The sequence below is a fragment of the Pan troglodytes genome, chromosome 19 (assembly GCF_028858775.2).
Source record: "Pan troglodytes isolate AG18354 chromosome 19, NHGRI_mPanTro3-v2.0_pri, whole genome shotgun sequence".
Taxonomy (NCBI): domain Eukaryota; kingdom Metazoa; phylum Chordata; class Mammalia; order Primates; family Hominidae; genus Pan; species Pan troglodytes.
The window spans coordinates 39673133-39745221 of record NC_072417.2 but is presented as its reverse complement, the minus strand read 5'-3'; the positions used below and the strand labels follow the sequence as shown (position 1 = coordinate 39745221).

Genomic DNA, 72089 nt, shown 5'->3' with positions numbered 1-72089 from the left:
CCTCCTGAACCAGCTGACAAGCTGGCCCAGTTCCAATGTTTAACCTTGTATACAAAGGCAACTTTTCTTAATTCACATTTGCCGGGGTATTCAATTACCTTGTTTTCTTGCCTTCTCTCTTCTGGTACTTTTGCAACCAGCTGTGAGAACTGCATTGCAAATGCCTGTAGGGAGTGTTTAGAATCACAGTGACCCCTATCACTCTTGTCGGCGATTCCCAGGGAAGATTCCAGCTTCTCTGGATTGACAACCAATGCTTCCCACAAGGAAAGGGTACAGAATTAAATGCAGACACTCCATCTCCTGCTTCCAGCCTTCTTAATGAGAAAGTTTCCACTTGTGGGGACAGCTCAGTGATTGATTCTTTTTAGCCGTGTGTCTTTTGGAAGGCACAGATTCCTTCTTAGGGTGCCAGGTGAATGGCAGGGGTGGTGAGTAACAGTCTTGTCTCTAGGACAGTGTGCTCTTTTGTGGTCAATGGAAGGGCGTGAGTTGGCTTTGGGAAGCAAGGGCTGGGGCTGTCCCCTTGCTGCCAAAGTCAAGTCAAAGGACAGGAAACAAGCTCCCCGATTTCCCCAGTTTATTAAACTGGTGCATTCTGCGGCACCCTGTGCAGGTCTGAGCATAGCAGATGTGGGGCTTTCCCTGTCCGGGTGAGTCAAGTGATTCAGCCCTCTGGCTAATTTTCTTTCTTGGCACTTGGCTCTAAGTCTTGACTTGACTCTAGAAAAAATATGCTTCTCAGAAATGGGTATCACTTGGCTAAACCACCTACAAAGGAGCCAGATATCTCTGCAGAAATTCTCTAGGCTCCCCCAGCCATCCAGGGAGTAACATTAATAAAAAAAAAAAAAAAACCTGTAACCTAGTTTAACAGGCAGACAAGATTGAAAACCTGACTTAGGAATATGCACGTGTAACAGTAGCTGAGTCTTGGCCAATCCCAACAGCCATACTGCAACCACTCAAGTGTTCAAACTGTGTTCAAATAAGGTAAACACCAACCTGTAACCAATCCAACTGTTTTTTTACCTCATTCCCAATTTCCACAAGGACTCAAATAGAGAAGTACGGAGTCCTCTCAGACCATATTTAGTTTGCTTTAACAGTCATAACCCTGGTTAAGGCCTATTAGTTTCACAGGGAAGGCTATCTTTGGAAAAAATTTCAAAAACCAGAAATATCAGTGGTTCACCCCACTAAAATCTGGTAATAAGAGATGTGAAATTTTTTTAAAAGAGCTTTATAATCAAAAGTCAACATAATTAAAACAGAATTTAGGCTATTTGTGTGTGTGTGTGTGTGTGTATTTCAAGAGCTCTGTTCTCTCTATATAAAAATTTCTCCATCAACTAAATTCATTTCGTCTTGAACTCCTGCTAGCCTTATGCACTCCCTCTGTCTGTCTCTCCATTCACTTCTGTTGGCCCCTCCTTCCTCTTGCCATCCTTGATGCCACATGAGAGGACCAGAAAAATACGTTCTAACAGCCTGGGATCCCTTAAGGAAAACAGAAAAGATGCCATGAACTACTCTTTTGAGAGGAACCTCTGTTTTTCCTCAGGGAATCCCAAGAGTTGTAAATATACAGAGGCCTCGCCTCCCAGACCTAAAATTCTGTTCTCTTTTGTATTCTATTACCTTATCTCTTGGTTTTTGAGGTGCCAGAAATTACTCTATATTATGAAAAAAATTCCCTTATAAGATCCTGTGGTAAATTCCTGCAATTTTATGTTGCTTGATATCCATTTTTAGTTTTCCTGCAGCACAGCCTAAACTCCTTCTTAAAGTTGAATAAATTCTTGCTCTCTCTATCTTTTGAGACATGGATGGCTACACCTTGCTTCCACTGGGGCTCCATGATGACTTGAACCATTTGGGACAAATGGATTTTCATTCGTTCCACTTACAGCAACATAAATTGAATCCAGCTATCCTTTTAACTTTAGCCAGTCTCATGGCCAGAGTTTTAAAATCAAGACTGTAGTGTCTTTGTTTATGCCTGTTTGGATCTTTATTATGCGCATGTGTATGACCTTGTATGTTGCCTATGATACCAAATTGGCTTGTAAATAAAGGAGTACTTATAAATTAAATGAATAAGTCCAAATGCTTTTCAGGTTCCCATGATTTTAATAATCTTTAGTAAATAAAGATAGTTTCGAAATTGTTGGTAAAACAAAACAAAAGTGTTTTCAGAATTTAATGTAGACATTTCTGCCCAGATCTATTGATCAGATACTGTCTCTGCAAGATGTTTTAAGGTCATAAAACTATTGCTTCTGTAGTCCTTTCGATACTTGTTTCACTGTCTATAAACTTATGTATGTCTTTAGATTTGAGCCTTCGGGCCATGATGAGGCCTAGATCCAGGAAAAGTCCTTTGTCCTGGGGTCTACATCTGAAACATTAAAATTGCTTATTTCCTGTGCCTTTCATTGAAAATAAGGGTTATTAAGAATTAACATTGTAATTAATATATGCAATGAAGACTACTAGAGATGAGAAAAGCAATTCTATATGCAAAGGATTTTTTTTTAAAAAGGATGTGAGGGGTGTTTTGTTTTGTTTTTTGAGACAAGGTCTCACTCTGTCAGCAAGCCTGGAGTGCAGTGGTGCAATCATGGCTCACTGTAGCCTCAACCTCTTGGGTTCAAGTGATCCTCCCACTTCAGCCTCCCAAGTAGCTGGGACCACAGGTGTGCACCACCATGCCCAGCTACTTTTTAAATTTTTTCATAGAGATGGGGGTCTCACTATATTTCCCAGGCTGGTCTTGAACTCCTGAGCTCAAGGGATCCTCCTGCCTCAGCCTCCCAAAGTGCTGGGATTACAGGCGTGAGCCACTGCACCTGGCTATATGATTGTTTTTGATTTGGTTATAAAAGGTGTAGGAATGTGGTTTTTGTTAAAGGGAAAGTAAAATGGAAAGAAAGTTTAAGAGACAAAGTAATTTTTCTTTTACATGAGATACAACTTTGTGTGGTCAAAATGATGACAGAGAAAAGAAAGTAAATTTTTGTCCTAAGGTAAAATGATAGGACAAAACTGAAGGTTTAAGCAAGTTGTAGAAAAAGATTTATGAAAGATTAATCATGTGAAAGGAGCTTTGTGTATGATCAAGTTGACTAAAATTAAAAGGGGATGATTTAATTTTTTCAAAAATTAAACATTAATATGAAAAGCACACTAATGCAGGGTCAGATCCTGGGCCTCTGTGTCAGAATGGCAAAGTTTTCTTGGAGCATTGAACTTCTCTTTAATAAACAATTATAAAAGGTTATAAAAGGGTAATAAAAATCTTACCTTGTGTGGTAAAAATTAACTGAAATGGGGTGGATTTGTTTATAAGGTTTTATTAAAATTATCTTTAGCATTAATAATATGCTAATGAAAAGGTAAAACTTGGCTTTCTCTTTTAATAAGATTTTCATGTAATATTAATAAAACATAATAACAGATTATGTTTACCCTTAGAATAAGCTCCAAAAATAAAACAGGCAAAAGAGAAAGAGACACATTCAGCTGGCATTATGCTGTCTTTATTAGGTCTTATGATTATTCGGAAAACTGAGTCTCCTCCCTATGAAAGAGTAAATTTTGCTTTTCAAAATCCTTGAATTATCACTTTGGCTAAATGAATGACTATTGCTTTACAGTTACCTGTGATCCTATTTTGTGATATCAAGTGTTTTAAACCTCTAATATCTGACAAACATTCCAAAATTAAATTTCAAATTCTTGATTCGGTCTTTTTGACCTCAAACTAATTTTTTTATATTAGGACCCCTGGAAGTCCAGGAAAGACATATTGGGTTTACTTGGTATATTAAAATCATACAGGAAACATTGTGAAATATAAAAATGGTATTTAACTTTGTTTGGGTTGTATTTGCATAAATGTGTTATTAATATGTGTTCTAAAATTATATGAGATTCTTAAAATTCTGATGCCTTAATATGTTATCAGCAATGATGATAATTATTATGTTAAATTCTTATATGTCACAGACTCTTGTCAATTGCATCTTTAATCATAGCTTTTCCATGACTTGCTATCTATAACTTCTCAAAAAGTGATTTCTTCTTTGAAGAAGTTTATGGAAAGGATTCTAACAAATACTCTTGAATACAGGTTTCTGATAACTTTGGAAATGGTACCATTGACTAGGAAAAAACAAAAACAAAAACAAACAAACGAAAAACCTCCAGAACTCTAATTAAAAAGCTGATGTATTCATGAGGATTGCTAGCTCAACATCAAACAGAACAAGAGTTAATTATATGGAGCTAAACTAATAGATAACTGGAACCATTTTTTTACTTTATTGTTTGAAACATTGCTGATTTTTTTTGTTTTATTTTCTTGAGTCAAGAAAACTTTTTCTTTTGAGCTATTTGTAGCTTTGAACAATTGATTAAACTCTTGTAAGCAAAACTTGAAGCATGTTTCTCTCTACCTAATTTTTCCAAAATTTGGAAACCGTTAGTGAGTATTCTTAGTTTATAGCAATATAGTTATTTTCATAAGTTTAATAGGAATCTGGGCGGGGCACGGTGGCTCACGCCTGTAATCCCAGCATTTTGGGAGGCCGAGGCAGGCGGACCATGAGGTCAGGAGATCAAGACCATCCTGGCTAACACGGTGAAACCTCGTCTCTACTAAAAAATACAAAAAAAATTAGCCGGGCGTGGTGGCGGGCGCGTGTAGTCCCAGCTACTCTGGAGGGTGAGGCAGGAGAATGGCGTGAACCCGGGAGGCGGAGCTTGCGGTGAGCCGAGATCACACCACTGCATTCTAGCCCGGGCGACAGAGCGAGAACTCCGTCTGAAAAAAAATAAAAATAAAAATAAAAATAAGAAGTTTTCTTTTGTAACAGGACACAATTGGAGACCCTGACTATTTTACCAAGGCTTTGATTGGAAATGCATATTTTCACATATGACCAGACTGCTTTGAGGAACTGAAGTTAACTTTATAGAGCCAACAAAAAGTCCCTGGGAAAAATTGTCTGCACAATTCCCTCACGAAGTTTCTGACCCTGTGGTAAGTAAAGTATGTAACTTTCTGACAGCCCAAGAACCTCAGGATATTTTGGGACCTCAAGAAGAGAGGAATTAATGCAATTCATACAGGTATCTGCAGGCACAGATAAATCCTTGACTTGGCTTTAGAGGCTTTTAAAAAGTCTAATCTGATATTCCTTATGAAAAAATATTCCAGCAAAGCCAACTTTAAAAGAGCTTATATAGTCAATAACTATTTTCACTGCACGTTATGCAAATAATCAGGCCAAAAATAAGAAGACTAAAACTTATTTTACAAATAAATTGATCCTGCTGTGGTTTGTCTTTGATAGAAATGGGGGATAGAGAGAGAAAAATTTCTTCTATTTTCCTGACTTGGACTCAATGAAATTGCTACTACCTTTTTCTTGAGCTGAAATTCATGCCTTGTGATGTTTTGAGCCTAATATCTAGATGACCCAACTGACTGCCCTCCAGACTGTAAGACAGCTGGTTTAAGGTCAGTTTCATCCTCGATGGACAGGACCATATGATGTGCTGTTGATGACTCATTCCTCAGTAAAATTAAGAAGAGTCAAACTGTAGATCCACTATTCCTGGGCAAACCTGGTTCCCCAAGAGTTTCCTAACCCTATCCATCAGAATGTGACAGAAAACAGGAACCACACCTTAAAAACTGGTCGTCTAAATTTGGAATGCTGGCACGCCCCGAGGACTGACTTCTCCAGGTGGACTAGTGAACCCTGACAGATCTCATGTTGCTGTTCAGAAGACAGACGCCTAACAATAATCAATAAGAGACACAGACATAAACCATTCCTTGTCATCATTTATTTTGTCTATCAACTACTGACTAAGCAGATTCTGTGTGCTGCCCTAGGGTCTTAATTACTTCAAGTGCTCATATTGAACCATAAACATGATTACCTTTTTGTTACGTTTCCTTGTGGACTTTGAGCCCCCTAGATTAAAAGGATAATTATGTAACTTGGATTTCTCGAACACTGGCAAAGACAAATAATCTGGAGATACGTTATCTGACCTGGCTAATAGAATAACAGTACAACAGTTCACTATATTGTCATAATCTGACAATTTATTATTTTAGTATTCTCCTCTTTTGGTTGCCTCATTATAAAGTCTGCTTTGATTTTGCCTCTTCAGATGAGCCGGGCCCTCAAGTATACCTCCTTAGAGGCCTGCTCTCTGAACACATTGGAAGTCCCTATCTTAGTGTGTCCGGAATCGGTTCCTTCCGGTGAGTTCTTGGTCTCACTGACTTCAAGAATGAAGTCACGGACCCTCGCAGTGAATGTTAAGTTCTTAAAGATTGTGTGTCTCGAGTTTGTTCCTTCAGATGTTCAGATGTGTCCGGAGTTTCTTCCTTCTGGTGGGTTCGCAGTCTCGCTGACTTCAGGAAGGAAGCCACAGATCTTCGCAGTTAGTGTTACAGCTCTTAAAGGTGGCGCCTCTGGAGTCGTTTTTTCCTCCCTGTGGGTTCGTGGTCTTGCTGACTTCAGGAGTGAAGCCGCAGACCTCTGCAGTGAGTGTTACAGGGTTTTTTTTTTTTTTTTTTTTTTTTTCTGAGACAGTCTCGCTCTTTCGCCCAGGCCAGAGTGCAGTGGCGCAATCTCTGCTGACTGCAAGCTCTGCCTCCCGGCTTCACCCCATTCTCCTGCCTCAGCCTCCCGAGTAGCTGGGACTACAGGCGCCTGCCACCGCACCCGGCTAATTTTTTGTATTTTTAGTAGAGACTAGGTTTCACCGTGTTAGCCAGGATGGTCTGGATCACCTAACCTCGTGATCCGCCCGCCTCGGCCTCCCAAAGTGCTGGGATTACAGGCGTGAGCCATCGCGCCTGGCCATGTTACAGCTCTTAAAAGGTCGTGCACACCCAAAGAGTGAGCAGCAGCAAGATTTATTATGAAAAGCAAAAGAACAAACTTTCCGCAGTACAACCGCAGTGCAGAAGTGGACCCAAGCACGTTGCAGCTGCTGGCTCCAGCGGCCAGCTTTTATTCCCCTATTTGGCCCCGTCCACGTCCTGCTGATTGGTCCATTTTACAGAGTGCTGATTGGTCCGTTTTTACAGAGTGCTGGTTGGTGCATTTACAAACCTTTAGCTAGACACAGAGCGCTGATTGGTGCATTTTTTCAGAGTGCTGATTGGTGCGTTTACAAACCTTTAGCTAAACACAGAGTGCTGATTGGTGTGTTTACAATCCTTTAGCTAGACAGAAAAGGTCTCCAAGTACCCCCCTCCACCCAGGTTCACCTCTCATTAGCTCCCAGCAAATTAAACAACTCATTGGAACTAAATAGTCCACATACTCTGGGGATCCACAAACCCATATTCGCCTGAGTTCCAAAAAGATGGAGCTGACTACTTCTTTGGGCAGATGTTGTTACCTTGGTAGGGAGTGGCATCCCATGAGCACACAATTAGAAATTTCTTCCTCACTTTCAAAATTCTTGCTGCTAAAACTGCATACAACAGCCACCTAGCCAAGAGGAATTAATTCATTGGCTCAGGTTGTCTTAGATAATAGGATAGTCTTAGATTGCATCTTAGCTGAATAGAGAAAAATATGTATAATTGCAAATACCATGTGCTGTACTTATATAAATGGATCTGGGCAGGTAGAAACTCATTAGAAAGAATTAGAGAACAAGACATTTTGTTACAACAGGTCTCCCCAACTGTCCGCACGGACTGGTTTTCTTTGTTTTCTTGGATTCCTCATGGAATACAGTCCATGTTTTCTGGATTGCTAAAGTTAGGCATGTCCGTCTTGCTAATTTTGCTTATGCTTTCTATCGTAGCCAAATTAAAATGTTGTAATAAAGCAGTGATGAAAGCAAATAATATAATGATAATTCTGCACCATGGTGCCATGCTTGGGGCACGTGAATATCTTGAGCTACATGCTAGAAATTTATCTCCTCATTTCCTGGTCCCTAATCTTTGTCCCCATTCAGCAGAAAGTAGCCACAGCCGTCTGCGTTCCTGTACCCGCCAGGACTGAGAAGTGACAAAAGACAGGAGGAATTGAGACCGAGCAGGACCCCTCTAACGGTCCTGCTGGGATCTCCTCCCCACCCCCTCCAAAGCATGGAAATAAAGGAAAATCTTGAGTTCCTTCAAGGGAAATTCTAGGCACCTAGCTAGCTCTGAGAAGTAAATGAGCAACTTGATAAGCAAGAAGGTAATAGTAGCTTAAAACCATAGCCAAGGAAGTTAGAGTCACAAGATGTTCCTTGTAGAATCTAAAGATAACTTCTTAACATAGTCCCTGAGTTGTTTTTCAGAAACCCCCACCAAATGGATCCACTGGAGCATAGACCTCAGATAAGGGGGAATTGAGGACTGAATTCTGACTGCCATTCTCAGTTCTAAAGTTCTTCCTGAGAATCCTGGAGGAAGCCATGCCAAAAAGCCAGGGCTAACATTTTTTTCAGCTGATCCTAAATTTTTAGACAAAGCTTTGCTTCCGTAGCCAACTGCAAATCAGAAAATCTTTGCATCTACCTATGACCTGTAAGCCCCTGGTTTGAGATGTCCCACCTTTTGAGATCAAACCAATGTATAGTCTATGTGTATTGATTCACGAGTTTGCCTATAACCTCTGCCTTCTCATCTTTAAACCCCCTTATTTGCAAGCCATCAGGGAGGTCAGGTCTTAAGCATGAGCTGCCTGATTCTGCTTACTTGGTTCCCTGAAAATTAACGCCCTCCTTTCTTCCACTGCAAACCTCAGTGTGAATGTTTGACTTTACTGCACCAGGCAAGCGGACCCCACTTCAGTTCTGTAACAGGACTCTCTGTTTCACAACTATAACCCCATGCCTGGCACATACAAGGTGCTCAATGTTTGCTTGTTGACTGGCTGATTCATTGCATCTTATATGTTCTCTTTTTTAATATTCACAACGCTCTTCGATATAATAGGTGCCAGTAGGGGACATGCTGATGAGACAATTCAAGCACATGGTCAGAATAAGTTCTGGTTAATGTGGCAGCACAAGAGAAGAACACACTGTCTGATTCATTTGGAAATCAGGGATGGTGTTTAAGGAAGGGGAGCAAGGGACTATTGAATAACAGCAGCTGTTGAGTGTTATGTGCCTAACACTGGCTGGGCACATTGCCAGGTGGTTTATGCATATTGTCTGTAGCTCTCACCACAACACTGCAAGGTGGATGTTTCCTCAGTTTACATTTGAGGAAAATGAGGCTCGAAGAGCCCAAATAACTTGTTTTAGACCAGTGGACTGAACTCTGTAAAACAGAATACCTGGAAAAAATATAGAAAGACAAAGTAGAAGACAAACTATCATATAGAAAGAAGTAGGATAAAATTAAACCCCTAAACTTATGCAATTACCACGGCCAAACACTGTTGGCAAGCAGCAAGGTGTAACAAATAGAATATAGATTCCGGAGTTGGACAAACTTGTATTTGAATCCCAGATTCACCATTTCCTCATTGTAAAACTCTGGGTAAGTCATTTAACTTTTTTAGCTTCAATGTTCTCATCCATAACGTGATAAGTACTTTAAGGGTAAGTATTAAATAAAATGAGATGACTTGCATAATTATTGATACTCAATAAACGCTGTTTCCCTTTCTTAATCTGTCAGTCAAGGCAACAGAAGAGACAAAGAATTACGCAATTATTATTATTTCTAAATATTGTTTTAATGGTTCTCAAAGTGTTGCCCCTGGGCCAGCAGCGTCACCTGGGAACTTGTTAGGCATGCAAATGACCAGGTTCCACCTCACACCGACTGTATCAGAGACCCTGGGGCTGGGACCCAGCAGTCTTTTTCCAGGAGCCCCCCAGGTGATGGTGTGTGCACCGAAGCTTGAGAACCGTGGCTGTGGTTCATTATCCTCCTGGTCTCTGCAACACTGCAGTGGAGGGAACTGAGAAGCCGAGTAGGTTGGCAAGATCACAAGGTTATTCACTGGAGACATCATTCAAATGCGGATCTCAGGCAAGTAGTGCTCTTCTTACTTGGAAAAAGAAAACCAATAGAGGCAGGTGCCGGTGACTCATGCCTGTAATCCCAGCACTTTGGGAGGCTGGGGCAGGTGGATCCTCTGAGCTCAGGAGTTCAAGACCAGCCTGAGCAACATGACGAAACCCTGTCTCTACCAAAAATATAAAAAATTAGCCAGGCGTGGGGGCACACACCTGTAGTCCCAGCTACTCGGGAGGCTGAGGTGAGAGGATCACTTGAGCCTGAGAGGCGAGGGTTGCAGTGAACCGAGGTCATGCTACTGCACTCAAAGCTGGGTGACAGAGTGAGACCCTGTCTCAGAAAAAAAAAAAGAAAAGAAAAAAAGAAAAAAAATAGAACACAGACTTTGTCATTTTTCTGTTGGAAATATGGAACTCTTTGTACCTCTGTGAGCCTCATTGGTGGAACTTAGAGACTCTCATAAGGCAGTCTCTCTGTTTATATGTCTTTTCCCTACCTGAATCTACAATATAAGTACTCAATACATCTTCTGCTCACTCATTGTGAGGAAACATAGGGTAATATATATAAAAACATATTAAATAATCCTGAAAAAAGAATCATGCTCAAAGTAAATGAGCATATCTGTTATCAAGGAAACTCTCTTAATAGAGCCCCCCAGGTGTCTTTCAAGGACTAGAGCAAGTTAGCAAGTTAGCACTTGCAGGTAAACAGCTGTGGAAGGAGAGTGATGCTGGGGCCTCAGTCATGTGCACCTGCCATAGGCTCAGTGTCATGGCCGTAAAAGCACAGCTTGATGTGTGCCCAAGCGAGGTGTTCGGCAGGTTGGGGTTGGGAGGAACTGCTATGGGCAAAATCACAAATATTGTCTCAGACAGCTGTGTGCAGGTAAACTGGCTGTGGTGGGAACGGGGTGCCCTGGTTGTTTTGTTTTGTTTTTTGAGACAGAGTCTTGCACTGTCGTTGAGGCTGGAGTGCAGTGGCGTGATCTCAGCTCACTACAACCTCTGCCTCTCGGGTTCAAGCGATTCTCCTGCCTTAGCCTCCTGAGTAGCTGAGATTACAGGCACGTGCCACCACACCCAACTAACTTTTGTATTTTTAGTAGAGACAGGATTTCACCATGTTGGTCAGGCTGGTCTCGAACTCCTAACCTTGTGATCCGGGGTGCCCTGATTTGTAGCATTTATTGATTTCCATGGTGAATACTCTCACTATGGGAGATTTCAAGCTACCAATGGTTTAACAATCTGCTTGCAAAGTTCCTGAATATTGAACCATCTGCTCTAGGGGTGCCAGTGTGGGCTGGCCTCAGAATACCCCTGTGGCATCAACTATCAGTGGGCCCGATTTTTGACTAGCAGGTGGCACAGCAAAAGCTGTTTAACAATGCTGAGTGTTCTTCAATCTGCCTGTGTCCTGTTTAGTATCTATTGTCTTAAATATCTGGAAAATGCTAATGAAAATAAGAGGTAAGAAAAAAATCACTGAGGAAATTTAAAAAAAAAAAATCAATACCAAAGCTATACTTACAGATTCTGATTTAATTGGTGTTGGGTGGGACCTGGCATCAGCTTTTAAAGCCCCTCTCCCAGGTGATTCTAGTGTGTAGCCAGGGATAAATAATTGCAGATAATGTGGGTTAGCAAGGGGCAGGCCACCCCTAAACCTAGAGTCTATTGCCATAGTGCCCCATACGAGAAAGAATGTGTTATCCCCACCTTGGATATCTTTTCCAGCTTTATTGAGGTTTACCTGACAAATACAAATTGTACATATTTAAGATGTATGGTGTGATGTTTTGATGTACGTATACATTGTGAAATGATTACCACTATGAAGCTAATTAACACATCCCTCACTTCACATAGTTACCCTTGTGTGTGTGTTTCCGGAGATATATTCTCTCAGCAAATTTCATTATTATATTGTAATTATTCCAAAGCTGTTTTATGTATGTTTGACCTCCCCAAATAAGGGAAGCTCCTCAGGGACAGGGTCAGAGCCTCCTGTTAGAACATAGCAGGGTTGTGTGGATGGCGTGTCCTCAGTAGATGCTACATGCTCTGGGCTTGTCTTCAAACACCTCGCCACACTGGCAGGATCACAGCCTTCTGTAGACATTACATGACAATCCTCAGAAGGAAAAGGGAGGACTGGGGACACCCCCACCATCACCAGACTGGGGACACAGAGGCTGCCCCATTAACAATAACTCAAAATGCCCTGAGCTGTGTCCCACATGCTTGTACTTCTGTGAGTTCCCTGGAGGTATTTCATGTATGCCTGTGCTTGAGTCCTCTCCTGCTGAGCCCTGGTTTCTCTAGGGACTTGGCACAGAGCACCCCATGGCCACCAGATACCACCATCTTCCATCATATCCTGACCCTGGGGCCCTTGAAATAGCAAAGCTGCAGGGCTTTCTGGTGCAAAGTGGAAGAGAGGGGATCCCTGAACAGTCCACAGAAGCTGGGTAGGTGTGTGAATTTGAGTGAGAGATCATCAGAGTCGCTGCCCTCTTTCCCTGCCTCAGTCATTCTGAAGGGCCCCTTCTTGCCCATTCATCAACCGTGGCTCCTTCTTTGCTTAGAATGAGTTCTCTGAGGGGAGGTTCCACCATTAATACAAATCAGGTCTGGAAAGCCATCCCATCGGTTTTCCAGACATGCCTGAGCCTTGGGTTGGATTCAAGTTGAGATCACCCCTCAAGTCACAGCAGATACACCAGTGGCAGCAGTCAGCACCTACAGGACAAGCAAGGTGCATCCAGAATCTAAAGATAAGGCTCCCCTGTCAGAGGAAAACCCATACAAGTGAACACTTCATAGATGAAACTGGCCATCTGTAGAAGTGATCTGCCTGATGAGGCAGAAAGGAAAGGGGAGAAAACTAACATTTTCTGAGCACAATTTTCTAGATTTTTTATATATTTTGGCACTGAGTGCTCACAATTCCCTTAGGTAGGTAAAATTACTCCCATTTTATAGATCAAGAAACAGAAATTCAAAGAGATCATGTGGCTGACTTTAATCTCAGGTATATTTGGTGCCACTGATCTATTTTCTGCCCCTCTAGGTTTGCCTTTTCCAGAACGTCAAATAAATGGAATCACACAGTATGTAGCCTATTACTTCTGTAGGTATTTTTGCTTCTTTCACTTAGCGGAAGGCATTTGAAAACAACCCATGTTTTTGTGTGTATCCATGGTCGATTTCTTTCTACCACTAGGTAGTATTTCATTGTTTGGGTGTGACACAGTTTGTTTATACATTCCTCAACTAACAGAGATTTGGGTAGCTTCCAGTTTGGGCAATTACAAGTAACTATAAACTATAACTATAAACTATAAATAACTATAAACATTCATGTACAGGTTTTGCATGACCATAGCTTTCATTTCTCCAGGAGTGAAATTGCTGGGCCATATGGTAGATGTATGCTAACTTTACAAGAAACTACCAAGTGGTTTGTAAAGTGTTTGTAGTCTTTTTGCAATCCCACCAGAAATGTATAAGAGTTCTGGCTACTTTGCACCCTAGTTATCATTTGGTATTGTCAATATTTGTTATTTTAGGCATTCTAAGAGATGTATAGTGATATATCATAGTGGTTTTAACTTGCATTTTACTAATTACCAATGATGTTGAGCATCTTTTCATGTGCCTATTGGTCATCCATATATCTTCTGTGGTGAAACATCTGTTCATGTCTTTTGCCCTTTTTTCCCTCAAAATTTTTTACTGTGTTAAAACACACATACCAAAAGATTCATCATCTTAATGTTTTTAAGTTTACAGTTTAGTGGTTCTAAATATATTCACGATATTGTGAAACTATCACCACTATCCATCTTCATAACTCTTTCCCTCTTGTGAAACTAAAGCTCTGCACCCGTTGAACAATAACTCCCCATTTCCCCATCCCCCTCGCCCCTGGCAGCCACCCTTCTACTGTCTCTGTGATTTTGACTACTCTAAGTATACCTCATATAAGTGGAATCGTACAGTATTTGTCTCCTGTGAGTGCTTTTGCCCTTTTTAAATGTGCTTGCTTTCTGATTGTTGGATTTTGAGAGCACTTTGTATATTCTAAGACACATGTCATTTATCAGTTATGTAACTTGCAATTATTTATGTCTTTCCATTCTCAGAACAGTGTTTTGTTTTATTTTTGTTTTTCTTGAGAGAGAGTCCTGCTCTGTTGCCCAGGCTGGAGTGCAGTGGCACAATCTCGGCTCACTGCAACCTCCGCCTCCCGGGTTGAAGTGATTCTCCTGCCTCAGCCTCTGGAGTAGGTGGGATTACAGGCGTGCTTCATTCCAGCCATGTGGTCCTTCTTGCTTCCTCTAATATGTCTATTACAGGTCTGCCTCAGGACCTTTGCACTTGCTATTGCCTCCATCTGAAATGCTCTTCCTCCAAATATCCTCATGACTCACTCCTTCATTCATTCTCTGTTAAATGTCACCTTACTTAAGAGACCCTCCCTGAAGACTCTATTTAAATGGCTCCCCAGCTCCATCTTGCTCTGCTGCTCCACCTTGATTTATTTATTTTCATGGCATATATCACAATCTGACATAACACATATTTGCTCCTTTTTATTTATTTATTAACTGTATATTCCTTCCCCCAACAACTATCAGAATGTCAAGCTGGAGCGAGCAGGAATTTTGTCTGTTTTATGCACTGATGTATCTCCAGTGCCTAGAACAGTGCCTGCACATACTGAACTCTTAATCAAGAGTCCTCGATCTTACTGAACAAACTCAAACAATTATTACAGCGTGCCTACTAGGGACCGGGCACAGTGCTGGGCTTCGGAGATACAATGGAGAGAAAAACAGACATGGTCCCTGCCTTCATGGATCTCACAGTACAGCAAGAAAGACCAATAGTAAGTCATCAGAGAAATAAAATGGGTAATAGTTCCTGGGCCTACAAGAAGTACAGTCGGCCCTAAGTATCTGTAGGTTCCCCATCTGTGCATACAGCCAACTGTGGATAGAAAAATATTTTTTAAAATAAATAAATAACAATAAAAATAACAGTACAACAATAAAAATGTAAATAATAGAATATAACAACTATTTATATGGCATTGACATCATATGAAGTATTACAGGTAATCTACAGGTGATTTAAAGTACACAGAAGGATTGTGTACATTCTATGCAAATACTGTGCCATTTCATATAAGGGACTTGAGCATCCTAGGATTCTGGTATCCACGGGAGGTCCTGGAACCCGTCCTCTACGGATACCGAGGGACAACTGTACACAGAGCTGGGAGCTTGTAACTGAGTCATAAGGGACCTAGTCATGGAAGTGAGAGAAGGGCTCCCAGAGGAAATGGTGATTGAACTGAGAGCTGAAGAGTGAACAGTGGCTAACCACGTGAGGAACAGGGAGAAAGGGACATCTAGCCATGTGGCATTTCATGTACAAAGACCCCATGCGTGGAAGGAGCTTAGCATGTTTGAAGAACTAAAACACGATGAGATTGCCTAAGGGTGGTGAGTTGGGCAAGAGGGAGGCTGCAGTGGGGCTGGGGTGAAGGCAGGGCACTCTGGGGCTGGGGCAGGCAAGGTGGCGATGGCCAAGTAGGGACTGGCCTTTACCTTATGAGAAAAGGGAAGCCACTCAAGGGTGAGCTCACCTTTTTAACCACCCAGTGTACGTGGAACATAATAAACACTCAATAAAACACTAGGCTAGGCATGGTGACTCACACCTGTAATCCCCGCACTTTTGGAGGCCCAGGTAGGAGGATTACTTAAGCCCAGGAGTTCAAGACCAGCCTGGGCAACATAGTGATACCTCATCTGTACAAAACAAACAAACAAAAAAGCCTGGCATGGTGGTGCACACCTGTGGTCTCAGCTACTTGGGAAGCTGAGGTGGGAGGATCACTTGAGCTCAGGAGGTCAAGACTGCAGTGAGCCATGATCGTGCCACTGCACTCCAGCCTGAGCAACAGAGTGAGACCCTGTCTCAAAACCAACTAACTAAATAACTAACTAAGTAACTAAATAAATAAATAAAACACTTGTATGTTGAAAACACTCTTAGATGTTAGTGGCAGTGTAAACTGGTCCCATTTCTCTGTAGGGCAATTTCAGCACATCTTTCAAAATTACAAATGTGTATACATTTTCACTTAGCAATTCTGCTTATAAGAACTTATCCTACAGATGTTTGCCCATGTATGAAAAGACATTTGTACAGGGTTATCCACTGCTGTGTTGCTTATAATAGTAGAAGAATGTAAATAAACCAGCTGTCCCTTAATAGGAGATTACTGAAAAAGTTGTGATATCTCTATGCAGTGGACTAATATGAACCATAAAAAAATGAAGACTTGTATGCATTGTTTTGAAAAGAACTCCACGATATATTAAGTTTTTAAAAATCAAAAAAGAGAGCACCAGAAGAAAAGATGTACAGTTTTTCTGTACATACCATATCTCTGAAAGGAGGCATAAGAAACTGGTCTGTTACTTCCCTCTAGGGAGGGAAATCAGACAATTGGGACTGGGTTAGGAGATCCTTTTACTGAATTCTGAACCAGGCAAATATCTTACCTATTCTATATAACAAAATAAATTTACATGATAGGAATTATGGATTAAATAAACTAATGAGTTAGAAAATTAATTTATCTTTTAAACAGCTTTCAGCCAAAACTCCCCTCTGCTATTCAGACAGAAAGGATTTAGGGAGTCCTGGCCCCTACCCCACTCTCTGATTCCTGACACAGCCCCCAAAGGGAATCCACCAACAGAGGGGCCTTTGGAAAGGGAGGTTGGATGAAAGTATTTGTTTTGGTCAATTGCATCATTTCCAGGAAAGGGCCTCCCATTTTACCTTGAAATCAGGCTGTCTCAGGACCCCACAGAAACACAGTTCGGGGACTTTCCCAAACTTGTTTAATTAGGCTTCTTGCTGAAAAGCTGCGCTGTGGGTCTCTGAAGCAGTAACTGGCCTCTAGAGATGCAATCATCTCTCCACAGGGAACTCTCATGAAAAAGTCTGATACTCAGTGCTTTCCTGAATAAAAATAAGCATCCAAAAGTATTTGCAATATCAGGAAAAGCAGAACAAAGCGGGTAAGGCTGGAATGTCTTGAGCTTCTCAACTGCAATGACCAAAGAGTTGATCTGTGAGTTCTGATTAAATTCCAGTAAAAAGGGCACTTGACAGTGAGGGCCACTCAATTTCATCACCCTGGCTTGATGACAGAGGATGAAAGAGAGGCCAGGGGCTCACCTCCAGAAGGAGTTCCCTGTCCCTCTGGGTGGGGGAAGTAGGCTCCCGGTGCTGATGAAGGGATGCTGCTGTGAGCTCTGCCCTGGAGTCCCCTCTAGGAAGTCTGAGGCACAGACCAGGAGAGAGGGCCTAGGAGGGACCAGTAAAGGACGAAGCAACAGAAAAGAGTGAGAATACGTGAAGGATGGGAATCTTCAACCTGCAGCCTCTGTTTGTTCTATAAAGTGGTCATTTGTATAACAACTCTATGGAGGAAGGATTACTGCCCTCAGCCCCCACTCCCATTCTACTGATGAGGAAACTGAGGCTCAGACAAGTGTACTCGCTTGCCTAAGGTCTCACACCTCACTAGTGTCCAGGTCAGGATACGAGCCCAGGTCACTCTGATGCCAGGATCCCTTCTCTTGCTTCCAGGGCAACTTTAATATAATCAGAAGAACCCATGTTTGAGTCAACAATAAACATTTAGCTCTGAAGAAACTGTGCCATTTTCCTTTTAAATATTATATCTTAATATGCTATTGGTACAGGCGAATAATTTCCACCGCAAAAACAAAGAAGATGAATTCCTCTTTTTTTCTTTCCTTCTGGCCTCTCCTATGAGCTGGAGGGGGAAACTCAAGTCCTTTTACCAGTTGACAAGACAAAAGAAAATACCCAAGATCCCCAGCATAGCCAGAGTTCCTCTTGGAGGCAGGATCAGACTGCTGCAGCCACTTGGGCCATTCTAGATGCCAAAAGCTTTCCTCAGGGACAACATTTGGAGTCAACACCAGTATATTTTCCTTGCTGGGGCTTTCTATAAACTGTGTCTTTCGCCTCACCTGAAGACAAAACTGGGGAAAACAACCTTACCTTAGCCATGCAGACTTGGATTAGACACAGCAAAGAACTTCCTGACAATGAGTGATGGATGTGGGATCAAAATATGGGTAATTAAGGAAGGACAGACTTGGAATAAGTTGGTTGGTGATATGGTTTGGCTGTGTCCCCACCCAAATCTCATCTTGAATTGTAGCTCCCATAATTCCCACATGTTGTGGGAGGGACCTGGTGGGAGATAACTGAATCATGGGGGCATTTTCTCCCATACTGTTCTCGTGGTAGTGAATAAGTCTCATGAGATCTGATGATTTTGTAAGGGGTTTCCCCTTTCGCTTGGCTCTCACTTTCTCTCTTGTCTTCTGCTGTGTAAGACATGTTTTTCACCTTCCGCCATGATTATGAGACATCCCCAGCCACAAGGAACTGTGAGTCCATTAAACCTCTTTTTTGTTATAAATTACCCAGTCTTGGATATGTCTTTATTAGCAGCATGAGAACAGACTAATACAGTTGGGAATGTGCCATGCGTGTAGTCTAGACTTAGTGGATTGAGGTTGAGCTGATTTGTTGATTATCTCTCACCATCTCCTGCAAGCACCCTGCCATCTAGTCTGAATCTCCTCCCAGGCCCACATTTAATTATACCTCTAGCTGACCCCACCATCTGAAATGCCTTCTCCTCAGGTGAGACAGGACTGCCTCAATCCTGTCTGCCTTTCAAGGTATAGCTCAATTTCCTGGGTCTGCTCGAAGCTTTCTCTGACCACTCCAGCCCATATCAATCTGCCCTTCGGAATTCTAGGTAGTCTGGGCCTTAGTCATGGTCATCTGGGTAGAGGGTAGCTGGTTCTTGGGAAGCCGGATGGGGGTGTTATTATCAGAGAGAGAGGGAAAGGGCACGGGAGAGAAGAAGGAGTGACTATCATAGCTGTCTATCCTGAAACACAAGCTACATGATGATTGTCCACTCTGCCGTGAGCCTGCCACACCAACCACATGACAGCTGTCCACTATGCCATGAGCCTAGCTTGCCTAGCCTAGCTACAAGACAACTGTCCATGCTGCTGTGAGCATGCCATACCAGTCACATGACAACTGTCCGGTCTGCCTCGAGTCTGCCACATGCAATCATTTGACCCACATTTACCTTCCAGGTGGGCTCTTCTGGGAAGAGGGGTCCTGAAAGCACACATACATATTTGCCAACAACATTTCCCAAACAATGTCAAATCACGAAGTTGGCACTCTGAGGCACACTCATTTTATGTTGGTTTGCAGCACAGCTAGCTTCTCTAGCATCCAATCACCCTGCTACAGTTATATGTTACCACTTGAAAGATGCACTCGCATATAAGATTTCGTTTTATCCTCATAACAACTCCATAAAGCCCATCTTATAGATGAGAAAACTGAGACTTAGGCAGAGTGGGTGGTTTGTGCCAGTTCACATGGCTAAAAGGCAGCAGAACTAGCACTAGAGTCCAACCTCTTCAGCCCTTGGCCAGGGCACTTTTCATGATACCATCCATGCTCATCCCCAACTCTGCCCCCACGAGGTGCACACAGAGTGGGCATTGCCTGTATTACCAATTGACAGGTGACCAGCTGGTCAACGTTGGTGCCAGTTAGAATTCCGACTTCTGACCATAACACAGAAATACTCCTACTCATTCACATATTGGTCTCGCATTAGTATTCTATTGTCCATATACCCTATACAAGAGCATCAGATTCACCTCAATTATTTCATGCAGTTCACACCAAAAGCAGGAGATGGACCAGCCCAGCACACCAGGCTCTGGGTGCCATGCACCTTCTGCTATCTAAGCTGAGCCAAGAAACCCCAAACTGTCCGTCTCTAGTCACTCGGCTGTCTTGGATGATTCCTGACCTGCCCTCCTTCAGGCCAATCTCAGCCAGACCCCAAGAACTTGACTCCAAGTTTTTGCTAGAACAAGCTTGCCTCTGTTCTCTGGTCTCTCCAGCATCTGACTCTTGGCTTTTCCAGATAGACTTTGGCTTGATCTTGCTTCCCGGTACCAGAAAACAGGGTGCAATGGGTCTCTACATAAATTAATTAATGTTTTCAAGGTGCTTGGAACAGTGGCTGGCACATAGTAAACACAATATAAGTGTTTGCTATTGTTATACCTGCTTAGAATACTACATCCCAAACACTTAATCCAGGCTTCCCAATCCCTTGGTATAAAGTCCCAAACCATTGCACAGCTCTGGCTGAGCTCTCTGAGGTCATCGTCCATGACTCTCCTCCTTGTGCTCTGAAATACCTCGACTTCCTTTAGGTCCGTGAAGATGCTACACCCTTTCCACCATAGAGCTTTGCCTTGCTGTTTTCTCCATTAAAATACTCTTCATTTCCTGTCCCCATCTTGCTTCCATCCCCCTGCCCAAAAACACTCATCGTTCAATTCTTAGCTGGAATCTTACTTCCCCTGGGAGGTCTTCCCTGTGTCCATTCACCGCTCCACCCATTAAGATTAGGTTGGATCTCCATGTTACACTTTACTATAGCGTCCCTTAGTGATTATTCTAAATGGGCATATAGTTGCTTCTTTCATGTTTGTCTTCCCCCTGGACTGTAAGCCTCATGAGAACAGGAACCGTATTTAAAGATGCATTACTGTCTCCTCAGTGCCTGCCACAATGTTTAGAATGACTAGGGGCTCAAAAACATATTGAATTGTATTGAACTGAATCAAGATGGAATGAAAAATGATAGTGGCATTGATGCCAATGAAAATAATGAACTTAAAGCTTACTGCGCTATTATTTATTTGCTAGATTTGCCATGACCTGCTGAAAACCAGAACCTTGAATCCAATCAGTAATTAAAGGGTGAAGAATGGAGGAAACAAATTATAAAATCAATACTTCTTTGGGCAACAGCATCTTTAACTATTGCTACCGTTTCATTCATTAAAGCTGAAAGGGAGAGATGAGGGTCCCGGTTATCAGGGATCAAATGACAACCAGCAAGTTACTCATCCCTGATTGGTCAATCCAGAAGGCGCTGAACTTTGCCTTGTACATAAAGACATTGCCTGGCATTATCAGTGCTGCCATTTGAGGAGTGTTGAGATTGTCTTCACCAACCCAAACAAATGTGAAACAATGCACAAGGAAAGTAAAGGGAACAACAGCTCACCCGCCTTTTCACAGTGATGGTTTCTGTCTTCCAGAGCCCAAGGTTCAACTCACTTCCAGTCAACAGGGACCCACCCAGTCCCTCTCTCTGCCTACAACTGTTCATTGAGTAACTTCTAATTTGGATGATGAGCACTTGAGGGCTCACTCCACAACATCCATCAGTCCTGATTGTTCCTAGTAGTTTTTCCCACTGACAGCAGCATCATCTACTCTCTACAAGGTGCCCTCTGGGGTCTGACTCAGGCTGGATGACACAGCTGGGTGATTGATTATTTTGATGCAGACACACAACTTTCTGCAACTGTATTTCTGCCTTCTGCTTCCCAGAGCCAGAACCTTTCCCCTCAACTTTTTCTTTTTACTTCATCCACAGTGGTTGTGTAAGGGGTTTTAGCTACCCATAATTCTATCAGGCCACTCCAAAGCAACCTCATATAAATATGCAGTCCATAAAAAGCAATAAGAGGCCAGGCACAGTGGCTCACGCTATAATCCTAGCACTTTGGGAGACCAAGGCTAGCAGATCACTTGAGGCCAGGAGTTCAAGACCAGCCTGGCCAACATGGCAAAACCCCATCTCTACTAAAAAAACAAAAATTAGCTGGGTGTGGTGGGACACCTCTGTAGTCCCTGCTACTCAGGAGGCTGAGGCAGGAGAATCACTTGAACCCTCAAGGCAGAGGTTGCAGTGAACCAAGATCAGGCCACTGCACTCCAGCTTGGGCAACAGAGTAAGACTCTGTCTCAAAAAAATAAAAATAAAAAGCAATATGAGTGCTGCGCAAATGAACTTGCTGCTCCCCTTTCAACCTGACTGCTACTCCAAGTCCCTTCTATCAGGAGTCATATGTCAGCAGGCAAGTGACTCGTCTCTGATTTGCCAATGCAGAGGGTGCTGAACTCTCTGCCCTGGGTACAAGGTATTACCTCGCACTATCAGTGATGTCATTTCGGAACTGCTGAGAATGAACAGCCACCACCGCCCATAGTAGCCACCACCTGGCCAAAGAACCTGACTCATATGCAGCAAATTGACAGAGTGTTGGAATCACACAGACCCAGTGTCAATCCCAGCTCTACCACCTTATGTCCGTAAGAAACTGGGCCAGTCTTTCATTTCTCTGAGCCCCAGTGTCCTCATCAGAAAATGAAAACGACAGCACCTCTTCATGTGGTTGCTGCCAGAATTTGAGATAATATACACCACCCAGCACCTGGCTCCATGTTAAGAGTAATATCCACTAAACATATGTAGAAAAAGTGAGCATTAGATGAAACAAGTGCAAGGAATTTTGCACCAAGAGATGACAGAATTCTTAGGGAGAAATCCATGTGACCTGCAGATAGAGTTCAAGAAAGGCTTTGTAAGGGGTCAGCTTTTGAGCAGAGCCTTGAAACAGGGGCGAGGCATTTGGCAGATGGACTGGGGGAGGAGGGCACGCCAGGCAGGGGAACAGCACAAGCAGATGCTAGGAATGGAGCCCAAAGCAGCCGTACCTATTTGGGCAGGTAACACAATGCAGCTGAAGCACAGTGGGCAGTGGGTGGGAGCCTCAGGACAGGAGGCTGGGGCCAAGAAGGAAATGGGTCGGAAGGGCCCTGCAGAGTCACTGCTAAGTTGTAGGGATGTACGATACAGCCAGAGTCTTGTCAGCAAGGGTCATGTCAGGATAAATCAACTACAACAGCAATTAGATAATGGAAAAACGAATATCATATTTTCAAACTCCACCATTTAAGGCTCTCTGGGCTGTTGGAGACCTTTACGTCATCTGAGAGGTGGTTTCTTAATCAGAGAAGGAGGCAGCCCTGGAGGGAAATAATGCTGAGGCTGAGTTAGGCGAGCTGAGTCCTCTAGAGGCATCTTATACAGATGTGCCAAGGACACTGTGAAGTCCAGGTCTCATCAAGTCCTAGAGGCTTGGCTGCCAAGTCAGCCCTCAAAGTAAAGTCACAAGTCCTAAAAAAAACAACCTTGGAGATTCTCTCTATTCAACCCTTACTGTGTTCTTACCACACATAAGACCTTGCTTTTGGCCTGAGAGGCACAAAGATGAACAGAGTATGGTCAGCCTCTGTCCCACAGGAACTTACAGTGCAGCCTCAGTGCCTGGCCCAGACTGGCACCCACAGTGACTGCCCGAAGACTGGCAGAGACCAGCACAGGCTGGGCAGGAGAGGCTGGGTGAGGCTCTCAAAAACCAGAAGCAGGGTGACTATACTCCAGGAGCGGGGCCATGGGCCCAAGTGCCTCCTCTCCACTGTCCTGATGCCTAGGGGCCTTTCCTCTGTTATTATACAGAGCCACGCTTCATTTTTACCCATGCTAGTGGCTGTCTATAACAATATATAAATACTGAGCTGTTTTTCGTTAAAGAAAATTGGGGCAGGCACGGTGGCTCATACCTGTAATCCCAGCACCTTGGGAGGCCAAGGCAGGCAGATCGCTTGAGCCCAGGAGTTTAAGACCAGCCTGGGAAATATAGTGAAACTCTGTCTCTACAGAAAAATTTAAAAATTAACCAAGGCTTGTGGTGCACACCTGTAATCCTAACTACTCAGGAGGCTGAGGTAGGAGGATCACTTGAGCCTAGGAAGTGGAGGTTGCAGTGAGCTATGATGGCACCACCTCACTCCAGCCTAGGTGACAGAGCAAGACTCTGTCTCAAAAACAGAAAAAAAGAATGAAAAAGAAAAGAAAATTGAACAAATCCAGAAAAATAGAAGGAAAAATTACCCATAATTTTAGCACCACTGTTTTGATGGCTCTCTCTTTAGTTTCTCTTTCTCTGCATAAGCAAGTTTGTTTTGATGTTTTATTTGTAAATAATCACACTGTATATTCAATTCAATTTTGTGTACTACCTTTTCTCAGGAGCATCTTGTCATAGACAGTTTTCTTTTTATTAAAAATTATTTTGAAATTATCAGTCTTACGAGCCTCATGACATTTTATCACACAGTTATATCGGAGTTCACGGGTCCTGTACGTTTGCTGCACTGAGAGCTGTGTAGTGTCCCATGGCGGGCACAGGTTTTGTGGTTAGGCAGATGCCCGTCCTCTCCAAATCCTATTCTGACACTTAGCTGTGTAGCTTTTAACAAGTTACACCATCTCTCTGAGTCTCAGCTTTCTCATCCATAAGACAAAGATATCATAATCACTTTGCATGCTTTTTTTTTTTTGAGGATCAGAACTTAATACATGTAAGGCAACTAAATAAAGCAAATTAGATTACTAGAAGTGACCAGTGTGTGTCTTAAACTGGAAGAGACCAATTGGCCAAGACACAAATCTAAGCAATTAAAGTCAGCCCTCCATATCCACGGGTTCTCATCCACAGATTCAATCAACCTCAGACTGAAAATATCTGGGGAAAAAAATGGATGGTTGCATCTGTACTGAAGACATATGGGCTGTTTTCTTGTCATAATTCCCTAAGCAATGCAGTATAACAATGACAGTTAACCCTTGAACAACACAGAGGTTAGAAGCACCAATACCCCATGCAGTCGAAAATCCACATGTAACTTTCAGCTCCCCAAAAACTTAACTACTAATAGTTTATTGTTGACCAGAAGCCTTACCAATAACAGAGACAGTCAACTAACACGTTTTGTATGTTACATGTATCACATACTGAATTCAAACAATACCGTGAGCTAGAGAAAAGAAAATGTTATTGACCCATTTATGCCTGAGGTTGCAATTTTTTGAATTTTTGCAATCAGACCTTGAGCAGTAGGATATAAATAACTCCCACATGCTTAGCATTCCAATAATGGAACACTGGGCATAAATAGTTAAGAAAATAAGGAAGAGAAAATACATTTCCTATTCACTGAGTGGAAGTGTATCATCATAAAGGTCTTCACCCTCGCCATCTTCATGATGAGTGGGCTGAGGAAGAGGGGGAAGAAGAGGGATCTGTCCCACTGTCTCAGGGGTGGCAGAGGCTGAAGAAATTCGTGTATAAGTGGACCTACACAGTTCCAGGGTCAGCCGTATTTACATAGCATTTATATTGTTTTAGGTATTATAAGTAATTTCAAGATGAGGTAAACTATACAGCAGGTTGTGCATAGGTCAAATGCAAATACTATGCCATTTTTAATAAGGGACTTGAGCATCTGTGGATTTTGGTATCTGTAGGGGCTACTGGAACCATGCCTCGGGGATGGCTGTACATATAATTTAGAGCCAAACACAGGCACAGGCACAAACAGGTTCTTTCGGAGTGAGAGCCCTGAAAAGAACCAGTAGCACTTTCTAGGCAGCTATTCCAAGGGTAGTGGTGTAGGAGGAACCACCAGGCTTTGGAGCTAGACAGTGCTGGGTTTGAATCTCACGTTTACCCTAGTATGTCATTGGGTGATTTGTTTAACCTCTGAGCCTCATTTTTTTTTAATCAGTGGAAATAATAAACTATGACTTTGTGAAGATTCAGTCGAATGAACTATGGCATGAAAAATGCTTGACACCGTGAACAGAACAGATGCTTAATGAATCCTCCCACCCCTCTCCTCCCTTAGGGCCTTTCTGGTTTTCTGGTGCTGAGATGATGAACACTGGTGCTCCTCCTGGATTTGCCCCCATACCACCCCATTCAAGCCTGTTTGTGTTGTGGTGTCCCTCACTATGCATTGGGGACAATAACCACCATTGCCTCCTTCACACAAGGGACAGGCAGTCAACAGAAAGAACAAAAGGGGCCAGGCATGGTGGCTCATGCCTGTAATCCCAGCAATTTGGGAGGCCAAAGTGGGTGGATCACCGGAGGTCAGGAGTTCGAGACCAGCCTGGAAAACATGGTGAAACCCCATCTCTACTAAAAAAAAAAAAAAAAAAAAAAGGTTAGCTTGGTGTGGTGGCGGGCACCCATAATCCCAGCTACTTGGGAGACTGAGGCAGGAGAATCGCTGGAACCTGGGAGGCAGAGGTTGCAGTGAGCCGAGATCATGCCATCGCACTCCAGCCTGGGCAACAAGGGTGAAACTCTGTCAAAAAAAAAGAAAAGAAAAGAAGCTGGGAGGCTCCTTTGAGAATTCCTTCCCATTCCCCAGGCCGGGCCCCCCAGTCAAGGCTGGGCGGATAAGAGGATTCAGCCAACCAACTCCAAGAGGGGACACCCCAGGGACACTCATCATAGGGTCTCCTGTCCCAAGTCCCTTTCCTCAGTTTTCAATTATAGTCTTTTACCAAAAAATCCTTTAAGAGGCTCTCTTGCTGGCATTCCTCTTCCCTCTCTTTCCTGCCTCTTGTCCCCTCCCTTATCCCCCTCCCTTTTCTTTTCTTCTCTTACCTCTCTTCTCCTCTCCCCTTCTCTCCTCCTTTGCCTTTCTCCTCTCTTTCCTTCCTCCCTTTTCTCTCTCCTCTCTCCCCAACTTCCTTACCACTGTTTAGTATTTCCCCTCTTGCACCCCCTTTTTCTTACATTCTCTTTTCTCTTCAAAAAGAGGTTCTTGAGAGGGCAGAGCCCCCAGACTCTCTATCAGCCAGGGTTTGGTGTGGAGAACAGAAACCACTCTAGGCATTTCAAGAAGGGGCTCACTCCAGGAAATTAGGTTCATAAAAACCCATCAGAAAGCTGGAGAAGCAATGGTCAGGGAAGCCACTGCTGGGCTTCAAGAGATCCGGAAGCCACTCCTGCTGTCCAGGCCAGGGGCCAGAGGAAACCGTACCTGGTGATGACAGCTACCCAAATCACCAGGTGGGAGAGCCACATGGGATCCAGAGAGATGCCACATCTCCTGTCTGCCAAAGCCCACACCTCTGCCTGCTGATGCCGCCACCTCCCAAGTCTCACACAAGGGCCTCCTGAGAGGCCAGCCCAGGAGGAACTGCCCAGCAAGAGAGGGCAATAGGAGGGGACCCGCAGGGCATGACCAAGACTAAATCCTTGAGGATCAAGAGAAAGAGTACCCAAATACCAATCTCAAGCCCAGACAGCAAGAAACTCCAAGGTCTAGGGTGGAGATGACAGAGACTGGGAGCTCGGGCGAATGGCATAGGAATTAAGGGCACTGGCTTTTAATTCAACCCCAGTTCCCCTGCTCACCAGCTGTGCAAACTGCTTTACTTCTCTGGGCCTTAATTCCCTCATCTGCAAAGTGGGACTAATAATAGCACCTACTTCTCAGAGAAAACTGAAGTAAACAAAGCACTTAAGGCCCAGTGCCTGGCATGTAGTAAGCACTGAAAATACAGTAACATTGTACAAATCATTCCAAAGCACCTGTCCCACCTTCTCTTTGTCTCTACCATTAAGAGGAAATGATACAGAGGGGGGCTACCTGCTAACTTTTGTTTTCCTTGCAAAACCTGAAAAGGTAACATTTTCAAAAATCCATGTCTGCAGCAATGTCTGACCCTTCTTCATTTTGCTTCTGAAGGTAGAGTAAGTTGGGTGACTGCCCTCCCTTGGCCATGGAAAAAGCTAAGGCATAAAGGATCCAAAATTCTATTGATGATATTTGGAACATTTTCTTTTAATTATACAGTAAATTGACTTCTGGGGGCAGTGGACAAGTCTGTGAATTTTAACACATGCATAGATTCATGCAGTCGCTGCCACAATCAGGACACAGACAGCCCCAAACACTCCCTTATGAAATCCCTCTATAGTCACCCCTGCCTTCACCTCCACCCCTAACCTCAGGCAACATGCTCTGTTCTCCAACATGGTAGTTTTGTCTTCATGAGACGGTCAAGAATGGCTCTATTATGTGTGTAACCTTTTGAGACTGGCCTCTTTCACTCGGCATAATGCCTTTGAGATTCATCCAAGTTGGTTCAGGTATCAATAGTGAGTTTCTTTTGCTTGCTGAATAGTATTCCACGTTTGTGCTGTCTGAAGAGAATATTCAAACATCCTTGATGCTGTTCCTTTGTGAAGCCCACTTTGGTGAAATTCAAAGCAATTGATTCAGAGTAGCAAAAGATGTATTCTAAAAGAATTTTTTGGCCCTGTGTGGTGGCTCGCATCTGTAATTCCAGCACTTTGGGATGTGGAGGTGAGAGGATTGCTTGAGCCCAGGAGTTCTAGATCAGCAATGGGCCTAACATAGGCAGGGCCTGTCTCTACAAAAATATTGGCTGGGCATGGTGGTGTGTACCTGTAGTCCCAGCTACCCGGAGGCTGAGGCAGGAGGATCATTTAAGCCCAGGATGTGGAGGCTGCAATGAGCTGTGATTGCACCACTGCACTCCAGCATGGGTGACAGAGCGAGAATCTATCTCTCAAAATAACAATAATATTTAGCCATATGCTCAGCTCTAAAATATTTACTCTAGGAGAGGGTGACCCCCAGAAGCATATAACCTAATTGGGCTGTGCTTCCCCATTTGGGAGATAATCAAGGGAGAGGGGTGCAGGGAGCCATCACTGGCATCTAGCCCTACTTGTTCCTCCTGCTCCTAGCAGGGTTCAGGGCTGCTTCATGTGGTCTACAGGCCAAATGGATCTTCAGCAACAGCCTCCAAAGCCAAACTCCATGCCTCCATCTGGTGGCCTTGGTCTCAGTAGCTGATACTCTCCTAGTGCCCCACTTGAAGAGGGCTTGCCACAGCCCTGGGCTTCTTCACTGCCACGTGCACAGTGCTCCCTCCGATTTCACTGGGATCGGCCCATTGATTCCTGTAGGCGTTGGCTTCTCCTGACATGACTCCGTGGCATTCACTGACAGAAGAAGGCCGTCTCCTGACCAGTTATAATTCTTTTATCAGAATCCAGCAGAAAGGGGTCTTGCTCTTACAGTGTATTATAACACCCTTGTTATTTAAAATCTTTTCCATGGCCAGGCACAGTGGCTCATACCTGTAAGCCTAAACTTGAACAACCTAAACATGGAATATTACTTTAAGGGGTCAAATTGGAGGGATCGCTTGAGGCCAGGAGTTCGAGATCAACCTGGGCAACATAGCAAGACCTTGTTTCTACAAAAAAATATATTTTTTCCATGATTTTTTGCTTTCTTTCAGTCCCTGACCCAAAGATTTCCAAAAATATGTTCTCTTGGAATTGAGTCAAGGAACAATTTTAGTGTTACATCTCAATGTTTCTTCCAAAATTGCCCCTCCTTCAACTAGTGCCCGAAGACTGACTGACTAAAGAATCTTGTTTCTCTCTTCCCAAAATATGCGTTCCCAGATCATTGTGTATAGTGAATGGTCTCTAAAGATGACCACCATCAATGCCTCCCCTCATTTTATAACCATGCCACTCTTTCCATCGAGAGACAGACTCTATTTCCTCTCTCCTTGAATCTGGGCTAGTTCTGTGACTTGTTTTAACCAATAGAATGAGACAGAAGTTCCTCTCCATTCCTAGCCCTTATGAGAATGATAGAGGCAGGAGGCAGAAAAACGCCTAGGCAGATAGGATGGGTCTCTGGGGAAACCCAACCTTCAAGCAGGAAACAGTCCCAGTAAATCCTCAAACCGGATTGGGAACTGGCCTTCCCATTTGGCACACTTTCCTCTGATTGATCCCCATCCTTCACCTATTTACACATACCCACCCTTTCCTAATTGGTTTTCTACACTATCGTGCCCACCTTTGAGTGGTGTTTTTGCTTTAACCTTTTTTGCATACTCACAAACCAATCAGCATGTACTCCCTATTCTGAGCCCATAAAAAGCCCCAGGCTCAGCCATATTGGGAACTCTCCTGCCTTCAGGTAGGGGGACCACCCCAGTGTCCCCTCCCTGCTGAAAGCTGTTTCATCACTCAGTAAAACTTCCCACCTTGCTCACTCTTCTTGTATCTGCATGCCTACTTCTTCCTGGTCATGAGACAAGAACCCAGACCTAGCTGAGCTAAGGAGCTGAAACTCCTGCATCAAGGATGTGAAAAGGCCTAGGTTCTCATGCTCTCTAATGAAGCCAACCACCATACTGTAAGGAAACTTGGGCTAGACTTCTGAATGAGAAACCATGTGGAGAGAAAGAGGCCACACAGAGGAAGATCAAGGTGCCAGACATGTGAGTGAAGCCTTCCTGAAACTTCCAGCACAGCACAGCCACCATCCGTCTGCAGCAGATCAGTGACTCAGCTGTAACTACATGGAAGAAAAGAGCCAATCCAGTCAAGCCCTGGATTCATGTCCCCCAGAATCATGAGAAACAATAAGTCATTGATATTTTATGCCACTAAATTTTGAGGTAACTTGTTACCCAGCAATAGATAACAGGAACCCTGGGAGACAAACCTCCAAGTGTTCAAGAAGCAGCTGTTGCCCTGTTCCTTGCTCCAGCATCTCAGCCCAGGGCCAGCTATGTTTCAACTTGCCTCTGTGGCTCCCAGAAAACTTTAAGAATTTTCATGCAAATAGAATCCCTGAAAACTTCTCTCACATGCCCTGACATGCCAGCCCCCACATGTGACATAAAGATGTGACTCCTTTTTTCTCCCCTCAGATTTCTTTTCTCAATTGTGATGGAGATTTTAGGAAGATGTCAAAATGAGTTGGTTCTTCCTAATCAATGAAATAATGCACAAGGGGCAGTGGTCAGTCTGCAAGCCCAAACTGGCCCCAGACAACTGCCAGGGTAGGGAGACTAAGAGCAGGGACCCCTCTTAGGGACCTGCAGGGATCCCCCAAGTGTGGAAATAGAGGAAAATCTTGAGTTCCTTCAAGGGAAATTCCAGGCAAGTAGCTAGCCCTGCAAAGTAAATGAGCATCTGGATAAGCAAGAAGGTGATAGTAGCTTAAAACAGTAGCGAAGGAAGTGAGAATCATGGGATGTTTGGTCCCCCTATAGAAACTAAAGATCACATCTTAACACATGTCCCTGTGTTGTTTGGCAGAAACCTGGACCTCCACCAAATGGATCCACTGGCTCAAAGACATCAGATAGGGAGGACTAAGGACCAAACTCTGACCACTGTTCTTCATCATTCTAAATTTCTTTCTGAGGGGCCTGGCAGAGGTCACGCCCCTGGGCCAGAACTAATATTCTGCTAATCCCAAAGTTTTAGACAAAACTTTGCCTCTTTAACCGATTGCAAATCAGAAAATCTTTGAATCCATCTGTGACTCCTGGCTACCCCCTCCCTCCTGCTTTGAGATGGCCCTCCTTTTTAGGTCAAACTCATGTATAGCCCCCATGCACTGATTTATGACGTTGCCTGTAACCTCTGCCTCCTCACCTTTAAAAACCCTTGTCTGTAAGCCATGGAGGAGTTCAGGTCTTAAGCATGAGCTGCCCCATTCTCCTTGCTTGGCACTCTGCAATCTTGATGCCAAGGTTGGACTTTATTGCACCAGGTGAGTGGATCCCAGTTTGGTCCAATAACAAGACCATGTGCAGTTAACAAGCATGGCAGTTACATTTTATTGACCCGTGGCTGAGTGCCAGGCACTAGCTAAGCACATTACAGATATCATCTTATTGGATTCTCACAACTTCCCTGAGAGACAGCTATCCTAACATTGAGTTAACAATGAGTTAACATTTGTCTTAACTCATTTTCTGGTTTGTGGGAATCATATATGAGCCAGAGGGAGACACCTCCGTCTAGTCCAGTCCTTCAGCCAAAAAAGATGCCCAGGAAAATTTTGTCTTTTAACCCTGTGCTTCCCAACCTGTTTCATGCCCTGGCACAAATAAAAAGTGACAATAAATTTGGGGTACACTGAGACAAGGGGTTGAGGTGGAGGTTCCCAGTTGGGAAAATCCGTTAAGCTGCTTATAATCCAAAATGCATTTTCCTAAATCCTTTTAAATCTCTTAGACCTCTGAGAGGGGGTGAGAATAAAAAAAAATTTTTTAATGTAATTTAGTGGAGATAGGCTATTGTCTCTTAGCACCTTAGGAAGAGCAGACTTCAACCTCCAGAAAGGGCCCAACCCAGGCCATGTTCATTCTTGAGATGCAACCTTGGACAAGTGACTTAGCCTCTCTTGGCTTGTTTCTCTCTGCAGAGGTGAGAACTCCCCCGTAGGATTATAAAGGCAGGAGGTGAAGATGGCATCGGGATTGGTCCTCGGGCCAAGTAGAAAAATTCAACCTCAGATACCCCTGGAGACAAAGACAATTGTTTCTTTCAATAGAAACTACTCGGCCAGGCCGGGTGGCTCATCCCTGTAATCCCAACGCTGGAAGGCTGAGGCAGGAGGATCGCTTGAGCCCAGGAGTTCAAGACCAGCCTAGGCAACATGGCAAAACCCCATCTCTACAAAAGATACACAGATAGCCAGGTGTGATGGCATGCACTTGTAGTCCCAGCTACTTGAGAGGCTGAGGCGGGAGGACTGCATTAACCTGGGAGGTGGAGGTTGCAATGAGCCAAGATCGATCCACTGCACTCCAGCCTGTATGACAGAGCGAGACCCTGTCTTGAAAAAAATGAATTAATTAATTAAAAGAAAAAGAAAATAAACTGGTCAAGGAGGAGGGAATTTTCTAGACATTAATGACGGTTTGGGTGGTACCTTCCAGATGCATTGGAATTTATTTGGTTTTCTCCTGATATTTGCTTTCTTTTGCTTTTTAGCCATTTTATTGAGATATAATTCACATACCATCCAATTCACCCATTTGAAGTGCACAATTCACAGATTTTTAGTACAGTCACAGAGTTGTGCAACCATCACAACAATCTAATTTTAAAATGCTTTTATCACTCAAAGAGAAAAAAACCCCATCGCTATTAGCAGTCATTCTCATTCCTCCCCACCCCTACCCCCAGCCGTCCCTAGCCCTTGGCTAATCTACTTTCTTTCTCCATAGATTTGCCTGTTACGGACATCTCATACAAATGGAATCATGCACTACATCTTTTGTCTTTTGTAACTGGCTTCTTTCACTTAGCATAATGTTTTTGAGGTTCACTCATGTTGCAGCACGCGTAATACTTCATTTCTTTCTCTTGCCAAACAATATTCCATTGTGTGGCTATACTACATTTTATTTATCCATTCTTTAGTGGAAGGACATTTGTACTGTTTCCTTTTTTGGTTTTTATGAATAAATCTATAAACTTTTGTGTAAAAGATTTTTGTGTGAACGTGTTTTCATTTTCCTTGGGTATATACGTAGGAACAGACTTGCTAGGTTAATTAGTAACTCTATATTTAACATTTTAAGGAACTGCCAAATTATTTTCCAAAGTGGCCACACCACTTTACATTCCCACCAACAGTGGATGAGGGTTCCAGTTTCTCCACATCCTCACCAACACTTGTTATTATTTCTTTTTTATTATAGCCATTCTACTGGGTGTGAAGTGGTAACACATTGTGGTTTTGGTTTGTGTTTCCCTGATGGCTGAGAAGCATCTCTTCTGTGCATATTGGCCACTTGTATATCCTCTTTGGTGAAATGCCCATTCAGGTCCTTTGCCTATTTTGGCATTTGGTTTCCATGGCGTTTGCCCTTTTAATGGGAGTGTTAAGCTGGGAAGGTGGATAGTGCTTGATTAATGCTTGAGTTAACACGAGTGGATGAGAATGGCTCCCTACATTTGGAGAAGCTTTTGTTTGGCTATGAAGGCCTGGGGTGTTTTCCGTGTTCCCTGTGCTCTCCCTCTGTTCGCTTTTAAGCCAGGGTTCTGACCCAGGTTGTTTTCTGACCCAGCTAAGTATGCAAGGGAAAAAAATAGGGGCTTGTGCCAGAGATAGCATGAAGTCAACACTGCAGCAAAGATGAAGACAAGGATAGGATGTTTGTTTACCTCCAGGCCTGGAGGCTAAGGCTGGATTGGCAAGTTGTCCTCTTGGACAATTCCTCTTACCTTCTCTTACTCAAGAACTTTAAAGATTAGTCATGTTAATAGAAAGATGATGGTATCAGAAAAACATGCCAAGGAATTCACAATTTCTCAGCCAGACTTGTTAGCAACAAAAGTTATAGGTAGTGGTGTATCTGCGTGTGTGTGTGTGTGTGTGTGTGTGTGTGAACTAACGTCTATAAATAGGAAACAACTTTTAGAAAAATAATACTTTAAAAGTTGAGACATGAAAGAAACTTCTGGATTACTGTGTGTAATCATAGCCGCGTAAAACTGACGGGGCCACCCATTTCCAGAAGCCATACAGATCAATAAAAGAGCAAATTAAACCATTCATAACCCAGTCCAGATGGAGATATAGATGGGATTCTCCATAAATAGGAGGTGTTCAATGTTTGTTGAATTAAAGAATGAATGGGTAAATGAATGAATGGCATACTGCAGAGGAAATGGGCACGCCCTACCTTTGGGGCCCAACTGCAACCCATACAGAGCCCTAGCACTTCTCACACTGCATAGTGTGTACGGGATTAAAGGTCTGTCTACCACTGGACAGTAAGTTCCAGAGGCAAGCACTGTGACGTATTCATTCAACAAATGCTTGTGAAGCTCATGCTATGTGCCAGACACTGTGCTGGGTGCTGGCAGGACGAGAGTGGTGAACTAAACCAAGTCCTTCCTGTGGAGCTCACTGTCTATGGACTGATTCTTCCTTCGTGTCCTCATCATCTGCTCAGTCCAGGGATGCAGTAGACGCTAGTAAGTGTTCCTCCTCCTTTGCTCACCAGATTTTTTTTTTGAGACGGAGTCTCGCTTTGTCATCCAGGCTGGAGTGCAGTGGTGCAATCTCGGCTCACTGCAAGCTCCGCCTCCTGGGTTCACGCCATTCTCCTGCCTCAGCCTCCCAAGTAGCTGGGACTCAGGCACCCACCACCATGCCCGGCTAAATTTTTCTGTATTTTTAGTAGAGACGGGGTTTCACTGTGTTAGCCAGTATGGTCTCGATCTCCTGACCTTGTGATCCGCCCACCTTGGCCTCCCAAAGTGCTGGGTGGGATTACAGGCCACCGCGCCAGGCCTGCTCACCAGATCTTTAAAGGAAATATTTGAAGCTGTTCCACTGAAAAACATTTTTTCATTTCTTCGGAGAGGCTCAAAAGCAATCTTGCAGCCTCTGAGCAGTTCATTAGCAGATTCCTTTAACCAGCTCCAACCCTGTACCCTGCTTCTTTGATTCGTTGTTGAAACCATGTGCCTTTCTGGGGTGACCTTGTGCCTGCCTGCTCCACACGGTGCTCTTCACCCTGTAAGGCCCTGTTCTAAAGCCTCTCAGCATCTCGAACTTCAGTCACCCACCCCAAGTTAACGAGTTTACTCCCTCAGGGCAAATCGGCCACAGCTATGGTTCCCCATCATGGCACAAAGGGTGTCTGTTTTGTTTGATTTGGATGCTCAAGTTAATCCCCACCCACTAGGGAGGCAAAATGGACAGGTTCATTTCAAGAGGATGGGAGGAAGGTTGGATTTCAGCACTTGGTAACTTTTACTTTGGGGGAGATCCTCTCTCTGCATCAAGACAAACTTCCTGGAGGAAGTGCCTGCCAATTGTGCAGTGAGGGCAAGTGTTCCCTCCTCCAAAGCAGCTCCCAACCATCGGCGGTAAGACTTAGCCAAGAAATACTCACCATCTCCCAGACTTTCTCATTACTAGAAAGCAGTGAGAAACAAACAAATGAAAGACAGACATCACAGTTTGCCTGCGATCATCATTCTTTCCATTCAGCCAACACTTAAGAGCTCACAGCCTGGGCAGCAGACACACAACTGGCCTGGAGGGTTCTGCAACGACTAATACCTGGTTCCTGGCTTCAACGGCTTCACTCTTTGGTGGAGGAGACAACTACATAAAGAGTTGATTACAAAATCGCCCCTTTGGAGAAGGTCCAAACTCCTTAGCAAGGCCTGCAGGGCTCTGCACGATTTGGTTCCCGTGGTGTATTCAAGCCTCATCCCCTCCACCTCCACCCCTATTTTCTCCACCCACCATGATGTCTCAACCACACCAAGCAGCATGTGAGTCCCTGAACAAGTGGTGCTCCTTGGCCTGAAATGCCCCTCCCCCAAGCTAGCAAAGATGCCTCTGTCCCCTTCTCTGACAGAGGTTTCCTCTCTGCAGCAGATCCCAACTGGAAAAAGGGAGATGCCTGAACCTTAATTCAAGTTTTGAAATTTTATTTTCCTGAGACTGGACATTTCACTTCATGCATTGAAACTGTTTTGTGACTTCAAAGTAGCCATAGCTTTGGGTTTTTAAAATTTAAGTCCAGCCAGAAATTTTTGAGGCTTTGTCTCAGTTTTCATCCAGGGACAGGGAGAACAGGAACCTCCAGAAAAAAAAATACAAAGGAATTGTGAGAGAAAAAGATAAATCTATGTTATGATCACATCCTACGAGCCACAATTGCTCAACCTCCAGGCAACCCACGCCTGTCTTTCCCTTAGACTGTGAGTCCCTTCCTGCGTGGAGGGAAGACTGTGCAGTAAATGTTCAATGAAGATGGGGTGGGCACAGGGGCGAGAAATGGAACTGTGTAGGGCAGGACAGGCTCTGCCCCAGGAAGCATGTGCTGGTGTAGGACTCAAGGCTAGCACTGCCCCAGGAGTCAGCCTCAGATATGCAGGGTCTTGCAAAGAAGACCCTTGAGGGTTTTAACATCTGTCTTTTGCTACACAGATAAACCCAGAAACTTTATAATGCAAATGCACCCCAGAAAGGCAATGTGAGTCCAAAGGAGTATCTAAGTGTGGGCAACACGTGTCAAATCCTTCCCTGCTGACATTTTGCTTGTACAGTGGACACCAGGGAGAGCCGCAAGGACCCACCTAAAGAGAAGCATCAGCTGGGCGCGGTGGCTCACACCTGTAATCCCAGCCCTTTGGGAGGCCAAGGCGGGCAGATCACTTGAGGTCAGGAGTTCCAGTCCAGCCTGGCCAACATGGTGAAACCCCGACTCTACTAAAAATACAAAAATCAGCTGGGTGTGGTGGCATGCGTCTGTAATCCCAGCTTCTCAGGAGGCTGAGGCAGGAGAATCACTTGAACCCGGCAGGCGGAGGTTGCAGTGAGCTGAGATTGTGCCACTGCACTCCAGCCTGGGCAACAGAGTAAAACTCCATCTCAAAAAAAAAGAAAAAAAAAAAAAGGAAAAGAAAAAGGAGAGAAGTGTCATCACCAGGTAAACCAAAGACAAGAGATGGAGGCCACATGGCTGACAGCCCATCTGTGTGCACTGCCGTAATCTCACCAGCCCATGGGATGTGCAACCTGTAGCAGTGAGAAAAGTGAGCCTGACAGGTTAACAAATCTGCCCCAAATCACACCACCACTAAGTGACAGACTGGGATTCAAATTCAGGTGTCTGTATCTCCAGAGCCCCCTCCAGCAGGCCACACTGGCTGACTCTGGGTGAGACCTTCATCTCCTTCTTCCATTTGCTTGGAGGCTACTCTGTAAACCTTCAACTCTGTGCATTTGAGAATTGAGAGGAGAAATGAAGGACCCATATGCATGGTCCACGCAGGGCTTGGAGTAGTGGAAGTCAGAGGGCAGGGTGGAAGGCAAGGCTGCTGCTGAGGATGGGAGGCTCTCCCAGGCTTCAACAGTGCCCCTGTGTGCACAGTGCTGTGTGCATCCTGCCTCCCCTACCTTGGGCCCCTGCATGACCGGGCTCACTACCCTCTGTGGCAGCACAGGGGCTGGGGGAGAGCAGCCAACACACTGTTCACCCACCCCACCCCTTGCTGGCTCCCTCACGGGCCAGCCACATGCTGGAGCTGGGCAACCACTGTCTGACATGTGGCGAGTAAGCACAGCTGGACCAAGCACCTACCCAGGAACTAAAGGTCATAGAACCACTCCAGGAGCTGGTCAAGAGCAAACGACACTAACTCTATCCTGAACCCTTGTCAGCCTTCAATCATTTCTCTCCTGTTGGGGAAACATCTGGGATACAGCTGCCCCCACTCCTATGATCACAATACAGCCCTGCCACCTGAGGAGGGGCCCCCAGCTCAATGGCAGGGGTGCAGACAGGGGCCTGGCTCAGCTTTGGCCCTAGCCTGAAACCCCTCAGCTTGCCCATACCCTGGTGGGGCAGATCTGACCTCATCAACTGTTGTCTAGCAGTGGGGCCAATCCCAGTCACCTTCTCTGAAGAATGACCCCTCCTGGGCAGCTTTGTCTGACTTGACTCTAGGTTCTCAACAGTAGATGACACTCAGGAAGGAGACAACGTATGCTTAGGGAACGTATGGTTTATCAGTTGAGAAGACACACGAGCTTCCACAAATTGATATATTTACTTCATTGCCAGCGGAGTACACTCGCACACATAGATATCTCTGAGTCACTTTAAGTCACATAACTGCAAGGATACAAACAAACACTAGTTCATCCCTGTGGCTGAGTGCCCTTGGGGAATACTCAGATCCCAGTGGGGCTTCTCTCTGCATCTTCTGGCCACTCTGGCCGTTCTCCCTGAGCCCACCCACCTTCTCCCCCTCCCTTCCATTCTTCCACGATGGTAGCAAAGCAGGGAAGTGCCAGTGGAAAGAGATTGCAGGTGCGCAGAGGCTTGGACAGGCCAGAGTCCATGGCAGCTGCTTTGGCGTCTCTCCTTGGTTCATGTGGTGGGCACTTCACCACTTCAAGGACACTGTCAACTCCCTGAAGGCAAGGCCCAGGGCTTTGACTTCCCTAGGCATGGAGAGACAGTAGTCAGGAAAAGCAGCTCCTTGGCAGACTGCTGGGTGTGTGACAACTGTGAGGGCTCAGGGGCTACAAGCAGGGACAGGGCAAGCTCGCAAACAAATAACTGAGACCCGACGCGGTGCGTGCGGGGAGCAGAGCTGTGCAGGGCGCTGCAGGAGCAGAGGAGGGGGCGGGGCAGGACGGCTTCCTTGAAGGGAGCCCTTCAGGCACTGTCATGTGCCACATCCTGTGTGAGGCACTTCACCTTCATCTTATTGCATCTGGGATTCAAATCCAGATCTGTCTGGTTCTAAAACCCACGTGCTTTCTTCTGTACAGGTTGCTACCCGAGGGGACATCTGCTCTGGGACTCAGAGAATGATAAAGAGATCTCCAGAATAAATGAATCACTTTCAGAGAAAAGTAAAAGAACAAAAACACAAAAATAAAAAACACACAAAAGAAGCAAAAAAATACTACATTCTCCCCAAATTTCACATCGTAAGTGGCTGGAAGTGCAAACATAAAGGATGCTGGCAACATGGCCGCGGCAAGAGGAGCCTCCGGAGCAAGGTCAGCTTCTCCCCTGATTTCGGGCTTTCAGCCAACAAGGCCAATGGATCTTCCAAACCAGCTGCTGCTGCTGAGCTCCAGAAGAGGGGCCTCTCAACTTCCAGAGGCCAGGAAGGCTCACCCTCGGAGCTCTCAGTTTTGTTTTTTATACTGCAAGACAGAGAGATTCAAAGTGGAGGAGGGAAGCCAACGGGCAGGAGGACTCTGGAGAAATCTCAGGCCTCCATCATCTGGACCTCACCTGCCTCCTGCAGGGGCTTCTTGGAGGTGGTGAAACCCAGGCAGGAGGCACTGGGCAGCCAAATCTCTAGTTCATGCCTGGACTCCCTTTCTTCTTTAGTGAAAAAGGAAGCTGACAGGGCTGGGGAGGGAGGATAGTGATAACTCACTCTGGAGAGTGAGTTAGAAGGACAGGGAGGTATGGGCACACTCCAACTCTCTAGGTCCTTCTAATACCAGCATCTAAGGGCCAAGATGCCAGTCTACATTCCTGACTCACTCCCTTCCTCCACCAAAACATACTGAATGTTTCCTCCATAATTCTGCCCCAGTGTGAATACCCCCCAGAGACAGGGAGTCCCCCGCCAGGACAGCTTCCCTCTCTGCGGCATCACAGTGCCACCGCCGGCTCTGGCACTATAGCTTTCCCTCCTTCTTCCTGCTGCCCCCTCTCAGCTCGATCAGCACTGTTGGGCAGAAATTTGCCTTTAAGGATGAAGAGTGAGAGCCCCTCCCCACTTGCAGAATATAAATGCAACCAGAAGGGATTTGTCTTCACCTTTCAGCTTCTGGAGGAGGGAAGCAGCTGGCTGGTGGCCTCCTCCACAGGGACCATTCTCAACTGTGGGGCAGGAGTGGCCTCTAGTGGTCATGGGGATCACAGCCATCATCACCCCAGCTCGCAGGCAGAGCCCAGGGGCCAAGCACCTACTTTGTTCATGATCCAGTCAGCATCTTCAATGGCTCTTTTAATAATCTGCTGGATTCTCTCAGGGTTGTCTTCATCTGAATGAACCCGAAAACTCTGCAAGTTTAAGCATAAAGAAAGATGACTAGGCAAAATGCCCAGGACAGGCAGCTTCAGAGCACCAATCACAGGCCAGGGACACTGCTGGGCACTTTATACCCAGCAGCTCTCTTCATCCTCCATAGACTGTTATGATTATCCCACACAGAGATGAGGAAACAGAGGCTCACTTGCTGCTGAACAACAGCATTTGAATCCTAGTCTATGTGACTGCAAAGCAGGTACTCCTGCCACCAAGGTAGGTGCAAAAAGACTGGCCCCCAAGTTACTGCCAAATCAAGCTAGGCCCAAAGGCTATCAGGCAGTAGAGGCCAAGGGGAAACTTCCATCTCTCTTCCTCAGAAGACGCTGCTTTCCCCAGGGTGAGATCTCTGCATAGGCTTCACAGCAGGGAGGAAGAAGCAGCCCAGTGCTAGGAGAGCTACACAGGGAAGGGAGGGGAGGTAGTAGATAGAGTGGCCTCAGGAAATCCACCCAGGCCCAGTGCAGAGCATGGGATACTGTTTGCTTTTGACCAGATATTCATCCTTGAGAAGCAACCTAAGATTCAGGTTTTGCTTTTCAAAAAGAACTGGCGCCAGGCATGGTGGCTCATGCCTGTAATCACAGCACTTTGGGAGGCCGAGGCGGGCAGATCACCTCAGGTCGGGAGCTGGAGACCAGCCTGACCAACATGATAAACCCCATCTCTACTAAAAATACAAAGTTAGTCGGGCGTGGTGGCACACGCCTGTAATCCCAGCTACTCGGGAGGCTAAGGGAGGAGAATCGCTTGAACCCAGGAGGCGGAGGTTGTGGTGAGCTGAGATTAAGCCATTGCACTCCAGCCTGGGCAACAAGAGTGAAACTCCAACTCAAAAAGAAAAAAAAAGAAAAAAAAAAGAACTGGCACCTCCCTCCCCTGTCACTCCCAGCCCCACACATCCTCCTGCTCATCTTTAGGAGCGCCCCCCCTCAGCATCCACCTCTGGCATGCCCTCCTTGACTCCCCCAGACAGCTAACTGCTCCTTCTCCATGTTTCCACAGCCCTCTGTGGCTACCGCCACCTCTGATTTTTTTTTTTTTTTTTACTTTCCATATTATATGTGTATGAATTTTAGCTAACTTTCTATTTGGAAATGATTTCTCACTTACAGAAAGTTGTGATAATAATACAAAGAATTTCCTACCAGAATCACTGACTGTTAACATTTTGCTACACTTGCTTTATCATTCTCTTTATATAAGTATGTATAAATTTTTTCAGAAGCATTTAAGAGTAAGTTGCAGACACGCTATCCTTACCCCTAAACATTCCCATGTGTAGTTCCTAATGACAAGGGCATTCTCTGACATAACCACAGTAATCAAATTCAGAAGACTCAACATTGATACAACTCTATAATCCATAGCCCATATTCCAATTTCATGCACTGCCCCAGTAATATTCATTTTTTTTTTTTTGAGGCAGGGTCTCACTCTGTCACCCAGGTGAGAATGCAGTGGCACAATCACAGCTCATTGCAGCCTCAACCTCCGGGCTCAAGCAATCCTCCCACCTCATTGTTTGATTTTTCTGTAGAGACAAGGTCTTTCTATGTTGCCCAGGTTGGTCTTGAACTCCTGAGCTCAATCTGCCTGCCTTAGCTTCCCAAAATGCTGGGATTACAGACATGAGCCACCATGCCTGGTTCCCAATAATATTCTTTACAGCATTTTTTTTCTGGTCTAGGATCATACATTACATTTAGTCACCATATCTCTTGAGTTCTCTAATCCAGAACATCAAAAATGTCAGTGTTGTGTTTCACGACACTGACATTTTTGATGAGTACAGGCTTATTAGTTATGTGGTAGATGGCCTCTCGATTTGGTTTTACCTGATGTTTTCTCAGGATTAAATTCAAGTTGTGCACTGTTGGCAGGGATGCCTGCCTAAATGATGTCGTGTCCCACAGTCTATTTTAATTACCCACTTAGCTGCCTCATGCATGCCCTAGCACAGCTGGTGTGCTGGGTGATGCACCCTCTGTTTCCTGGACAGAGAGGAGCTGGGCTGCCCAGCACTGGTTTCCTGTGGCTCTTACCACACTGCCACCTCACCACCATCTCAGAGACTAGCTCTGTGCCCTGGCCTTGGCCTCTGACCTGCGCCCCTAAGCCTGCCATTAGAGGCAGCCCCCAGACCTGGTAGACCCAGCTCGCACCTGCCTGACAGCATGCTTGTAATGCTGCTGGATGCCCTTGGTCGGCAGCTGCTGGCAACAGCGCAGCAAATATCGGTAGAGCTGCAGTGGCCTCTGAACCAGTTCTGCTCCTGGCAGCGGGGCCATCCGTGAGACCCTCTGTCCCTGGAAAACAAGCAGGATCACTTCTAGGGCATCAAGCCAAGTTCAGTACTCAGCCCTGACCCCCAGTTCCCAGTACTCTGGGAAGCAAGCTTGGTGCAGTGCAGAGGCCCCTCCTGTCCCATCCCATGGAGCCTGCACGTTGGGGTGGGCTGGGCATTCAGTTCAACAGAAGCTCTAGCCCAGAGCAGGCCCACAAGACCAAGGGTGAGTGTGGAGGGAGATATACAGCCTCATCCCTGGCGTCTTCTTTCTGGAACTCAACTTCAAGTGGTGCATGAGTAGGTGTCCCTCACCGGCAGGGTAGGGTAGAAAAGCAGGAAGACCCTGAGGGGCAATCACTAGGAAACCAGCTCTGACATCAGCCATGGTCTGGCGAGGGCACCAAGTCACAGAGGGGAGAATGCCTACAGGCCTGAGCCTTGAAATTCAAAGTGTGCTCCTGAACCAGCAAAACCCACAGCACTGGGAGCTCATCACAAATGTAGTCTTGGGCCCCACCCCAAAGACCCACCAGATCAAACCTGCATTTTAACAAGGATGCCAGGAGATTTGGAGGCACATTTTAAAGTCTGAGAAGCATGAATCTAGGGGGCTCTGCAGAGAAGTTGCTGGACAGAGTCACCACAGCGTGGGCACGTGATTTCATTTCACTATGAGTTATCATAAAAATCACAATGGGCTGGGCGCAGTGGCTCACGCCTTTAGGTAGGGCATATCACTTAAGGTCAGGAGTTTGAGACCAGCATGGCCAACATGGTGAAACCCCGTCTCTACTAAAAATACAAAAATTAGCCAGGCTTAGTGGTGCATGCCTGTAATCCCAGCTACTTGGGAGGCTGAGGCAGGAGGATCACTTAAACCCCAGAAGTGGAAATGGCACTGAGCCAAGATAGTACCACTGCACTCCAGCCTGGGTGACAAAGCAAGACTCCAACTCAAAAAAAAAAAAAAAGAGAGAATCACAATGAGCACTTGTTTGTCTCTATTCACTTTACATGTGATTAATGCACACATAAGAAAACCGGTCACAGAGAGGTCTGATAACTTGCCCAAGATCACACAGCTAATAAAGCTGGAGCTTGGATTTGAACTCTGGCAGTCTGGCTCCAGAGCCTTTTTCTTTAAAAAAAAAAAAAAAAAAAAAAAAAAAAAAAAAAAAAAAGGCTGTATTGAGGTATAGTTGATATATAATGAACTTCATATACTTAAAGTATATAATTTGATAAGTGCTGCCACAGGTACACACCGGAGAAGCCACCGTCATAATCAAGAGAGTTAACATATCTATCATCACGAAAATTTACCGCATACCCTTTGTAATCCCTCCCTCCCGCCCTCCCGACGTCCCCATCCCCAGGCAACCGCTGCATTTTCCAGAGTTTTGTATAAATGGAATTATACAGCAAGCTCTCTTTTGTGTCTGCAGAACCCACATTCTTCTCTGTATTAACGCTCTCTCTAAAGAACCCACAACTCTAGCTTAACCTCTTCTTTTTTAAAGGAACTATGAGAGTATAGATTGTTTTAAATGGTAGGTTCTAGAACATATGGGCTTGCAAAGCTTTCATCAGGCTCCTGCCTGAACCTCTGCCACAGCATCTGCCTGGTGTCCCAGTACCTAGCCGGTCACTCCAGTCTCCTCCACACTGACACCACGTGAGCTCTGGAATCAGTGTCCTGGGTGCATCCCAGTCAGCCACAGGAACTGCTCCCAGACCCCTCAAACCACCAAATGTGGCGCCTTTCAGTGCACATGCAGCTCCCTGGCCGTGGACTCCTTCCCATCTTCTCCGTGTGAGGAACCTTGTTCATCCTTCCAGGCTCAGCTTAGTGTCCTTCCTCCAGGAAGCCCTTCCTCACGGTCCCTCTCTGGAGACAGAGGCGCTCACCCTGTCCTCTGTGGGGCTGCAGTGCCCCGCTCATGGTGCTGCCAGGGACTCATCTGCTACCTCGCCTGTGGCTCTCCCTGGGCTGAGCGCCTGGCCCGCAGTGGGCTTCACTCACTGTTAACTAAACAGAATGAAGCTACTATCTCCTCTGTACAGAGATGCCCCTTATGTTCCAGATGAAGGAGCTAAAAGAGATCTAGTGACTGGCCTTAGTTTTAAAGGAACATATAAGAAAAAAAAAAAAACGCTCCCCTCACCTTGCAAAAAGAACCAGAAACTAAATCTATCAGATGCCCTTAAACTAAGAAGGGAAGTTTAGGAAGTAGCTGGTTCCAGAGGCTCCTTCATTCCATTTACATCCCATTATCTCCTCGGCAACAATAAATGTGTCTCCTCAGCTACGTTAGCCAATTCCTCCTGGTTCCCTGGATTCTTGCTCTGATGCTGGAGTGGATAGGTGGTTGTCTGACCCCCACCATCTATTCTCCCTTCTAGTAACAGCCCCAATGTGTGATCTGGGGTGCACCCCTCCCCAGGTCTTGGCCCAGAAGGTCTGAGTGGGACTATCAGAGCCCTGCATCCACATGGGTATAAGGACTAGCTCACACACGGGCACGTGCCAAAAGCTAGTCCAACCAGAGTGCATCGCAACACCTCTGCAGAAGTGGCGTGAAAGGACTCTAGCTCCTTCCCACTAAACTTGATGCTGGGAGGATTTGATCCTCTCTCAGTGAAGCCACCTTGCCTCCTCTAGAAGCCTGAGACCATAGCCACATAGCAGAAGGCAGAGCTGAGACCCTGAGAGAAAAACAAGCCCAAATAACATATTTGGGCCAGGGGTGATGGCTCACGCCTGTAATCCCAGCACTTTGGCAGGCTGCGATGGGTGGATTGCTTGAAGCCAGGAGTTTGAGACCAACCTGAGCAACACAGGGAGACCCTGTCTCTACAAAAAATAAAAAATTAACTGGGCATGGTGGCACGCGCCTGTAGTCCCAGCTACTCAAGAGGCTGTGATGGGAGGATCACTTCAGCCTCGACTGCAGTGAGCTGTGATCACACCACGGCACTCAGCCCGGATGACACAAAGTGAAACTCTGCCTCAAAAAAAAAAAAAAAGAATTCATTTGGGCCCTAAAACCATCTACCTGAAGGAAGTCCTTCCCCTAGACTTCTCAATGATCTGGGCCAATTAATCCCCTTTCACCAAAGCAGCTGGGGTTTGTTGTTTTGTCACTTGTATCCCAAAGGGTACTAACTGATGGACAGATCCTCACAAATTCTTCCACAATGCAATCTGATGATTCCAGCTGTAAGGCAGAGTCGGACAGGACAGGGCTTCTCAAGTTCCTCCTGCTATCAATCATGACCATGCCAGTCCGACTCACCACCCAGAAATCAGAGGGGAACCCGTTCAAGGGTGGCCAAGACCATCAGGAGCAACCACAGGAGATATACCACCAAAGTCCCAAACCTGATGGGTAGACTCCACTGGCAGGCTTCCCCAAACTATATAAAGTAGTAATCAAATATTGTAAAATGCTAGTCGCGGAACAGATGGTTACCATCTGCAGTCCTCAAAATTAACATTTGGAAAGAGCACAACTTTGTTTCATTACTTAAAAACTCAAGCAATACTTAGTAACCAACCCAGCAAGTATGGGCGGCAGATTATTTTCAGCTCAATTATAATACTTAGTCATTCTCAGTAATAACTAGTAGAGAATACATGTGTGGGTCCACTTAGAAGAGCTAAACTAAAAATGTTTTAATTTAATTTAAAGCGTAGGTTTGCTATTATTTAAGGGGCAATGAACCTCACAGCATCATTGCTAAAACTGCAGTCAATGCCTCTGGGCGTGGCAATACTTGCCTCCCTTGCCCTGCCCTTTGGACTTGATCTTGGCCTCTGCATCCTGGCTCCCTGCCTCTGTGATGGCTCCTCCATCTTCCCAGGCAACCAAACCAAAATCATCACAGTCAACCCAGGTTCCTCCTTCTCCTCGATCCCCATGCCACTGGTTTCTTTCTTTTCTTTTTTTATTTATTTTTTTTGAGACAGAGTTTCGCTCTTGTTGCCCAGGCTGGAGTGCAATGGCGCAATCTCGACCGCAACCTCCGCCTCCTGGGTTTAAGCAATTCTCCTGCCTCAGCCTCCTGAGTAGCTGGGATTACAGGTGCATGCCACCACACCCAGCTAATTTTCGTATTTTTAGTAGAGATGGGGTTTCTCCCTGTTGGTCAGGCTGGTCTCAAACTCCCGACCTCAGGTGATCCACCCACCTTGGCCTCCCAAAGTGCTAGGCTTACAGGCGTGAGCCACCACACCCGGTCCCATGCCACTGGTTTCTAATTCCTATCAAATTCCACCTCTGAATGCCCCTCATATTTTTCCCTTCCTCTCTACTCCACTGCATACCCTTGGTTCAGGCTCTCTCTGAGACAACTGCAACAGCCCCTAGCTGGTCTCCCTGTCTTCCAGTCCATTTTCTGCCATCCTTCTCTGCCCAACAGCCAGAGTGAATCTTTCTAAAACATAAATCTCAAAGTGTCCTGTCCTTCCTAAAACCCCTAATATCCACCCCTGCCCCCATCATTCATGGCAACTTTTCCCAAAATGTAGAACAAATACCTGAAATTACTTTAAGTAGTATATGGCCAGTATTTTTTATTGTAATGATTTTATATTTATTTTCATGTGTAATGAGGGGGAAAAAACACATTTTCATAGGTATTAATGGCCTAAAGCAGTTTTTTCAAATGCTCATAAAACTGATTTTTTATATATCAAATTTAAATGTGGACCCGGCAAAAATCATGAGGGTCCTGAAGTGTGGAAAGCACTGGTCTACAGAATAAAATCCAGGCTCCTGTCCATGGCCTGCAAGGCCCCCCTCGATCTGGCCCCTACCTACCCCTCATCTGCACCTCTCACCACCCACAGCCTAGTCCAGGCAAACTGAGCCCTGTATGGCACACTCCACAACAGCCCATGCTGTGTTTGCCTGTTATGGTCTCAGCACTGGGGCAGAATGTCTGGCATGGAGTAGATGTACTCATTGGGGTTCTCCAGAGAAACAGAACCTATAGGAGGGAGGGTGTGTGTGTGTGTGTGTCAGAGAGAGACAGAGGTTTATTACCATGAACTGGCTCATGCAATTATGGAGATTGGCAAGTCCAAAATCTGCAGAGCCAATGTCCCAGTTCAAGCACAAAGGCCGGAAGCTGCTGTAGAACCAGGAAGAGCTGATGTCCCAGTTCGAAAGCCACAGGCAAGAGAATTCTCTTACTCAGGGGTGGCTTAGACTTTTCGTTTAAGGCCTTCAATGGATTGGAAAAGGCTCACCCATATTATAGAGGGCTGTGTGCTTTACTCCATCGAACAATTTAAATGTTAATCTCACCCGCATTGAAACACCCAGAATAATGTTTGACCAAATACCTGGGCCTCCTGTGGCCCAGCCAAGTTGACACATAAAATTAACTATCCTGGTAGACATTCAATTTCTATTTTGAACGAATCCTCCTACTTCTGCCTACAGTGCTCCTCTCTGCTTCCTGAATACCTCCTGCCTCTTTCACACTCAGCTCTGTGGTCTGGCATCTCCTCCTCAGTGCCACCATGCTCAGTGGGAGGCCTGTGGTTACCTTGAAACAGCCTTCATCACCCCTCATTACTCTAGGTCAGGCCTCTAGTTCAGGCTCTTGCTGGGGTTGCTGGAAGGGTATCCACCTGCCCTCAGGCCCCACCAGCCATTCTCCATATGGTGGTCACAGTGATTTACCAACTTCCTGAATGAAAATCTTCACTGGATGTGAAACGATAGTGTGAATTATGAATTTTCTTGGGTTATAAGACCGATGTGGTTATGTGGGAGAATCACCTTACTCTCAGGAGACGCAGGCAGAAGGATTTAGAGGTGACATGTCATCAGGTCTGCAGCCTCCTTTCAAATAGTTCAGCAAAAGACAGCACAGAGAGAAGAGTGAGGAAGATGAAGAAATGCAGCAGAATGTTCAGATCACGTTTAGATGGTAGGCATTAAGGGTGAACACCACGCTGTTATTTTAACTTCCATATATTTGGAAAATTTTCCTAATAAAAAATCGCTTTAAAAACACACCTGGCAGGAAGTCACCCAGCTTTTCTCCCTACATGTGCTCCAAGTGGCAGGAAACTCACAAGTCCCCCATTTTCGCTCTGCTCAAGCTATTGGAAAGTCCCTCCAGTTCTGAGTTAAAATTCCCCGCTGTAAAGTTCTACTCACTCTACAAAGAGCTCTACTCTTTGGGACAAAATCTTCCCTCACCTACGCCCAAGCCCAGCTTTTCATTATTCACAGTCAACTATCCCAGCCCCTCCCTAGTCCCTTTTCCAATGTAAGCAGCGGGGAGGTGCTGTCGCCTCTCAAAGTGTCTCCGTCCCACTTGCCCTCCTCTCAACACACATACCTTTATTTTTGATACCACTCTTAAACCTGCTGTCCCATGGGAAAACAACAGTTTGGCCATGCTCTGACCAACTCCACAGGCAGTGGCCCTGTCACCTCCTTTGACCTGGGAATTCAAGGAATGCAGCTCAGACTGCTTCTCTGCTGGGGCCCTCACGTGGCCCTGGCATTTGGCTCAAAGGCATTTTTCCATGTGCTGCTCTTTTTTTCTTTTTTCTTTTTTTTTTTGAGACGGCGTTTCGCTCTTGTTCCCCAGGCTGGAGTGCAATGGCGCGATCTTGGCTCACTGCAACCTCTGCCTCCCGGGTTCAAGCAATTCTCCTGCCTCAGCCTCCCCAGTAGCTGGGATTACATGTCCATGCCACGATGCCCGGCTAATTTTTCTATTTTTAGTAGAGACGGAGTTTCGCCATGTTGGCCAGTCTCAAACTCCTGACCTCAGGTGATCCACCTGCCTTGGCCTCCCAAAGTGCTGTGATTATAGGTGTGAGCCACTGCACCCGGCTCCATGAGCTGTTCTTAAGTCTCTTTCCCCATCTTTTATTTTATGAGGTCATTCCAGAGTCACAATCTGCCACCATCCTTAGGGGGGGTCTGTTATATGACTGAATGTTATCCAACTCAATTCAACAAAATAAGAGCACAGAAACAGTCACATGCCAGGTAAACACAGGGTAAGGACAAAGAGAAAGACAGTAACCCTATATACTGTAAGCATCAGTCAACTACGCCATGCCATTCAGAGCATCTAGCACCTGTACAACTCTGGACCCAGCCCTAGGACCACAGAGATGAACAGTCTGGTGTACCTAGCTCTCTGACCCAGAGCCTTCTGCAAAGCCGATGGCTCCCATCCAGGGAATGAGTAGGACATGCCAAGTTTGAGAGCTTTTCATGTTACCTCATTTAATCCTCACAACAATATTTTAAGGGAGGTATCATTAGTCCCATTTTATAGATGAGGAAACTGAGGCCCTGAGAGGTTAAGTAATTTGCCAAGAGCAACAAGGCTAGTATAGAGCAAGGCCTGGAATAGAACCTAGTTCTATTTGATTCCAAAGACTATGCCCTTATCTGCTTTGTGAAACTACCTGCTATGTCTGAGCCACTCATAAAAATACTGACCAGATCAGGGCTAAGGACCCCACAAAGAACTCTGGCAGGGTTCATGCATGACCAGGTTCAAGCACTTATAAAGGCACTTGACTGCACTATTATCCAGTACTCCTCAATCTTCTCTACAAAACCTTGCTCCATGCCTTTCTGAAACCCAAGGACATCGTCTGCAGCTTCCCCCTGCATATAGATGGAAAAAAAAAAATCAAAAGAAAGAAAGACTCACCAGGCTGACATCAATTACACAGATAAAGGAAAGGAGCAACTAAAGAAATGCTTAACAACAAAGCTCTTACCAAATCCAAAGGAGAATATGACAGAATTTTTAAAAAGAGAAAATAAAGCTACAAAGGGAATTTCCTGGAAGCCAAGTGTTATCACTGGCACAGATGCTGAGAAGCAGGCCCACAGTCCCATTTAACCCCACTGTCCTTTTCCCTAATCTATGTCCCGATATAGGCACCTAAAAATAAGTGGGAAAAAGTCATATATTAAAAAAAGACGAAAGAATGGAACTGCAGAAAATAACCAGAAATTATGCCCTATTGAGCACTGATACACGCTAAATTAAGCCTGCACAGGCCATTTTTTAAATATGCAATTACTCTTCTTGAAGGGAAAAGTTGAAAAATAGGAATGGAGTGGTTTTGCTTCCCACCCCCACCCACTCCAGGGCTCCATCTTGCACATCTGTGTTCTCCCAAGCTAGCAATGGGGCAGCAATCCCTGCCTCCCCCAGTCCCTCTCCTACATAGCCAAGGCTCTCAAGTCCCCTCACCCCCTCCCTGCCCCCTTCATCCCTGTTGGCATTACCTTGGTTCCCAGCTTTGTACCCATACCTGGCTGGGACTATCCGAATACCTCCTGATCTGTCTCCCTCCTTCCAGCCCAATCCACATGGTGCCACCCAAGAACACTTCCTAAAAAGCACACCCTGTCACTCCCCTTCCTCAGAACCTCTGTAGAGAGTTCTCTACCCATGGCCTTCTGAGATCTGTTTCAATCCCTCTCATCAGTCTCCCCTCCTGCTGTCCTTCCCACACTTCCTGCATTTTAGCCACAGACTGAACTTGGAGGACTCTGGGATCAGACAGTCTGGGTTCAAATCCTGGTTCTATCACCTGCTAGTTCTAGGACCCTGGACGAGTTTCTTAACTTCTATCTCAAAGTCTGTTCCCCATCTGTCAATGCGGTCCCTAATAAATAGTATTTCCTACATAGGACTGTTGTAAGGATGAAATAACGCTCCTAGACTACTAAGCATGATGCCTGGCACACACTACATGTTTCCTACTAACTGTTATTGTTAATACCATCTCTGAAACATGCTGTGCTTTCCCTACCTTGACTTCTTCACCTGCCTCAAGAATTACCCCTCATCCTTAGAGACCCAGTTCCCTGTCACCTCCTTCAGGCTTTCATCCCATGCTGTTCACACCCCTATTACAGTCATCACACTGCTCTGTAATCACTTATTGTGATTATAATCGATGTGACAGAACTTAGAGCAGGTTTTGGAGACAAAGAACCCTAGTTTAAAAGCCTACCTCTGCTATCTACTAGCTGTGTAATCCTGGCCAACCTGGTTGACTTCTCTGGACTTCTGCTTCCCCCACTGTAAACTGGAGAAAAGAATAATCCACCTCACAGGGGTTTTGTAAAGACCAACCTAGCTAACTTATGGAAAGTGCCTAGCACAGGGGCTGGCACATCTTAAGTGCTTGAACATCTTTTTTTTTTTTTTGTCCTGAGACAGGGTCTCACTCTGTCACCCAGGCTGGAGTACAGTAGCATGATCAGGGATCACTGCAGTCACAACTGCCCGGGCTCAAACGATTCTACCGCAGCCTCTCAAGTGGCCGGGATCACAGGCACACGCCACCACGTCTGGCTAATTTTTTAAATTATTTATAGAAACGAAGTCTTACTATGTTGCCCAGGCTGGTCTCAAAATTCTAGGCTCAAGTGATCCTCCTTCCTCAGCCTCCTACGGTGCTGAGATTATGGGCATGAGCCACTGCGCCCAGCGTTGAACATCTTACCCTTTCCTACTTTATTTGGCTTTCTGTTCCTTGCTGACTGTAAGCTTCTGGAGAACAAGAAACTATACTGTATTAGTTCAACACCTGTGAAATGAAGGGAAATTAGTAAGAAAAATATATATACGGTTATTAGTCACTCCTCCACAGTTTATAGTACCTGAACCATAACAGAAGTTCCATAGATGTCAATTGATTCCCAAGTTACCAGAGGAAACTAAAGCCAGCAGGAAACTGTCCTGAAGTCAAGAACCTGTGGCAGGTGAACCCAGAAAACATTACGCTAAGTGAACAAACCCAGTCACAAGGGGCTACTTAATGTATGATTCCATTTATACGAAACATCCAGAATAGGCAAAAGTACAGAGACAGAAGTACATTAGTGGTTGCCTAGGGCTGGGAGAATGGGAGTAGATGGGAGGGGGGAGTGACAGCTAAAGGAGGTGTTTCTTTTGGGGGGTAATGTTCTAAAACATTATGGTGACAGCTGCACAACTCTGCAAACACACTGAAAGACACTGAATTGTGCACTTTAGATGGGTGAACTGTATGCTTCGTGAATTATATCTCAATAAAACTTTTTAAAACAATAACCACAAAAAGGATCAATCCTAGGAGCGAAAGGGTTTCGGCCACGGAGCAACTTGCTCTTACGCAGAAGCATAAATCATCACGACAAGGTTGCTCCGGCCACCGGGTGCCGCGAGCAGAGGGACGGTGGAGGGGACATTCTCCTTTTAAAAGTGGCCAGGCCGTGAGCCTCTGAGAGGCTGGCCTCCGGGCTGCCCCGGACCTCGCGCCCCTAGCTCGCGCTGCAGGCCTTTCCTGCTCCTCCGAGGCCGCCCGGCCAGGCCTGCGTCAAGCCCGGGCGCCGCGCTCCGGTGCACTCAGCTCTCCGGTGGAAGAGCGCAGACCGCAAGGGAAAAGGTGCCGGCGCGGGTCGCCCCTAGGTCTTCTATAGATCCGACGACGCCCGAGGCCTCCACATCCCTAGCCCGCCCCCGCCACCCAGTGGCTCCGGCCGCCGCTGCCCCCGCGCCCCCGCCCTCGGCCTCGGCCTGCGCAGCGCGGCTCACCAGCCTCCAGGGGAACGCCAGCCCCGGACGCCGCCGCGGCGACGAGTGCGCCTGCGCCCCGGGGACTGAGCGGCACCGCCCCTGCCCGGCGACGGTGAGCCCAGCGCCCTCTGCCGGCCGCGCGCGGGACTCGGGGTCCTACTGGGTGCCTCTTCCTAGATCCGACCCCACCCAGTTGAAAGCTGTCCCCACTAACAGCCTTCGTTACCAGTTACCTCAAACACCCACTCTGCCTTCTGGCTGTTGCTACGCCGGATATAAGCCCTAAAGGCACTCTCTCCTCCTTATTCCTGAATATGGATTGTGCTATGAATATGGGGTGTTCAAGATCTCTGAAAGGCTTGCTGGAGGACTTTTCCTGAACCTCTCGTGTTGATGACAAGAATTGTGTTTGGATAGGAATCTGCGTTTTGAATCATTTCACCAAATTACAGTCCCATAACACCTGTCAAAAGAATAAATATGACAGTAATAAGCATGCTTCCTTTCAGACCCATCTATAATTATAATTGAGGAAAATAATACAAAATTTAAACTTAGAGCTACTGCCAGTATCATTCTTTGAAAAGGAAATAATGCTGTTTTATTAAATAGGCTCTCCCTGCTCTCTAATGTTTAAAGCTCAAGTGCTTCTCTGAATTGATTTAAATACAAGTTTTATATCCTGAAAGAAATAAAGATGAGTCATTATCTTAAGACAAACCCCCCTGTTCAATGATGCTGCTGATCTCTCAGCTGATGTCTAAGCGGGAGTTAGGTTGTTAGTGGATAATATTGCTTCTGTTCACGTCTCTCTTCTCCAGGGCTTTTTAAACCTGTTTGTAACGAAAAGACTGATTTCCTTCAGACTCCATGTGTCGTTGATTTAACAGGACAACTTCTTACAGTTTTTTCTTTTTCCTTTTTCTTTTTTTTTTTTTAAGTAAAACATTGCTCCCCGGTGGCACCTGGGAATCTGTTTTTCTTCTCTTAGGATAAGAGAAGCAGGGATATTTCTTAACGGAAGTTTTGTTTTGTTCCTAACTCCCTTTAGAGCTTCCTCTTTTCTTTTTTTTTCTCTTCACCTAACATACTAGACTTCCCTCAAATCGGGGGTGGGGGATGGGAAGGTGGGGTTCCCTCCCTTGAAATATTCAGATAATTACTTCCATTTATTTTAAAGATGTAGACTTGGACAAATATATCTGAAAGATACAACTGTACCCTCATAAATCAGCCCTCTTATTTACACATGCATAATCAAGGGCACGTCATTAGTGCAGAGCCAATCAATAAATCATTAAGCTTTTAAAGCCCTTATTAAGAACAATCTGCAGTAACATCATCCACTCCTGTGCTCAGTCTTAGGATCATTTAATAATTTTAAGAAATTTCACAGTCTGTTCTGTAGTCTCATCTCCCTTTTGTTCCTAGATCGCTGTATTCCTGAATCAGAAACATGGTTCTAATACCTAGATCTCATAAAATATTGAAGATGCAAGCTGTTTGCTTTACCTCTGAAAGGCTCCACCTTCAGAATCACTTGTGCCTCTTCCAATTTTACAAACGCACAAGATTTTAACTTTCACAAAAATTTCTTATAAACATCCAAACACTAAGAAAAAAAAATCCAAAGCAGGAGAGATTTGAACAATAATCTCTAATTTTTTTTCCAAGTCACAATGGAAACCTAGATTTGAAAATAATTGAATTTGAACCTTTTAACTTGACAGCAACCTTAGGTTCTTACAGCTTCAATAGTAAAATGAAATAATTTTTACTAGTCCAAACATTCACTTAAAATGACACCAGTCTCATAATCTGATAAAACCCCAACCATTTTTACCATGTCATTTTCCTATACACTGAAATTTTAGCAGATGAACCCCCTTATGTCAGACAGTGCATGATATTTACAGATAAACAAAATAGAAAGACCTTTTACTTGAGAAATTAGTCACCCACTGTCCAGGGGACATGTTCGCACAGGGGAGTTTATTGACTTTCCTAAGAAATACACCACATTCTCTTGATTTCTGACATTATGTCATTTAGCCTGACAACTGCAGATTTGTAACCAGTATTTGTAGGGAAAGATACAAGAAGTCCTGACGTTTCCAGTTTAAACCTGTTTTTAGATTTCAAAGAGAAATGATAACGTTTGCATCCTCTGATTAAATCAGGTTATTGTCTCCAAGGTTGACCATGTAAATAATTCAAATTAATTCATCAGTGTACAATAGGTTTAATAAGCATAATAAACACTTTTAAGAAAATACTTAAGACCCTCGGTCTGCCCTCGATCTTGCTCCCCATTATCTCAGATTTCCCTGAGAACAGAATGAGTGGTACCACGTTGTTCTCTTCTATTCAAAATATGCAAAGCTGCTATTTACCAGTTTGCAATTTGCATGTCTCAAATCCTGCCAGAACACAGGGTGAGGGCCATGAGGTGATGGGTGAATATGCCAGAAGAGGACACCAGGGGCGAAAATGGAAAATGGGGTGAACAGATCTTCCTTACCCCAGCGTATTGCAAAACACAACTCTTGCTGACTACTCAAGATTTGTTTTAAGACAATAAAAATATTGGGTATGAAAGGTTATGTGAAATCTCAGACATCTAGTTTGTTTTTCTTTAATTGCTGGGCAAAAGAAAGGGATGAGCAAGGATTTCAATATTTTTATAAAAGGGAACACAAGAGGAAAAAGGGTACAATTGTGACTATTTACAACATACACTTGGAGATTAATTTATGGGCTGGGTTTCAGCCTTCCTGGTCCTCCATACTATGTTACTTTCTGCAGCACCATAAATCCAACTTTGCTGACTGGTATATGTCATTCTCTGTTTCTAGTGTGTTCTGTAGTAATTTATTAACAGTGACCACATGTGAAACCACATTGGTGATCAGATGTATGTTATCTCTGAATATGTCCCCACTTTTTTTATCTCTTGAAAATATGTACTATGTCTCATGATTTCAAATTGTAAATAACATACACACATATACATAATGTTTTGTATGAATCACCTTTGGAATGGAATTTCTTTTTCATAAAAATTTCAAGTGCATGCTGGATGTGTATGTGGCAATATTACCAAAGGAGTGAATGTGCTTGGGAACATTCTTCTTTTTTGCATTTTGACAGCATTTGACTAAAGATCCACTTAAAATTACCTTGCTCACAAAGTGTAATTCTGTTTCCACTGACTATATCTGCAGTGTCTTGAGATGTCCAGAGACAAGAATTACATGCCACCATTAATAGGAATGGAGACTGTAAGAAATAATCAACTTTATTAAATAGAATTATTTGAAGAAAGAGGAGAGACAAAGGGGTGAAGAGGAGAAGGAGAGAAAGAAGAAAGTAAAAATGAGGGAAGTGGAGAATAAGTAAAAGTAGAAGGGAGTTATCCTGTTGATGCTGTCCCCAAGAGAAAGGGATGATAGAGTTTTAAGTGTAGCAGCCCAGAAAAAAAAAAAAAGGCAACATTAATGAAGGGAAATCATTTATCGGCTTGGCCAGGAAATTGGGTGTTCTGGTCAGTCAACTACATGGTTAATAGTTACCTTCCACTTCAGCAAACATCTGTTGAGACTCCTTCATGTGCAAAACTCCATGCAAGACCCTGGGTCATAGCGGAGGCCTCTGAACTCTATCCCTGCCATGCGGGCTCTCCTGTCCTTCTCCACTATGGTTAGAGACAGGTATAGTCTTGTCACTGTCCTGCTGTAGTCCCCTTAATGACTTCTCCGTGTTCTCTGAATACATACGCCAAACTCCTTACCATGTCCTATGAGGCCCTCCAGGGTCTGGCCTCTTAAGCTTCCATCCATGTCCCCGTCCTCTGTGGCAGCCACAGTGGCCTTTCAGACACTCATTGTATCGTGTCCTTCTGCCCTGCTCCTCCTTTAGATCCTAGCTAATAGATCTCTTCCTCGCCTTCCCTGACATCCACATTCCCACCCCATAATGGAGCAGGTCCCCCCACCCAAAGAGTAGACTGTACTTTTCTCCATGGCATGCATCACAATTTATAGTTACATATACCTCAATTTGGATTCCCCCCAGAGAAGCCCCCAAAGCAAGGATTTGAGAACAACTAGTTCATTTGAAAGGTGGTTCTAGAAAACACTAAGTGAGAAAATAGGGAAGTGAGGCTGGGTACCGTGGCTCACACCTGTAATCCCAGCACTTTGGGAGGCCAAAGTGGGTGGATCTCCTGAGATCAGGAGTTCAAGCCAGCCTGGTCAACATGATGAGAGCCCCATCTCTCCTAAAAATACAAAAATTAACTAGCCAGGCATGGTGGTGATAGCTTGTAATCCCAGCTACTCGGGAGGCTGAGTCAGGAGAATCGTTTGAACCCAGGAGGCGGAGGTTGTAGTGAGTGCGCCCTTACACTCCAGCCTGAGCGACAAGAGTGAAACTCCATCATAAAAAAAAAAAAAAGAAAGAAAGAAAAGAAAAGAAAGAAAGGAAGGAAGGAAGGAAGGGGGGAAGTGAGGCAAGGAAAAGAAGGCAGCCTGTAAAGAGAGCCTTCCCAAGCAAGTTACCACCAGGGACCACTGAGCTTTGTCCTGCTGGGGAAACAGTGTGGAACCCACACCTTGGTTATCCCACCCTGGGGTATTTATACACCAATTCCTGTTTGTTACAGGTCAAACGATGCTCTCGGGGGCACTAACTCCCTGGTACTTCTGGCCTGCCATGATCTCAGGCAAAGAGATACAGATGCTGGCAGTTGGAAATCAGCCGGGTATACTGCAGTGGTAAGGCGCAAGGGTGGGGCACTGACAGTTGTGGTAGTTACATATACATGGACATTTACACATAATACATACATATATATGTGTGGGTACATGTAGATAGATATGCATTTGTGTTATTATATCAGTCATATCTCTCTCTGCACTAGAGCCCCATGAGTGAGAGCTGGGACTGAGTAGCAGTATCCCACCCAGTGCCTAGGCCTCACTTCCTGTGGTCCACCATTAAAATCACTCTCTTACCAACACCCTCAACTCCCTGGTTCCTCTTGGCCTCTGTCACACTCACTCTGGATGAATCTACCATCCTCCTTCTCCAACCTGCACCCAAGCAGATTAATGCTGAGAAAATTACACAACAAAGCTGATGGGTTTTACTTTAAATTTATGATCCAATCCTCAAAGGCATAATGGATGTTGCCTGGGAAGAAAATAACTCTGTTTCTCAGAACTCCTACACCCCACCTCCACCCTCACTCTCAGCAGAGGACCTCACTGAAAGATAGACATCATCAGATCTTCTTCTCACTCCTTCCCCTTCTTTCCTGATATGCTGTGGAAAGTTTCCTTCTGCCTTTGAAAAACCGGTCCTTGGCTGGGCGCGGTGGCTCATGCCTGTAATCCCAGGACTTTGGGAGGCCAAGGCAGGCAGATAACCTCAGGTCAGGAGTTTGAGACCTGCCTGACCAACATGGAGAAACCCCATCTCTACTAAAAATACAAAATTAGCCGAGCATGGTGGCACATGCCTTTAATCCCAGCTACTGGGCAGGCTGAGGCAGGAGAATCGCTTGAACCCAGGAGGCGGAGGTTGCAGTGGGCGGAGGTTGTAGTGGGCAGAGGTTGCGGTGAGCCGAGATCACGCCATTGCACTCCAGCCTGGGCAACAAGAACAAAACTCCATCTCAAAAAAAAAAAAAAAAAAAAGAAAAAGAAAAAAAAACCGGTCCTTCTGCTGGTTCTCTGGATTCAATCCCTGTGTGTTCCTCAAATCTTTGCTCGTAGAGTTATCCCCTCTCTCCTGCTTCATTAATCACCCCCTTTCCACCTGTTCATTCTAAGCAACATACCAATGTGATCCAGGGACTTGCTACTCAAAATGGGATTCATGGATCAGCAGCCTGGGCCTCACCTGGGAGCTTGTTAGAAATGCAGAATCTCCCACCTGGGCCTGCAGAATCAAAATCTGCATTTAGCAAGATCCCAAGATGGTTCCCAGGCACATCAAAGTCAGACAAGCAATGGGCTAGGGGTTCCCATTAAAACAAATTAACAGAAAGCACACATATCCACATCCCACACCCATATGAGATTGCTCCATATCCCCTACCAGATAGATTTCTATTTCTCTACTCTCCCTTATAGCCAAGCTTTTATCCTTTCATTCAAAAAACGAACACCTACCAGGTACCAAGCAGTTTTCTAGGTTCTGGGGAGACAGAATAAATAAAATCCATTTGATCAGTGTGCATGTGTGGTGTCTTAGGAGCAGAGAAAACAAAGAAAGAAAGAAGACATGATCAGGTCATAAGTGAGTGCTTTGCAGAGAAATAAAATGTGGTCATGTGGTCTTCACCAGATGGCTACTGTAGATCACTCCAAAGAGGTGACATTTAAACTGAGATCTAAGTGACAAGAAGCCGTCATTAGAGTTGTCTACAAGGGAAGCCTTAATTTCTCACTTACCATTCCCCCATTTACCCGTCAGCCAATATAGTTGGTTTCCATCTCTCTCGTGCCACTGAAACTGCTTAACAAGGTTTTCAATGACTTCCATGTTGTCACAAGTAATAGCTCATTTTCTGTCCCTTAAAATGTTGTAAAGTGAGTTAGTCACCTGATTAACCTCTTCCTTGCCATACATTGTTCAATGTTAAAATTAAAGGCTTTTCTGGCTGGGCGAGGTGGTTCATGACTGTAATCCCGGCACATCGCGGGGCTGAGACAGAAGGATCACTTCAGCCCAGGAGTTCAAGACCAGCCTGGGCAACCAAGTGGGACTCTTGTCTCTACAAAAAATTAAAATATTTAGCTGGGCGTGGTGGCATATGTCTGTGGTCCCAGTTAATCAGCAGTCTGAGGTGGGAGGATCATTCGAACCTAGGACGTCAAGGCTGCAGTGAGCTGTGATTGCACCACTGCACTCCAACCCAGGTGACAGAGGAAGACCCTGCCTCAATTTAAAACAAAGAAAGAAAAAGAGACTGGGCACAGTAGCTCACTCCTGTAATCCTAGCACCTTGAGAGGCCAAGGCTGGGAGATCACGAGATCAGGAGTTCGAGACCAGCCTGGCCAACATGGTGAAACCCCGTCTCTACTAAAAATACAAAAATTAGCTGGGCTTGGTGGTGCACACCTGCAATCCCAGCTACTCAGGAGGCTGAGGCAGGCGAATCGCTTGAACCCAGGAAGCGGAGGTTGCAGTGAGCCAAGATCGCACCATTGCACTCCAGCCTGGGTGACAGAGCAAGACTCTGTCTCAAGGAAAAAAAAAGAAAAAAAAAGACTTTTCTGGATAAGGGAAGAGGTGGCAGGAAAGATGAAAGGGAAGGAGATAAATTAGATAAATTTTACTCAAGCATAAATACATCATTTCAAATTCAGTAAAAAATACATTTTATTTGATTTTTTTTCTTTGTAAACTGTTTGTTTGTTTGTTTGTTTTTTATTATTATACTTTAAGTTTTAGGGTACATGTGCACATTGTGCAGGTTAGTTACATATGTATACATGTGCCATGCTGGTGCGCTGCACCCACTAACTTGTCATCTAGCATTAGGTATATCTCCCAATGCTATCCCTCCCCCCTTCCCCCACCCCACAACAGTCCCCAGAGTGTGATATTCCCCTTCCTGTGTCCATGTGATCTCATTGTTCAATTCCCACCTATGAGTGAGAATATGCGGTGTCTGGTTTTTTGTTCTTGCGATAGTTTACTGAGAATGATGATTTCCAATTTCACCCATGTCCCTACAAAGGACATGAACTCATCATTTTTTATGGCTGCATAGTATTCCATGGTGTATATGTGCCACATTTTCTTAATCCAGTCTATCATTGTTGGACATTTGGGTTGGTTCCAAGTCTTTGCTATTGTGAATAATGCCGCAATAAACATACGTGTGCATGTGTCTTTATAGCAGCATGATTTATAGTCCTTTGGGTATATACCCAGTAATGGGATGGCTGGGTCAAATGGTATTTCCAGTTCTAGATCCCTGAGGAATCACCACACTGACTTCCACAATGGTTGAACTAGTTTACAGTCCCACCAACAGTGTAAAAGTGTTCCTATTTCTCCACATCCTCTCCAGCACCTGTTGTTTCCTGACTTTTTAATGATTGCCATTCTAACTGGTGTGAGATGGTATCTCATTGTGGTTTTGATTTGCATTTCTCTGATGGCCAGTGATGATGAGCATTTTTTCAGGTGTTTTTTGGCTGCATAAATGTCTTCTTTTGAGAAGTGTCTGTTCATGTCCTTCGCCCACTTTTTGATGGGGTTGTTTGTTTTTTTCTTGTAAATTTGTTTGAGTTCATTGTAGATTCTGGATATTAGCCCTTTGTCAGATGAGTAGGTTGCGAAAATTTTCTCCCATTCTGTAGGTTGCCTGTTCACTCTGATGGTAGTTTCTTTTGCTGTGCAGAAGCTCTTTAGTTTAATTAGATCCCATTTGTCAATTTTGTCTTTTGTTGCCATTGCTTTTGGTGTTTTAGACATGAAGTCCTTGCCCATGCCTATGTCCTGAATGGTAATGCCTAGGTTTTCTTCTAGGGTTTTTATGGTTTTAGGGAATCAATATCGTGAAAATAGCCATACTGCCCAAGGTAATTTACAGATTCAATGCCACCCCCTTCAAGCTACCAATGTCTTTCTTCACAGAATTGGAAAAAACTACTTTAAAGTTCATATGGAACCAAAAAAGAGCCCGCATTGCCAAGTCAATCCTAAGCCAAAAGAACAAAGCTGGAGGCATCACACTAACTGACTTCAAACTATACTACAAGGCTACAGTAACCAAAACAGCATGGTACTGGTACCAAAACAGAGATATAGATCAATGGAACAGAACAGAGCCCTCAGAAATAACGCCACATATCTACAACTATCTGATCTTTGACAAACCTGAGAAAAACAAGCAATGGGGAAAGGATTCCCTATTTAATAAATGGTGCTGGGAAAACTGGCTAGCCATATGTAGAAAGCTGAAACTGGATCCTTTCCTTACACCTTATACAAAAATCAATTCAAGATGGATTATTTGATGTTTTCAACAAACCCTTTGTTACATCAGGTATATTTGGAAATGAGATAGATAACTGCTTTGATCCAGCTCACCAAGGGAAAAGCTGGTTCAACATTTCAACTGGAGGTCAACTGGCCTCCCCAACCTCTGTGTTAACTCTCAGGGTATCTGAATTGGAAAGAGAGCTGGAGGGGGCTAAGAGCCTTCCCACTGGCCCACCAGGCTGAACCCACTCTCATTCCACCTTTTTCCCCTGCAAAGCAGGTTGGAGCAGTGAGGGGGTAGAGAAGGTGAGGAAGAAGAAAACCATTTGCTGGGAACTACAGAACCTTACCCAGGAAATGGATGGGAGTTATTATTAGCCTATTGATGTAGAGAAAGACCTAATTCAGCCCAGGGAAGGTGGTTTAGGGATGCCAGTATGTATTGTACCAAAGCTTGGGTTTCATAAAATAGAGGGCTGCATACCTCATTTACTACACATGGTTTGTCAAAACTCTTGACTTACATATTTCTTTTCTTTTCTTTTTCTTTCTTTCTTTCTTTCTTTTTTTTTTTAAATTGAGACGGTCTTGCTCTGTTGCCCAGGCTGGAGTGCAATGACACAATCTGCAACCTCCGCCTCCTGGGTTCAAGCGATTCTCCTGCCTCAGCCTCCCGAGTAGCTGGAATTACAGATGTACACCACCACGCCCAGTTAATTTTTGTATCTTTAGTAGAGATGGGTTTCACCTTGTTGTCCGGGCTATTCTCAAACTCCTGATCTCAATTGATCTCCCCTTCTCGGCCTCCCAAAGCGCTGGGATTGCAGGAGTGAGTCAATGCATCCAGCCAGGTATTTCATTTTAAATACCAAATAGCATTAGAGTCTGTCAGGAGCATGCAGCTTGAATGTTACCCTAGTGCTGCGCACTGAAGCTTGGTCCTGGTAACAACCACTGATGTACGCATGCACCATCATAGTCACTCAACGCACTGACTTTGCAGCTTTAACCACTGAATCCAAGCTCAGTCAACACTTGGCCCTCTGTGGTGATGGGGATATGGCCAAGGATAAAGAAAACTCAGAGGTTAAGAGATGGTTACAGCTTCATGCCCCTGCCTACTCCAATAGTAGAAGACAGTAAAATCAAAAGAACATTTTGTGACATGTGAGAAATATATAAAATTCATATCTCAGTATCCATAAGTAACGTTTTATCATAGCAATGCCCATTTATTTATGTATTGTTTATAGCTGCATTTGTGCTACAATGGCAGAGCTGAGTTACTGTGACAGAAACAATATGGCTCACACAGCCTAAAAGATTTACTCTCTGGGCCAGGCACAGTGGCTCATGCCTATAATCCCAGCACTTTGGAAGGCCGAGGTGGGAGGATCACTTGACCCCAGGAGTTCAAGACCAGCCTGGTCAACATGGTGAAACTCTGTCTCTACTAAAATTACAAAAATTCGCTGGGCAAGGTGGCGCACGCTTGTAATCCCAGCTACCCAGGAGGCTGAGGTACGAGAATCACTTGAAACCAGGAGGCGGAGGCTGCAGTGAGCAGATCCCATCACTGCACTCCAGCCTAGGTGACAGAGGGAGACTGCCTCAAAAAAAAAAAAAAAGATTTACTGTCTGACCATTTCCAAAAGAAATGTTTGTGGATCCCTGGTCTGCAGCCAGCGGTGCAGGTGTTTTAGTCTTGGATTCCAGGGTCTGCATGACGGTGACCGCATCCTGACTTACCTTTGCAGCCTTACCTGCGGGGCTTTCCTGCTTCACATCCCTCCCACAATGGCCCTGGCAAACCTCTTCTTGTTCCTCACTTAAATGTCTTGCTGTCCCACCTCTGTGTTTTCTCCCTGCTGTTCTCCTCTTTTGGAAACCACACCTAATACTCTCAATTTGCTTTTATGCCAATTTCCCTCAACCTTCAAACAGGCCTTCCCACATCTCTCAACTATAATTTATTTCTCCACCCTTTTTTTTGGCCATAATTCTCTCTGTGCTGTCTCATGACATGCCAGTTTTCTACTTTGCATTATAATTATTTATGCACATGTTTTATTCCCCCTCTAGACTATAAACTCCTTGAAGAATGCCTCGGCTCATTACAAAATTAGCATTCTGAGAACCCTTATTTGCATCACACATAAGATCTCTTGTCTTCAGCAAAAAGGAGTATACTTATGACACATATAATTGGCACTTATCACACAAATCAATGATAATGGGGAACAAGGGCAAGATGGTTAATTAAAACCTACAGCAAATTCCTCCAAAATTCATTTTTGCCTTTCCTACTATTTTACCAGTATAATATGCACTGGTTTACACCAAATTCCTTATTTTTTACTCTCCCCCCAGACTTTATAGATGTGTAACTGCCTTGGCCATCATGCAGTTAGTGGGTGCAACAAGACCAAAAGTGAATAATCCACCAGCCGAAATCATCAGGCCTCCAGGAATGGAAAGCTTTGGGACATTCTTTCCAGTGAGAGTAGGAGCCTCTGAACTCTGAACTTTCCACCCACAGAGCTCCATAAGGATTTGTGTGTATGCCATTTGGAACTTAGACACGGAAAAATAATCTTTTAGTATGGCTCTGATACTGAAAATAATAGGTGACGTTCAAGTAAAAATTAAATAAAACAACCAAGTTCCCTGCACATATGTCTGATTAGGCAGGCCAAATATTCTATGGGAAACATTAATTCAACCAGAAATGATAAGGAAATAAAATAAATATGAAGAACAACTCTGCTTGCCAAAGCAACATATGCGTTTGGGATGAGTCTTTGCACCCATGACTAGTATACACAAATATTGTGTTAAACCTCTCCTCCTAATAGCCTCATTTCTCACATGCTCTTCAGAGGAAAAAATGTGATGCTAATTTAAGATGACTTATCCTGCTAAGCACATAAATAAAAAATAGTTCAAAATCCAGCACATGATAGAACTCCCCTTTCACATTTAATTAAGTACTTTTAATTGGCAATTCATTTGGCAGACTGTATATTTCGGGCTGGAGAGATGAAGGCAGAGCAGACCCCTTAGTTAGATACAAAAGAGGAGATGTGGGGCGTGTACAATTGCTTTATGGTATGTGATGCAGAAATGTGATGTCAGGGATGGAAGAAAGACGACTATCCGACTATCCGTACATCTGGGAAGGAATTAGCAGCGAACAGGGCAAATGCTAGAGGGTCTAATCAGGATTATAAAATGTCATTTAGAAAGATATTTACATAGTTAATTAAGCAATGAAGCTGATAACTGCTACTCTGTACATCGTGCTAATTACCCTGGTGCCTTGGAAGACTTTCTAATCAGCCAGATCAATAGACTCCTGGTTTATGCTAATCACACAGAGTCACCCTCCTTCTGAAGTGCTTTGCTTATAGCAGCCTGAACCCGGTTCAGCTCCTGCCCACTGTCCTGTGCTAGAGGCAGCCAGCATTCATCTGTCTGCCCACATCACAGCAGTAAGGCTGATGCCTGCTCACCCCCAAGGCCCACAGCGAGGGAACTAGAATCCCACCATGCAGCACGCCGCCATCAATTGTTCAGGAAGGAGGCCTGAGCCTTTGTGCTCCATGAGATTTTCATGTAGCCACAGCTCTGTTCTCTTCCGACAATGAGAAAGATCATATAGTCCTCAGGGATAAGGGCTATGAGGAAGATCTAGATTTAAGTCTCCTCTGCCATCGACTTTGACGGTAACGACCTTGGAGCAGGACACCAATTGTTTTGATGGGAATGTGTGCAGGACCAGGTATGAAGGTCAATTTGGCTCAGATACTGGGTGAACCTTTAGGGACTTTTGTTTGTTTGCTTTTTCACTGATCATTAGTATGAACAAACTATTCTTCTGAGCCAGAGGAACCAAACTGCTTACCTCTCCCAGGACACAGGCAGCATCTCTGGGGCCCCAGCATGACAAGAAGAAATCTGAAAAATGTAATAAAAGGCAAAGACAGTCTAATGCAGAGTGCTTTCATGTGTACAGCTGCCTCTTGGTCATCCACATGGAATGGGTAGAGTGTGCATGAAGGAGACCCAGAAATAATCCATTTACCTCATCGCAACCTATAATTTCTATCTCCTTCCCCCACCAAACCTCAAACAAAAAAATGGCTGGTAGCCAAGTGGCCTGGTTTGAAGAAGATTAACTCATTTGCTTTTTGCTCTAATTCCCTGGTAGGCGTCCTAATGAACAGTCAAAAATCCCACTTGGAGAGTAACAGGGCAAAAAAAGAAAGGATTAGCAAAGGGTTTGGATAACCCATGGACTGAATAATCAGTCCCCAAATAATTTAGAGTCAACTACACGTAAACTTTAAGCAGCAGCCAAGGGAGGGCATGGAGGTGGAAAGCCAAGGTGAGAGAGACGCTGAGCACAATTAGGGTTGGAAACAGCTGGGATCCATTTCTTCACTGCAGAAGCAGAACTCCTTCTGTGCACCTCTGCATGGGGCTCCCAAGCTTTCATTGCTAGCTCCCCTGCCCCAGCAGGCAGAGCCTCTGAGTTCAAGGCCAGCTCCTGCGCTGGGCTTTGGGATGGGGCCAATTTGTTGAATTGTTTCAGTGCTTTGATGTGTAAACTAATCATCAGTCATTGTGCTCTAATTAAACTTAAGTGGTGCAATGGATTTGCTGTCATAGAGGCCAGGGCCCCTCCTGGCTTGGGGAGGGAGGGGCAGGATCCACTGAAAGCATCCCAGCCCCAGGAGAGCACAGAGCAAGGAAATGCCAGGCATGAATAGGAAAGGAGCTGATAACCCTGCCTAGGTCTAGGAGACTGAAGAAAATGGGAAAAACCAGCAACCAAGGCGGGTCTATGAGTCTCTGATTTCCGGGGTGCAATCGCCCTCAGCATGAGTGTCCAGACATAACAAGTTCAGGTCAAGTGGCTAACCACTAGGTGATCTTACATTTGTCATGGTAATACATCTCTCTGGGGCCAGCTGGCTTGGCATCATCAAATTGTAAAACTGTTTCACAAGGTGAGGGGCAGTTTCCCCCCTACACCCAAACCAGATGACCAAAAGGTGCCAGGAGAGCAGATTCAAGACTCTATAAAATGTTGACCATCACGGCCATTTTCCTCTTCCCCAAATACTTGCATTCTAACTTTCAAGAAGTATGTCTGCAATTATGAAGGGGAGAGTGAGTTCTCCTTATGATGGAGAGTCAGAGGAAAGAGGGAGAAGATGGTTGTGGTGCAGTTGTGCTGTGACATGTGTTTTGGGAAGAGAGTCATCCTGTCCCAGACCTGACCCTTCCCTGGCTCCAGTGCATCACCAGAAGGCGGGGATGAGAGTGTGCATGTTCCATACTGCACCAACATTTTGTGGGACCACAACCTGGATAATGCTGATACATTTGTGTTGTTGCCTCAATGTAATTGATAAATCCCACTCCATAGAGACACAGTGATGACATGATGAAAAGATTCTTCTCTTCTTCACCCACGTATTCGTTTAGCAACTATTGATTGAATATCTGTGTACAAGGCATGCTATAAGATCCAAGTTGTGCAAGATACAGCCTCTGCCATGAAAGGACTCCTACTCTCAGAGGAAAGATAAGATGACCACCTATGATTTGACAATTGCAAGTAATTCAATAACAACTATACCTTGGAAGGAAAAAAAATAGATCAAGCGTATTATCATTTGGATATTATGGGGAACTGTCTAGACGTCTCCAGAAAAGAAAGGGAAGAAAGGACACTAACAGTTTTGGCCATCTTTTTGTATGCCAGACACTATGTCAGGCATAATCACAACTGTTTTCTCATTCAGTACTCACCACTGTCAGAGGCGTTCGAACAAGAGCAACTCCATCTTGAATAGGTGCTGGGTAAAATAAGCCTGAGACTTACTGGGCTGCATTCCCAGGAGGTTAGGCATTCTAAGTCACAGGATGAGATAGGGGGTCACAAAGACCTTGCTGATAAAACAGCATGCGGTAAAGAAACCAGTCAAATCCCACCAAATCCAAGATGGCGATGAGAGTGACCTCTGGTGGTCCTCACTGCTCATTAAATGCTAATTATAATGCACTAGTATGCTAAAAGACACTCCCACCAGTTCCATGACAGTTTAGAAATGCCACGGCCATGTCAGGAAATTACCCTATATGGTCTAAAAGGGAAAGGAACCCTCAGTTCTGGGAATTGCCCACCCCTTTCCAGGAAAACTCAGAAATAATCCACCCCTTGCTTGGCATATAATCAAGAAATAACTAGCTGGATGTGGTGGCTCACACCTGTAATCCCAGCATTTTGGAAGGCCAAGGCGGGTGGGTCACTTCAGGTCAGGAGTTCAAGACCAGCCTGGCCAACATGGCAAAACCCAGCCTCTACTAAAAATACAAAAATTAGCCAGGCATGGTGACATGTGACTGTAATCCCAGCTACTCAGGAGGCTGAGGCAGGAGACTTACTTGAACCCAGGAGGCGGAGGTTGCAGTGAGCTGAGATTGTGCCACTGCACACCAGCCTGGTAGACAGAGCGAGATTTTGTCTCAAAAAAAAAAGAAAAAAATAAATAACTATAAGTATCCTTAGTCCAGCAGTCTAAGCTGCTGCTCTGCCTATGGAGTAGCCATTTTTTTTTATTCCTTCGCTTTCTTGATAAACTTGCTTTCACTTTACTCTATGGAATCGCCTCAAATTCTTTCTTGCACAAGATCCAAGAACCTGCTCCTGGGGTCTGGATCGGGACCTCTTTCCAGTAACATCATCATCCTATAAGGTGAACATGATTATTCCTATTTTACAACGAGAAAGCTAGGCCAGGCGTAGTGGCTCACGCCTGTAATCCCAATACTTTGGGAGGCTGAGGCGGGTGGATCACGAGGTCAGGAGATCGAGACCATCCTGGCCAACATGGTGAAACCTCGACTGTACTAAAAATACAAAAATTGGCCTGGCGTGGTGGTGGGCGCCTATAGTCCCGGCTACTCAGGAGGCTGAGGCAGGAGAATTGCTTGAACCCGGGAGGTGGAGGTTGCAGTGAGCCGAGATCGCACCACTTCACTCTAGCCTGGGCGACAGAGGGACACTCCATCTCAAAAAACAAAACAAAACAAAACAATGAAAAAGCTAAGACTAAAGTATCCCTGACGAATGCCATATAAAAGTGTGGCAGGCATACAACTTGTCCCTGCCCTCTCCACAGCCCCATATCTGCGCTCTCCTTCTCTGGTAATAGAAATTTTGGCCTTAGATAGTTACCCAAATAAGATCTACCTCTCCTAGTCTCCTTTGTATAGATCTGGCCATGTGACTAGGTCCTGAGAATAGGATGGAAAGAGATGTGATGGGAGCAACTTCCATGTTGTATCTTACAAAAGAAAGCAGCTGGGCGTGGTGGCTCACACTTGTAATTGGGAGGCAGAAGCAGGTGGATCACTTGAGCCCAGGAGTTTGATACCAGCCTGCACAACATAATGAGACTTTGTCTCTGCAAAAAGTAAAAAAAGAAATTAGCAGGGCATGGTGATGCGCACCTGTAGTCTAGCTACTGGGGAAGCTGAGGTGGAAGGATTACTTGAACCCAGGACGTGTAGGCTGCAGTGAGCCATGATTGTGCTACTGCACTCCAGCCTGGGTGATGGGGCAAGACCCTGTCTGAATGAAAGAAAGAAAGAAAGAAACAAACAAACAAACAAACAAACAGAGAGAGTGGGAGGAAGCGAAGTCAGGAAGCCTGTTTTCTCTTTCCTCTTTCTGCCTTCCTGCCGGTTCCAACAAAGATGTGGTGGTGACCACCTCAAACCATGGAAATGTAGACAGCATGCTAGGGCTGACAGAGTGAATGGCTGGTAGGGTCCAGATTATAGGACACCCTGGAGACCCTATATCAGTTTGGACTGTTTCTATTCCTACTCTTACATGGAAGCAATAAACTATTTTGTTTAAATCACTGATGTATTGACTCAGTGTTTCAGGCATATGTCAAGTAATAGAGAGTAGCACAAACCAAATAACAGAGGAATGCAGAGGAGAGAAAAAAATCATCAAGAAAAATGTTCTTCAATTGTTTTTAAATTTATCAAACACCTATTACATGCCAGGCACTGCTCTGGGTTCTGGGGATTCAAAAATAAACAAAGTTCTTGACCTTAAGGAGGAAACCCATAAAACAATCATTTTATGTGGAAATACCATTGTTAGCAATAATCACAGAGTGCCATGAGTGAACCGGAAATGGACACCTATCTCAGCCTGAAGGAGTCAGGCCTTTAACCTGGGCCTGGAAATCCCCATCTGGATTTTATTATAGTAGGGAAGATGGAAGGTGGAAAAAAGAGGAGGGGAAAAACTGTTGGCAGAGGCTGCCTCCTTGCCTGACTTTGATTAGTCCCACTACCTGTAATTGCCACCTGGAAGGTTCACTCTCTCCATTCCTAATTATTCTTGCATGCACAGGTCCCGCCTTGTCTAGAAGACTCTGCTGAGACTCCCCAGTGCTGAGTCTGAAGGAGTATCTCCAATGACACTGACATCTGCAGCACTCCAGCAGACTAAACAGCAATGCAAGGCCACACATCAAGTACATTTGCAAGGTTGTCTTCCTTCCTTACTGTTTTTGTTTGTTTGTTTGTTTGTTTGTTTGTTTTTGAGACAGAGTCTCACTCTGTCACCAGGCTGGAGTGCAGTGGCACAATCTCGGCTCACCGCAACCTCCACCTCCCAGGTTCAAGCGATTCTCCTGCCTCAGCCTCCTGACTAGCTGGGACTACAGGCGCACGCCACCACACCTGGCTAATTTTTGTATTTTTAGTAGAGACGGGGTTTCACCATGTTGGCCAGGATGGTCTCCATCTCTTGACCTTGTGATCTGCCTGCCTCAGCCTCCCAAAGTGAGCCACCGCACCCGGCTCCTTCTTTATTTAGATTAAACTCCTTAAAGGCCGGAGTGATGTTTTATGAAGTTCTGTGCACCTTGCTCAGCACATGGCACGGAGCCTGCAATTGAGAGCCCAGAGCCATGTGGACAACTTTGGACTAAGACTCACAGGGGTTCAACTCCCACCCTTTCCATTCACGGGCTGTGTGTGATCAGGAGCAAGTCACTTACCCCTCTGAGCCTCACTATCTTCATCTGTGAAAACAGGAATCATAGAACCTATCTGGAAGAATTGTCATAACATCTGTAAAAGTATCTAGCAATGTGCCTGGCACAGAGGTAATTTATTTTCCCTTTTTTTTTTTTTTTTTTTTTTTGAGACAAAGTCTTGCTCTTGTCCGCCAGGTTGGAGTGTGATGACGTGATCTCCGCTCACTGCAACCTCCGCCTCCTGGGTTCAAGCGATTCTCTTGCCTCAGCCTCCTGAGTAGCTGGGATTACAGGCACCTGCCACCACGCCCGGCTAATTTTTGTATTTTTAGTAGAGACGGGGGTTTCACCATGTTGGCCAGGCTGTTCTCGAACTCTTGACCTCAGGTGATCTGCCTGCCTCGGCCTCCTAAAGTGCTGAGATTACGGGCATGAGCCACCGCACCTGGCCTATTTTCCTTTTAAAAATACATATTTCTCAAAACATATCCTTAATTCTGGGTGCTGTATCATTTATTAGAAACTGCAATGCTCACGCCCTCTGCCCATTCACATTGACTGCATGTGGAGGAGTTTGGAAGACTCTAATAGAGAGAGCCCACATTCAACTAGTTTAAGTGTCATGATCATTGCTGGTCAGGGCAGGTGCGTGTTGAGTGCATGAGAGGCAGAGGGGGTCGTGTGCTGGCCATTTCTGGACCTCATTTGCAAAGTTGGCTATTCATTAAGACTTAAGACTTGCCACATTGGGCCACCAAGCAAAG

At 44.9% G+C, this 72089-nt stretch overlaps 1 protein-coding gene across 4 annotated transcripts; it reads right to left on the bottom strand.

Annotated features, from left to right (window-relative positions):
• Positions 1 to 38350: 38350 nt before the first annotated feature.
• Positions 38351 to 53337, bottom strand: LYRM9 (LYR motif containing 9). 4 transcript variants are annotated; one of them, XM_009432540.5, is made up of 5 exons: positions 53263 to 53311; positions 52190 to 52273; positions 42548 to 42691; positions 40265 to 40357; positions 38351 to 39483 (listed from the first exon to the last, which is right to left on the bottom strand). In XM_009432540.5, exons 3-5 carry the CDS (start codon positions 42671 to 42673, stop codon positions 39466 to 39468), a joined length of 237 nt encoding a protein of 78 aa, XP_009430815.1. In that variant the 5' UTR covers positions 42674 to 42691; positions 52190 to 52273; positions 53263 to 53311; the 3' UTR covers positions 38351 to 39465. The 4 variants fall into 4 exon arrangements, 3 of the variants coding, with proteins under 3 accessions (XP_009430815.1, XP_054526939.1, XP_016787688.1); XM_054670964.2 differs by having other exon boundaries at positions 52076 to 52273; positions 53263 to 53309; XR_010153241.1 differs by lacking the exon at positions 52190 to 52273 and having other exon boundaries at positions 40112 to 40357; positions 53263 to 53337.
• Positions 53338 to 72089: the final 18752 nt, after the last annotated feature.

Coding starts and splice junctions, on each gene's coding strand:
- LYRM9 (XM_016932199.4), bottom strand. CDS start 42,673: ATGGCCCCGCTGCCAGGAGCAGAACTGGTTCAGAGGCCACTGCAGCTC. Junction 40,358..42,547: donor ACAAGCATGCTGTCAGGCAG/GTGCGAGCTGGG, acceptor TTAAACTTGCAG/AGTTTTCGGGTTCATTCAGA.